The sequence below is a fragment of the Lepidochelys olivacea genome, assembly GCF_965140295.1.
Source record: "Lepidochelys olivacea isolate rLepOli2 genome assembly, chromosome: 3".
Lineage (NCBI taxonomy): Eukaryota > Metazoa > Chordata > Testudines > Cheloniidae > Lepidochelys > Lepidochelys olivacea.
This window is the reverse complement of record NC_140413.1, coordinates 76,763,830-76,835,918: the sequence shown is the minus strand read 5'-3', so window position 1 is coordinate 76,835,918 and position 72,089 is coordinate 76,763,830.

The following is a 72,089-nucleotide window of genomic DNA, read 5'->3' as shown; positions in this document are numbered from 1 at the left end:
ACTTCCTACTCTGCTCAATGCCCCTTTCCCCCTCACTCTCCACATCCACCTTTCCACAGAGTGTCTGATGCTCCTCAGAGACCCTGTGTCCTGAAGCCCTCTAAACCAAAGAATGGCAGCCATTTTGCCTGTACACATGGCTCCAACCTAATTGAAAATGATGGGAGGTGGTAGCCAATTTTACTAAAGGCAGCCTTTCCTGCATATGTAGATCGACTGTAGGGAAATGGCCCTCTTACTGGCTTCAGCCCCATTCTCAGTAATAAGAGATGCTGGTCATTTTGACTGAGGAAAAATTCACAGGTTGTCAGCCTTTCATGAGACAGGTAACCCCCAACCCACACCCCCAAAATTGCTAAAGCCATGATAGAATGGCGAGAATTGGCGATACTGGTTTTCCCACAATCGTTCGGGTACTAGATTTAATAATGTCAATTAGTTGCCAAATTTTAGCTTTTATATCCAAGACATTTGCAAATTTATTCGAGATACAAAGAGCATCTGATATTGGTAAATGTCTTTTACATGTATATAACTTCAGAATGGCTAAGCAATATAAAATAAATACTAACCCCTGTCCCAGGTATCAACACCCCCTCCTCCAACTGTACAGAAAACAAATTTCCCTTCAACAATATTAATAATAAAAACTTAGGAAGACTGAATCCAGAGCAAAGTTTTAATGACAACTTATAAATCTTTGGAAACTTTAGCCCATAGTGTAGTGGCACAAACGATAATGTATAATGCAGCAGCAAAATGCAATTAATTCTTTCATTCATAAATAATTATTTCTGTTGTGAGGAATAATACACATTTAATAAATGGTAAAAACACCATTTAATTCCAAAGTTTCCATAACTCACCCACAGGTTTATTGAATGCTTAAAAAGAGTGCTTAAAATACTCTATTTCTGATCAAATAAACCAATTGTTCCTGTATAGCTATTAACTCTTCTTGTGATGCTGCAAATAAACACTGATAGCTCTGTTTCACATTGTTTTCAGTGTTGCTAGTTAAGGTTCTGAGTAATACTATCATAAACATTTCTTCCGAGGGGATCCAGCTGTGTGGATCCAACTTTGCCTTCTTCAAATGAAAGCTGGTTGACCGAAGTCTTTAGAGAGCACATCGGTTGTTTTGTGGATATAACAGGCTGGCTGGTGAGTCTGAATTCGGAATATGAGGAGTTAGCAACTATATGTGAGAAAGAAAAAAAATAGCAGACAGTGTCAGTTCCTGAATGTAGTGAAGGAATAGTGGATGACAAACTGGGAAGATTACTAATTGGCTGCTGAGCTATGCAGGCAATATCAGTATGCAGAAACTTTGCAGTTTTGCAAAAAACATTTGCAAGAGAAATTGAATTTTTTTAAAAAGGTAAAACACAAAATAAGCTTTTCTAAATGTAAGTGGGTTCGTTTAATGTCCGTGTCTTGTTACTGGTTAACGTATTTGTTTTACACAGTCATTGCCTTTAGAACATAGTCTATTATGTACCCAAGCAGCAGTGGCAGATTAAGACAATCCAGGATCCTAGGCAATCACGGCATGGGACACCCTATGGTCCTGCCCACCTGGGCCCCACAATGTCATGGCCCTGCTTCCCATTTGAGGAGGTAATAGCAGAGCGACTCCTTTTCCTGAAAGGCAGGGACAGCAGCATGAGTCCTCCTTCTTCCCTCCAGGAGCAGCAGGGCCCCCAGGTCCTTGAGAGTAGGAGTGACATCAAGTATGTTATTTTCTCCCTGGCATCCTGGGTGTTTGCGCAGGGCCTGCTATCCCCTTCCCCTCCCCATCACACAAAGTCCTCAGCTGGGATGGCATTGGCATCCCCCCATCCCTAGATTAGTGGGGCTGTCATCTGTTGAGATGCATGTTCTTCCCACTCAGAGCAGTTGCTTTAAAATTAAAACAGGCATAGTTATATGGGTTACACATGGATGATGCATCAAGATCTTCAAAAATATAAGTGTTAGAAGCTAATTTTTCTTTTAAAATGAAATCTGAGAGTCTGACATAATCACATCAGGTTCCTTTCTAAAGTGGACTTACAACTTTATATTGGCAGTAATTGGATTTTCATATGTGTTGTTTTAAAACTGAAGCTTCAGTAGCTTTTGAGCACTTCCTGTCCTGCAGAAGGAAAAAAAAAAGAATTGTTACTTACCCTACTGTAACTGTGGTTCTTTGAGATGTGCTGTCCATGTGGATTCCACTCTTGGTGATCATGCACCTCTTGCACACAAGACCATATTTTTGGGGGCTAGAATTGTCCATTGGGCAGCACCTGTGCCCTAAATGTTCTCCCACCCGTGGGCATAAAGGGTAGAGCAGACCCTACTGTCTCTTAGTTCCTTTGCCAGAACAGACTCCGAGGAATAGGACTCGGTAGAAGCATGGAAGGAAGGGGGTCAATGAATCCATATGGACAACACATATTGAAGAATCATAGTTACCATTGGGTACATAACCATTCTTTCTTTTTTGAACAATTTAGTTGACATTGTTGATATCTGTTTGCTTGGAGGTATCCTATTTAACCAATGACTGCAGAATAGCCTTCCCAAAGCGAACATCCAATCTGGAAGCCTCTGCCAAATAATAGTATCCTGTAAATGTGTGGATCAAGCTCTACATAGCTGCCCTTCAAATTTCAGAAAGAAACAATCTTCAAACAGGAAACAGTGCTGTCTGAGCTCTAGTGCAAGAAGCTGTAATGTGGTTAGGTGGATCTAACCTGGTTAACTCATAGCATCTTTGTATGCAATTGGAGACACACTTAGATAGTCTCTGTGAGGCTAATTTAACCCTCTCATTCTAGAGCAGTTTGTGAATGATTTTGTCCTGTTTTAAGGTAATATGGAAATGCCCTTCCTACATCAAGTGTGTAAAGTTTAGCTTCTTCTTGAGTTGAATAAGACGTGGGGAAGAAAACAGTGAGGTGAATAAATTAGTTCATATGGAATTCTGAAAGAATATTGTGAAGAAACTTGGGCTGATGCTTGAGAGTGACCCTGTCCTTATAGAAAACTGTATTAGGGGATCCACCATGAAAAGCTGAATCTTATCTACCCTGTGAGCTCATGTAATGGCGACTAAAAAAGCGGTCTTTATTGATAAGCGGTAAAGGGAACAAGTTGCTAAGGCCTCAAAGGGAGGACCCATCAACTTTGTTAATATTATATTGAGGGTCTAAGAGGGAGGGGGCTCCCAAACTGGGGGTGGGGGGAACGTGAATAAGGCCATTAAAGAATTAGCTACTGTAGGGTGAGAAAATACAGTAGCGGCCAGGATAGGAGGGTGATATGCAGTCTTTATGGAGCTAATAGAAAGTCCAGATTATTTCGGGGGCTAGTAAATAGGTCAATATTGCTGAAATGGGTGTTGTCAGAAGAGAGAGCTGGTGCTGAGATGCTTCTTGGATTTTTAAGTAAGATTTTTAAGTAAGTCTAGTTTTCTCCTTTTTAGGGTTTTTAGAAAGGAAGTTTGAAAAAAACATCTGAAGCCAACTTATCTTCTCATCCCAGCACCCTTGCTTCATCTCTTCTCACCTCTCACAACATCTCATCTCATTTTTCCCAACTCCAAAGCAGAGGAAGCAGACCAGACCAAAGGATTTTCTTCCAAAGAAGGATGCTATCAGACCTGCTCTTGTTTAAGGAATGTTTTTTTCATCTGTGAATCTTAAATATTCATCATATCATCATGATGTCCAGTCCTCAGTCTATTGGTAAAGGTAGCTAATATCCACTACTGCAGAGGTCATAAGGTCCTGTTCTGTCTTCTATCCCTGTTGTGTAACTTTCTGCTGCCTTCTTCCTCTTGTCCTATCTTTCACTCTTTGGCATTTATTTGAATCCTGCACTCAACTGCACAGCAATGCAAGAGGGACACAATCCCTGACTGGAATGTAAACCAGGATCCAAGCAAGAGGTGATGTGGTTGACCTACCAGTCAATTCGTAATTGACCAGCCATCCGGTGGTCCATAGAAACCCACCAAATGCTGTATTTCCCCCCACCTTTTCTATCCTGTCTGTCCTCCACCTTGTGTCTGTTTATTTGTTAGAACCCGGATAAATGAATACACTTCACACATCAAAACTGAGAGAAAAAATAACCCTTTCCCTTTTATCAAAGAAAGGTTGTTGTTTAAACAAAAGAGTCTCTGATATTTTGCCTCCAAAAGAAAAGAGTCTTTAATAGGTTTTAATGAAGTTTGTTTTGCATAATCAGTCAATTCCAGTGTCAAATATAAATGCTTGCTTTAATTTCTTGTTCTTTCTTGTGTTTAATCAATAATCTTTCAATTTTAAAATAAATGCTTGTGGATGTTTGCCAAGAAATTGTGTAAACCAAGCCTCTGTAAAATAAAACCTGGAACCTAAGTGTCACTGTTTTAATATTGGACAGTGAAAAAGTTTATATAAACATTTCTAACTCTGTTGGCCCTTGAGATCAACATAATAGTATTAAGGAGTTGGTACTGGAGGAAGTGTGGGCCTGGTTTCATGCAGGCAGGGACCAGCTGATGCTGAGGCGTCAGAGGGATCTGACTGGGGCTGTCATCTGCCTTTCAGCTGAGGGTCGGGAGCTGAGACAGAGAGATGTTGGATCTTGTGGCTCATTTTACTAAGTACTGGTGAGGGTGACCTGTGTCTATGCTCACTCTGGGAATGATGCTTCTTCCTACCTCTTTCAGATGATGACTGAGTGGAGGTGTTCTTGACTGCTTTGCCAGACTCAGTAGCTGAAGGGTTCAGTCTTGTCAATGAAGAAAGAGCCAGGAAGCTCAAGGTAGATCTCTGGCTTGTAGAATTAGTTGGAAGTGATTGAGCAGGAATGTTGGTGGGATGTTTCGCTTCAGGGTCTGAAAAGGCCCCCATCGAGCACTGCTCTAGAAGGAGCTTTAGGTGGGCCTCCCTTGCTTTCTGTGTCCTCCTGGAGAAGGAACAACAAATTGAGCATCTGCCAGGGATGTGTCCCTCAGTGAGGCAAAAGAGGCAGCTAAAGTGCCCATCGTTAAGTAGTATAGCAGCCTCACAAGATGGACAAATTTTAAATCTGGGGGATGTTGCTTTAGCAATAACAGCTAAGATCTTGGTACAGGTGATATTTCCATTTATTATAAAAGTCTCCTGCTCCCCTATTTTCCCAGTAGGCATAATACAAAAACTAGTAACTATACTGATGACAATTAACCGTAACACTGCAGGGATTCCTTCTCAGTGACACAGGCGGAGAGAATAAACTGAAGGATGGTTGGATTCATATTGTCCTTTATGCCTTCAAGTAGGGTGTGTGTGATGACATCTAGGGCAGCAGCTCAGCCGCAATGGACACTACTGACCAAAAGGATTTTGGTCTCACACGCATGGAGCACATGTACCTCAAGAATGGAATCCAGGTGGACAATCACTCAGGGAAGAAGCAGTATTCTCCAAGGTTCTTTCTTTACATTTATTCTCTGGATCCAACAACAACTGGCTTTCAGGTGGGAGGGGAGTGTCAATGGGTATCTCTGTGTTTCAGATGTTGGTTCAATGTCTTTGGGAGCCTACCACCAAATCCATAATAGGTATTTTCTCTGCTGTAGCTAGGTTTTGATAGTTGAAAGGAATGAGAGGACACTAGTACCTTCCCTCCTACCAGCACCCACCAGCTAACTAGCAGCCTGATCTAAAGTGTTTTAGAGATTTTCTACTTGAACTCACTGTCCTTTCTGTCCTTCATTCATCTTCTCCTTTTGCTCTGCCCTGGGAATTCCCACACTAACAATAGCATTAGCTGTGCAGTAACTTGGGTTTGAGACTGTTTTTGTGTAGGGTAACCAGACATCCCATTTTTAAAGAGACAGTCCTGTATTTAAGCCTTCTTGCAGGTGTCCTGACTTTTTCTTAAAAACTGGCAAATTTTCTCCCCTCCCCCCTCATCAGTTTGGCGGGTCCTGCTGCTGGCTGGATCCTTGCTTGCCAGCTGCTCTCTCATCAGCAGTGAGTGGCGGGCGGGGGGGTCCAGTGGCCGATGATGGGGGTGGGTGTGCAAAGATGCAGCATGCGGGGTTGGCTGCTCCCCTGGCTGGTCCGTCAGCGCAGCCCCAGCTGTGTGCTGGCTTTCAGCCAGCAGGGCCCTGCCCCTCATCCCATTTCCAGCCGGCACTGACTGCAAACTGCAGTGACTGGTGAGTGCAGGCAGGTGCCAGGCAGAGGCCAATTATGTGTCGCCTCTGTTGCCCACCTGTGATGGGTTGGGTCACAGAGATGCCCTTGCGACTGTCACCTGATGTGCTGGAATTACCTCTGAGCCCGTTTTCCACTGCCAGCTTGGGACTCCAGAACCCTGCCTTGTTGAGCCAGACACACCAGTGTGCTGCAACACAGACCCAGGGTCTGAACCATGCCCCCAAAGCTGCAGACTTAACTGAAAACAGCTTAGCAGGTTTCCTTTCTCCAGCACCCAGACACCCAACTCCCAATGAGGTCCAAACCCCAAATAAATCTGTTTTACTCTTTATAAAGCTTATACAGTGTAAACTCATAAATTGTCCACCCTCTGTAATACTGATAGAAAGATATGCACAGCTGTTTGCTCCCCCAGGTATTAATTACTGCCTCTCTATCCCAAAGAGATGCCTGAAAGAAACTGGAACAAAGGACTGTAGCTATGGGGATGTGAGTGATTGCTGGATCCAGGCCATAAACCACAATGTTGGTCTGAAAAGGATTGGGCCCAGACTAGGAAGGAGTCTAGTCTGTGAAAGAAGTTTATTGGAACATCTCTGAGGGTGAGATTTATCTGTATTCAGTTTCCGACTGTGTTAGGCTTAGACTTGCGTGTTTTGTTTTATTGTGCTTGGTAACTTACCTTGTTCTGTCTGTTATTACTTGGAACCACTTAAATCCTACTTTTTATATTTAATAAAATCACTTTTCCTTATTATTAAACCCAGAGTTAGTGACTAATACATGCGGGAGAAAACAGCTGTGCTTATCTCTCTATCAGTGTTATAGAGGGCGGACAATTTATGAGTTTACCCTGGATAAGCTTTATACAGAGTAAAACAAATTCATTTGGGGTTTGGATCCCATTGGGAATTGGGCATCTGGATGCTGGAGACAGGAGTACCTGCTGAGTGATTTTCAGTTAAAGCCTGCAGCTCTGAGGATGTGGTTCAGATCCTGGGTTTGTGTTACAGCAGGCTTGGCTGTCTGGCTTAACAAGACAGGGTTCTGGGTCCCAAGATGACAGGAAAAATGGGCTCAGAGGTAGTTTCAGCACATCAGGTGACAGTCCCAAGGGGGTCTCTGTGACCGAACTCGTCACACCACCCATCAGCCCTTCACATGCTCCCCCTCTCACTGTCATCTCCCTGCTTTGCCCCTGTGCCTCTCCTCCCCTGGCCCTGCTGCTCCTCCATATCCCCACCAGTGGGGCTCATTCCGCTCCCAGCACTGTGTGAAGAACCAGCCCCTGGGCAGAGCACTCAGCCCTCCACAGTGCTGGCACAGGGAAGCCTCTCCACCCCTCAGCTAAGCTCTGAAGTGGTGGTGGTGGGGAAGCAATTTCCAGCCTGTTCATGCCCCGAACCTGTAGGTGCCACATCAGCCTCACAGGCAGGGGCTTAGCACCCTCTTCATCTCCCACCTCCCTACCCTGGGTCCTGCCCCCAGGGAGCACAGGGCTGCTCCATCCCCTAGGCACCCTCCCCTGCTGAGCCACCACTCTGGCCAGTTCAGTTCACTGAAGCCCCTGCAGTCAGGTTCCCTGGGCCCTGGTGCACAATGCATCCTTTGGGCTTAACCCCTTCTTGCCCACACTGTACCTGGGGGTGGGGGGTGGGGCAGGATGCAGCCAGGTTATGTCAGTGGCCAGCAGCAGCCTGGAGGTGTTAGATGCTTTCCAGCCACAGGGATTGTGGGGAGAAGAAGAGATGAGCTCTGCATAGGATGACCATATTTCCCTATGCTGAATACGGGACACCTGGTAAAATTACTCATATTCCAGCGAGTTCCGCGGCAATCAGTCAGAACTACGCAGTACAAACGTTCAAATTAACATCAAGTTGACTGAGGGTTTGTCTACACTGGCAATTTACAGCGCTGCAACTTTCTCATTCCGGGGTGTGAAAAAACACCCCCCCTGAGCACTGCAAGTTTCAGTGCTGTAAAGTGCCAGTGTAAACAGTGCACCAGACCTGGAAGCTGCGCCCCCTCGTGAAGGTGGGTTTTTTAGAGTGCTGGATGAGCCTTCTCCCAGCTCTGTGCTGCGACTACACAAGGCACGTTAAAGCACTGCCATGGCAGTGTTGCCATGGCAGCGCTTTAGCATTGCCAGTCTAGACTATCCCTGAGCCCCCGTTAAAAAGAAATACTGTGTAGTTGGATTCTTTTTATTTACCTTATCTTTAAGGCTTTAGGATTCACAAAGGGAGGGGTGACATACACACACACACCCTACCCCTCCGCCCCCAGAGGTCTCTCTCTCTCACACACACACCTGTACACCTCTCTCACAGGGGTTTGACCAATCAACTGCCCCTCCCCTCCCTGCCCGGCACTCTCTGCCGTCCATGCCTGGTCAGGTCAGGTCAGGCAGGACTCTGAGTAAAGTGAGTGGAAGTGAGGACTCAGATCCTTTCACTAGCCAATTTCCCCTGGGTAGAGTACAAGCCAGGAAAGTTCCCAACAATAGCGGGACCAATCCCCTGCTTATGCTTACTTTCTCCACACCAGTCATGATTTTATCAAACTATATCATATCTCTCCTTAGTCATCTCTTTTCCAAGCTGAAAAGTCCTAGTCTTATTAATCTTTCCTCATACGGAAGCTATTCCATACTCCTAATAATTTTTGTTGCCCTTTTCTGAACCTTTTTCAATTCCAATATACCATTTTTGAGATGGGATGACCAGATCTGCATGCAGTACCATGGATATATAGAGAGGCAAATGATATTTTCTGTCTTATTATCTATCCCTTTCCTAATGATTCTGTAAGCTTTTTGACCGCTGCTGCACATTGAGTGGATGTTTTCAGAGAAATATCCAAAATGACTCCAAGATCTCTTTCTTGAGTGGTAACAACTAATTTAGACCCCATCATTTTATATGTATAGTTGAGACTATGTTTTCCTGTGTGGATTACTTTGCATTTATCAACATTGAATGTTACCTGCCATTTTGTTGCCCAGTCACACAGTTTTGTGAAATCCCTTTGTAACTCTTCGTGATCTACTTTGGACTTTACTATCTTGATTAGTTTTGTATCATCTGCAAATTTTGGCACCTCACTGTTAATCCCTTTTTTCAGACCATATATGAATATGTTGAATAGGACTGGTCCCAGTACAGACCCCTGGGGGACATCACTATTTACCTCTCTCCATTCTGAAAACTGACTGTTTATGACTTCCCTTTGTTTCCTATCTTTTAACCAGTTATTGATCCATGAGGGGACCTCCCCTCTTATCCCATGACAACTTACTTTGCTTAAGAACCTGTGGTGAGGGACCTTGTCAAAAGCTTTCTGAAAATCTAAGTACACTCTATCCACTGGATCCCCCTTGTCCGCATGCTTGTTGACCCCCTCAGAGAATTCTAGTAGATTGGTGAGGCATGATTTCCCTTTACAAAAACCATGTTGACTCCTCTCCAACAAGGCAACTCACTGTTGGGGGGGCAGTCGGGGCACGGACACCCTAGCAGCTGGCCCGGGCAGGGAGTGGAATGGCAGGGCCAGTGCTGGAAGAGAAGGGTTGGGGCCAGAACTTCTTCCAGCCACGCTGCCTGGGACACTGCCTGGGGCGCAGCGCAGCACCAGGGTTAACGGGGAGAGCGTTTGGGGGCGGCAGCAGCAGGCTGCCCCAGCCCAGGTTCAGCTTCTGCGGACAGCAGCTGAGTGAGCCGGAGGCCCCTCCCACGACTCCCTCCCCCGGAAGCTGAGCCTGGGCAGGGAGCGGGCTGCCACTGCACCCTCCCCCCCCCCGCCTCCCAGCCAGACTCTCTCCCAGTTAGCTGCTGCTGAACACAGAGAACGCCGTGGGGGAGCAGGAGGATGCGGCTCCAGCTTGCTCAGTTGCTGTCCGGGAAGCCGAACCAGGGTGGGAGGCAGCCAGCTGCTGCCACAGCCAGGCACTCTGCCAGGCAGCTGCTGAGCTGCACCAGGCAGTCTCTGGGAGCAGTTCCATCCCAATCCCTGCCCGGGTCTGGCTGCTGCTAGAAAGAGCAGCCGAATGTGCCAGAGGTGGGGGGAGATGGTGCAGAGGGAGGACAGAGTGCCCCCTCCAGATAATGTGGGATGAGGAGGGGGCGGGAAGAGCACGGGGACCCCAAGCTGTGGGCAGGGTGGGGAAGAGTCACGTGGGGAGGTCACGTGTCCTCCCCTTTAGCTGGGCCCCCCCGGTATGGGAGGGGCACCAGTCATTTAGACATGATGTGTCTGGTAATTCTGTTCTTTACTAGAGTATCAACCAGTTTGCCTCGTACTGAAGTCAGGCTTACTGGCATGTAATTGCTGGAATCACCTCTGGAGCCTTTTTAAAAATGGGCATCACATTAGCTATCCTCCAGTCATCTGGTACAGAAGCTGATTTAAATGATAGGTTACATACTACAGTTAGATGATTTTATTGTTGTTGTATTTTCCAATAAACAGCATAGAAATTGGTAAAATGAAACATTAGAAGTCCATAATTGGAAGACCCCTCTTTTATGAATACTTTTTGGTAGCATAAAATCCCTAAATTTAATGGCCTCATTGTCAATAATGTATATTATTCTCATTCTCCACTGCCTCACATCTTTTTGGGTAGTCATTTGCACCTGTGCAAAGTGGGCATAAAATATGATCATTACATTTGGTAGTGCTGTACTCCCACTTTGCATAGATGTAGATGACTACATGCAAGGTGTTAGGCAGTTAGATTTTATTTTGGTGAAAGACATTTCTTATACTTATTTGTACTTCATAAAAAATAAACGTGATAAAAATTGGCAACCCAGAGTTCCCTACACTATATCTGAACATACCAAGCAACATTTCAGTATTGTTAACGCTATGAAAATCATTGCTGGATCATTTACAAACACCACACGTAAAATGACCATCATAAAAACCCACATTCTTTTGATCAAATACCTTGGGAATATACCTTAATTCACTAACAGTAAGGCATAATACTGCCTCAGTCATTAATGCACAGTTAACTTTCAAAATCTCATGCAGATTTTTTTCAGATAAAATAGAGTTTCTTCTTTTTTTTTATTTTGGCGCTGATTTGCACCAAGATAAAAGTTCAGCTGCTTCACAAATTGGTGTGACACTTTTACAACCTGGCTTAAAAGTTGCTTTTCTGAAAACACTGTAAGGCACCATTTGTATCACTTTAGCTAAGGTTGTATCAGTATTTTCACAGTAATTTTTTTCAGGGCTTTAAACATGGCCATAAAAATATGCACCAGGCTGAACCACGCCTGTAGACAATGTTTCAGCCGAGATGTCAGTTCCTTATTTTACACATTTAAGAGGGTACCGCAATAACCAGTTACAATACTTTAGATAGCTATAGTAAAGAAATATGTAGTGATGGAGGCCCAATCCCACAGTTCATCCATACCCAAAACTCCCTTTACATTCACATGGACTGAGGATCCAGCCCACCATTTTCCATCAACATAATTTACAAGCACTAATTAGTTAGGTCTCACAACATCTTTGTAAGGTCAGTATTATGATCTCCTTTTCACAGATGGGGAAACAGACACACAAAATATTAAGGGATGAAGAAAACCCAGGTCTGCCGTTAGCCACAAGATTTTCCTTCATTACATAAAATATAATGACTTTTACTCAGTTGCTTTTCTGAGCATAATAAAACTCTAAACAATAAACATTAATGCACAGGACACTTCCTGGAGATTAATAATGGGTGATGTTGAACCAGTAATATTACTATTACTGTTTAAGGTAGTGTTGAAAAACCTGGCTATATGGATTTTTCTATAAGTGATGCAGTTTCAATTTGTAAGTACAGGACATTTCTAAAGAATTAATACCATGTACATTAAGCAGCAAGGTTGCTTGAGTCATCTTTCAACATTGACTTATTTTAAAATTCTTTTAGCTGATACTAAAGTGTGTTGGCTTCTTATAAATGGTAAATTGTTGGTACCATTCCTGCTATTCACAGCAATAGAATTGACTAAATCATCATCTTGAACATATTAGTCATGGTGCAAATTTTCCAGAAGTCCTCCCAGTGTCCATTTGTGTGTGCACAACTTTGTACAGGCAAATCATTTGCACATGCTACTTTTGTACAAAAAATGATATAATGTGCATGCATAAAATCTGTTTGTGGTTGATTTCCATGTGTAAATAATGTGTGAATAAGTTGTGCACTCAGTAAGCTTACGAGCGTTTGAGTTCACAAATTGTTCTGGACAGAACATTCTACTGATTTTGAGCAAATAGCTTTACTTGATGGAGTTACTTTTATTTTCTCATTTTTATATTTGGAAACCTAGAAAATTCAATTAAAATGATATTAAAAGAATGTTAAGGTTGCAAAGTGAAGCAATTAAAATGCTGGAAGACCAAAGTTTAAATTCCTTACACAACCTTAACTCTGCCCCTTTGTGAATATGCATTACAATAGCGCCTTTAAATATATGGTCACATATTCTTTCTTCAGGACCCTTAGCTCATTCTAAGTACAGATTGGAGGGTTAATGAGGTAGGGTCTTGTTGTGAATGAAGTGAGAGCACAGATATTCCCACCCTCTGGCTTGTTGACAGGGTAAGTTGGTGTGCAGTGGCTAAAACAGGAAATTGCTCAGATTGCATAGAGTGGATCAAAAATTAAATATTGCACTGTTGCCTCATTTCTGAGCTTTCAGCCTGTACACTGACTGAGGCAGGGACTATGTGCACAATATATAACTGCAGTATTGTTCAACTGAGGACTGTGTCCCTCCATTGGAGTTACAGCAGTGTAAAATTGGAGTAACATATCCTGAATCAGGGCTTGGATCATAATGCATACACACAAAGGAGCAAAGCTAAGGATGTGAGGGTGACTTCCACTTTGGCATTTTCCTCTGAGTGCTTCATTTTGTAACCTTAATGTTCTTTTCCTGTAGTTTTCTATGGAATTTTCCGTGGATAGGCAGATAGATAGGCAGAAATAAATGTATTTGTGCATTTTGTATTGTAAGGACAATTTCTTCATTTTATCTGAGGGGATGGGACATTGGGGATGAGTAGACGGCAGGCAAAGAGTTCTATTTTGTTGTGTGGGTTTGCTATAGACTTAAATGTTGACATTAATTCAATTTCTGTTGTATTTTAAATGGTATTGTGTAAGCACAACTTTGGGGCAAGTGCTTTTCCTAAGCTGAAATATCCACACTTGTGTATCTCCAAATCCTGAAGTCATAACTCAGCTTTTGCTCAGTTTTTATGTAGGAATAACTCCCTTTTGAGGGAATCCTGAAGACCTCACCTGATCCTTACTCAGTTTTTACCCTGGGAAAGCGGGGAGTTTCCCCTGAATAAATACTGTGAAAAGGCTTCAGGATGTGTGCTGTAAAATAGTTTATAAAGCACTATGTACTGAGGCCAGATCCACAAAGGAATTTAGGCACCCAATGCCATGGGAGTTAGGCACTTCAAGGATCTGGGCCTGGGATCCTTTGGAATAGTTCCAGCATAGGTAAACAAGTAGTTCAGGAATGTCCCTCAAAATGTATTGGTATGTTCCAGGCTTTACCCAACTCCCCCTTTCTTTCACATTTTTTGTGCTTTTTAAAAATCTGGCAGGTGGGAGGAATGGGGGTGTACCATAACCACTGATACCCCCAATTAAATTATTGCTTCAGGATGATCGGCACTAAATGAAAGTAAGATGTTTATGATTAAGTATTATTTTTATAATTGTTTTATAACCAATTAATTTAGCATGGCTTAAGGAAACCTGATAAAATGAGAGAAAAATTATTTCATTGAATCATATGGCCAGTCAGTAATATTGTTAACTGGTTTACTACAACTGGTTGACAGCGCCTGGTAGTGACTTCAGATCTTATCCAATATTCCTCTCTAAACTGTGAAGGAAAACACAATTCATCTGATGCAAATACATGTTCAACCTTTTTATTTAATTGAGTTCATGAGTCACTCTCCTTTTATATTTTTATTTACTTATTTGGTTATTTTAGGCAATTTCTCCATTGCATTAACTACTTTAAAATCCTTCTTCAGAATAAGATCAACATCTGAGGCTAGAATTTAAACCTCAGAAAAGGTAGGAGAATCTTTAATTTCTGAAACTGAACAAGTAGACTTATCCAAACATCTCCAGGGCTTTAATGGAGGATATCTCTAATTCTCTGAATTGTATTCCTTTCACAGTGATATTTTGTAATTCCATTCTATTACCCTTGCTTAACATTAATGAGATAAAAAGATCACATTATGGCGATTGATGTTCTTCAAATTAAATGCACGTTTCCATGTACAAAGCTGTCTGCTAATTTAAAAAACATAGCATGTAACATAGAATCATGACCATGGTCATCACTCAGCTGGGATCAGATAGCATTTTTTATCTATTCATTGGATTTAACAAGGCATGAGATGGAAGCAGAATACAAAGTGTGGATAGATTATCCCATATCCCCGCTTTTGGCCACTTCTTGGCAATCTCAGCAAGGAAACTGAGGCTTCATGTTGCCATGGCAATAAACCTCAAGGTCAAAGGGGCATATGGAAGGTCAGGCAATGACAAAGGAACATCTGAGAGGCCATCTGGATGAGTGACCTGACATAATTAGTCATTAATCCCACTCTTGGGAACAATAGAGTTAGGCGAGAATGTGTTTGGACTTTGATCGTGGTCAGGGTGATCTCATGGGGAAAGGGAAAGAAAGCTCCACTTGGTAACTAAGCAGATTACCCTGGCATGCTGTTAACTAAAGAAGAGTAGGCAGAAGAGGCCAGTGGGATATGCATTTTACATATGCTACGTTTTCCCTTTAGTTACTAGAGGCCTCCCTAGAGCCATGTGGCTCTCGGATTAGCTTTTGGGTAGTGGGGTTTTATTTTTACAGTTTTCAGTGAAAAGAGAGCAAGAGTCCCAAAATACATTGCTTAAAATTCTCAGGCAACAGATGGGAAGAGAGCTGAAGAGCCAAAGGCATCAGCCAGCTTGGTTTACAGGTGTCAATATTTACTAAGCAGAGTCTGGGTGCCTTTTGGGAAAAGGGGAGAGAATGGTTAATCAGTAAAACAATGGCAATCAGTCCCGTTGTCTGTTTTAAACAGAATGGTTAGAATTATAAGATGACCGAGTGGATGGCAAGAGCTACCCATCAGCATCTGTCTTTCCTTTTCCCTTCCTCCCCCCCCTTAACTCCCCCCTTTATGTCATGTTTTATTATGCAGACCAAGGCTTTGATCACAAGATATCCCTCACATGTAGTCGGGATTCTTCTACTTGAAGAGTTGGTGATGTTTTGTGATTGATCACCTACATTTCTGTAGGATGTGAACATGATAATGGACTATGCTAAATGCATGCATTCTAAGACCTGCTGAAATCATTTTTTCCCCCTTGAAACAAATGATTATTTTCAGTGTGTCAACAAGGCTATTCAAAGGAGGCAATACATGTAATAGTTTAAGGAAATGATATGGCAATAACAGGAGGAGTTTACAAATAGTTTTTTTCAAATAAAAACACGCTTTGAACATCAATTTTATCTTATATATTTTGTTGCTGTGATGGATGCCTTCATGGAATATGTTTGTGTATGACAGAGCTGGCACTACATGTTCAAAGACTTTGGGAGCAAAGGCTAAGCCACAGACATCCAGCTACAGCCACATTTATCTAAGTCCTGTACATATATGCAAACCAAACGCAGCAGACAGCAGTTGGAGTCTGATCCCTTCTCTTCCCTGTATGATGGAAATCAATTTTGCCAGCACATTTCCTCCTCTGATAGGTTTCCGTACATATCAGCCTTTATCAGTAATGCTATCCTCTAGAAATTGGCCAGAAGCAGCACTTCTATGCTGTACTTTGTATAATGAATTTAAATACTGGTATCAGCACTAATGTACATATCAATAATACCTTCTCTCTGACAAGGGTAAATTCATAGCTTCTTTGCCATGACTGACACACCAAGGACTACTGTCTTTTCCTTGATCTATTTCTTTTAGCTTGTTCGGCAATAAACTATATTTGGGGAAAAACAGTAAAATACATGGTTAATCTGTGAGTATACATTCAATCCTTAGAATGTATGGATTTTCCAGGATCCCTTTTTTCTTCCTAATTACTATCTGGAAAACTGTGTTGCTTTGTACTTTCATGTAGTTATAGAGTGGTTGTGCTAAAAAAAAACTTGTCAAATAGCTTACATATCTAAAGAGTAATTTTACACTAGTATTTACAGTATTCTCTAAGAATTATCGACACTAAATACAGGGAACTATTTGTAAGATTGCAAATGCTGAGGTAATATTATCTAAGGCAAAACTGGAAAGTTTGTAAGCATGACCACTGTAGTATCTACATTAGGGTTGAGGGTGCTTTTGAACTAGGCACTCAACAAAAAATCAACAAAAAAACAAATCACATGTGTGCAGAAGGGAGGACAGAAGTCAATGGTCAAAATTCTGCATGCCGCAACTTGTTCTGGTGATGTTAAATCCTGGCCATATGATTAGCAGTGTTCAAATTCACAGTGGGGAAAAGGTAAAATGGGCAGGAAGTAATTCTGAAGTGAAATATAAGAAGTGTGCTTCAAAAAGAAAAAAACAAGTTAAATCATCTTTTCATTTTAGATAGCGAAAAGAGTTTAGAAATGGAATGGTAAAGAAGGTGTGTAATGTACTGAGCAGTGTATATGGCTCCAATGGCATTGCTCTTTTTGGGTGGAATCAGACCTTTTCAAGTGACTGTGACGATGTCACTCTCTATTGGCTGGCCAACAGCTCACAGAAATGTGCTCATGGCTGACATCTGTTTTTTGGAACAGAAGGTTCAGAGTAAAGCTGGTCAAAAATGGGGACAATTTTTCATGAGTGAATTTTGTGGAATTTTTTTAAAATTCAAAGTTCTCCAGCTCTGATCCTGAGCTCTGTTCCCCATCCTGTGTTTGTGGTTTAGTTGCTGATCACAGTGTTAATATACACATGCTCATGGTACAGAAGGTTTGTGGTAGAGCAGAAGACTGTGATGCTGAGTCCTTGTTGTTCTTGTTTTGAAGAGATTCTCTCGCAGCATAATAAAACACAAGAAAAATGGCAAAGGAGAAAGACTTGGGTGGCGGCTGAGTAAGGGGTGTGAGTTATACTCCCCCATCAACAACACGTCCAATTATTGGCACTTCATCTTCAATAACAAAGTATTTGAGCCTCACCTGCAGACCAAGCCCCATGAGCCCAAGTCAGCTGTCCTGGACCAGCCACAGCCATGCCACAGGTCTTTTATTGCAGTGTAGACATACAGGCCACAATAGGAGGCTAGAGATAATGGGGAAAAGTCATTGTAATGACAGAATTGATACTGAGAGTCTGTAGGCATCTTTTTTGTGAGAATTTGACATATTCATAAGCCATATCCAGATCATATGTACTATGTTACTTGCCAATTAGGAAAAGGGGGATATGTGACTAGGTAAATATATAAGCCATTGCCAAATGACATTGCTGGTTTGCATAGGATTCAGCTTGAATTGTTAAAAATATTCGTGTTTCAAAAGGATTCAGCCAATGCCAGTGGTAAAATTCAGCGATTGAATTTACATTTGGCTTAGTTTATTGGTACTAATAAATAAAATGTCTGTTTGTTGTGTTCCTGTAGCTGCCTAAATAATACAAAAAGGAGAGTTTTTACTGTTTATTAAATCTATATCATGCCTGAATATGTTGTTTTCATCCTTTCCATTTTGTTATTTTTGTTTGGGACAGTTTTGCAGGCTGACATTGTCTTCTTCAACATTATCATCATGGGAGGTTTCAGAGCATGCATTCCTTGGTCTTTACTCCTTGTTCTCGAGGGAGGGTCACATTCTTTTCTCTTTTATACTGATGGCCAACTTCTCCTGTTGGTGTAATAAATAAGAACAAGACAGATGACTATTCCAAGGTGCTATGATTCATTTTGCTCATCCTTCTAAAACTTGTTTGGGGTTTTGCTCATGTCCCTTCTCAACATCGTTTAACACTCAGGTTGAGACATTCAGGTTCTGATCCTGCAATTTATTGTAGACAGGTGCACCACTGAGCCCATGGGACATCTCCCCTGACTTCTCACGTGTGTTGAATTGCAAGATCAGGCCCTTGGTCTCAAACACCTCTTCTGGTATACTTCCAAAGCCTCATACTCTTCCATACTTTCTGAGTTACTCTACATATTTTCACAATTATTACTGATAAAAAAATGTTGACATTTCAGTGAAATTTGCAAAATGGCTATGACATACTAGGAGTATGCTGCTGATAATCAGAAAACCAGATGAATACTGGTATTAGGTTATCCTGAGGAATTCACAGCATTGGGTGAAGACTTCCAGGCTTGCTATGTGTTTCTGCAAAATAGAAGCCAGAGATTATTATTGGATTTTCTATTACCTCTATAAAAGGCGGTCCCACAGATTCTAGTCACAGACAAGGACGTGGTAATAAGATTATGGTACGCTTGTCTGAATTTACTTCTCCTTAACATGGGAAAAAATATTTCATCTTTTTGTTACTGGTTTCTTAAACTTGATAAACTTAAATATTAATTTTTAAAAAGGTGTGGTAGAAGAGCAAACAAGTTCTTAAAGAGTAAACTTCAATTTTTTTTCAATTATTCCTTCATAAGAACTAGCAAGAGGCCATGGCTTGGTAAAAATTTTAGTGTGGCATTGTTTTTGAAAAAAATTCTAATGATACCATGCATAGTATCGGTTTACACATATCTGTCTATCTATTTTAGTGTTGTGTAGACCATCCAACACTACAATAAGACTCATAAAAGACTCAGGTACCATGTTGATGAGTGACCTCATAAACACCTTGGATAAATAGATAGTGTGTCATGTATCAAAGGTATATAACAGTGCTTGTAGTTCCATAATATGGTCCTTTAAGTCAGAGTGGGAGTGGAAGTGACAGCTATAGTTAAGGTTGAAATGCAACTGTCATTAAACTCCCATTGTATAGTTGTTCATATCTCCAGGAAATAAATTCCCTTAAGGCTGAATGAGTGAATGATGGAGCAATAGAACTCATACTTCAGCCTTACAGTTGACATTTCAATGTATAGACCAATTTTCAACAGGATGTACTGTGTGATTTCTTTTTCCTTAACAGTTTACCAAACTTGGTAACAATCAGAAGGAAAAAAATCAAACAAAGCAAAATTTCAACAAATCTTAATGTGCTTAGATATTCAGTTAAATCCTAGCAAGCCTTAACAGATTAGATAATTAAATGTCTGTGGACCATAGAATTTATCCTCATATTTCTGAAATCTAATTGCAAACTATTGATAAATGAACTTAGAATCCTGGCTGTCGACTGGGTAAACCAGTTAGTTACCACTACTGCACAGCCTTCATTTAACCTGCCTGTAAATCACTCATGCTGATGGCGCTATACAAATAAATAAATAATAATTTGATTGTACTAATTTTAAAATGACTTTCATGGTACAACTACACTTTAAGTAAATGGTCCACAGTTGATGAACAGTTCTGAAATCAAGTAAATGCCAAAGGATGCAAACCATTATGATCTATGGCATACCTTATATACTGTTTATAAAACATTAGTAAGTAAATATTTATGTAATAAAATTGAAAGCTGCTGAATCTACTGTTCCAATTACGTAAATAGTGTACACTGTACTATGTTGTAATACATATGAATGTCTAAATAGGCATAATAAATTAAAAATATTCCTAAATACATATTTATCCAAAAGACAAGTATTGTCCCTGAGAAATGTTGATGAATTCTCATTAATAGTCACACAGAGCATGTTGAAGGGCTCAGGATCAGCAAAAATCAAATATATTGGGGTGAAAAGAAAAAGTTATTTTAAAAGCTCTATCACTATCAGAACTGCTGCTAGTCATTTAAATAAATAACTATTGGGTAAATTTTTTGAAAGATTACATTTCTTAGGAGCTTAAATTCTGCTGCAAGTTAATGGGAGTTAGGCACCTCTGTCACTTGGGTGTTTCTGAAAATTTTACTCATTATAAATTATTTTATATGTATTTATACAGCACTTATCACCATACTGTCTGGATGCCCCACTAAATGAAAAAAATATAAAAAATACTTCTAGCAGGAAGAATGAACCTCTCCCCTTCTTTCAAACAGATTTTGGGCAGTGACCACATGCTGTAACTGATTTCCACAGGGACTGTGTCCATTGCCTTATGAGATGGTACTTTGAGGATACACATACCTAAACATATGCACCTTTCAACATGCTCTGCTGGTGGCGAGAGTGAGGCTTGGACTGATTTCCAATGGAAGTGAGTTTCATAATCCTCCTTTGAGAATACCCTGATGTTGGCCAGCAGGAGGTTAAACCTGGACTCCGTAAAGCATCCCCTTGAGAGTAGCTGATGTGCGGGGCAGCAGAGAAAGAAACAACCACTGAATTATTTGGGTTCTGTCCTATTTACTATGTTGTTGATAAGGATGAAGACCTTGAACTGGACCCACAATTTGACCAACAGTGGCAATGCAAGAGCAGAGTGATGTTTTCTCATCAGTCTACTTTGCTTATCAGGTAGGATGCTCCATGCTGTACCAACTGCAGATTCTGGGTGAACTTTAGGGTCAGGTCCACATCCAACAAATTTCAATAATCCAAGATAGAGGTGAAAAAAGCATGACTATTTGATAAACATGTATCTTAGAGAAATGGCATAGCTGTCTGGCAACTGAAAAGTCAAGCAACATTTTTGACCATTGCTTCTATCTGGGGACCTGATTTTCCATTGCCTTGTACGTTGGTAGAACTTACACTCACTTTGCACTGGTGTAAAGATTACACAAAGTGCAAGGCATCAGAGAATCAGGGTTATGAGTCCAGCAGGACCACAAGGTTGTGTCCACATTGACCACTGATCAAGAGGGAGTGGTACCTTTTCTAAGAGGTGAGGTCTCTCTTTCAAGCAATCATTAGCATTTGGTGGCTGTTCAGCTGCATGAGTAAAATGTGTTTGGCAGTCTAACTCCATTTCCTACTGCGTAAGTGTCCACATCACAAAAAACACTCCAGCAATTGGCACCTTTGTTGGTAGTCTTAGCATGGAAACCAAAGACTGAGTGGTAATGGAATTTGAAATATCTGCTCACCCTTTTCCCTTTTGGTCCCTTGCAATAGTTTTCCAAGTCTTGCATTCACCTGCTGAGACCAAAAGTTTGACCCTTTATGTTGCAAAAATTCCACTGTGCTGTATGTTAGCATAATATAAATGAAGAAATCAATGAATGATACATACAATATTCAGTGCTGAAAATGAACGTAACAGTCAAACAGTGTGGAGCCTTAGTCTATGCCTACACCACATTTTAAACCCCATTGTAGTGAGTCTCTGAGCCTGTGTCTCGGGACTTGGGCTCATGGGGCTTTTGACTACAGCACTAAAACAGCAGTGTAGACATTTTGTTGCTCAGGCTGTGTAGACATATGATTGAAGTCCCAACGTTGTATTGATAAGATGTCAAAAAATCTAATTGATGGAATTCTTAAATTCTCATATCAAGGAAAAGGACTTGCATATTTTCTTGACACGGTTTACTTGAATGGGCTCTAGTCCTAAAGGGAAAGAAAAATAACTGAAAGCAGCTTGCAACACTGCTGTAATTGTCACAAGCTAATTAAATGCTTTCAGCTGTGTCTATATTGTGCCACTGTTTACTTGGCTTGTTTACACTCAGCTGTAGGTAGCTCTACCAAACATTCTTGTGTTTATTACTTTTCTCCTCCTTCTGTGTGGTTTTCCAAGAGGCGCAATATTGACAAACAGGCCAAACTTTACTTTCACACCTTGTCTTGTAAATAAATGGCTTGAAGACACGCTGATTAACACTGTAAGAGAATTTGCAGAATGCAGCGGGTAGTCTCTTCTTTGTCTGAATGGAACAGAATGACCCTGCAACTACTCCAGCTCCAAAACCACGGACTGCTTTCAGCACCAAGTGTGTTATTAAAGCTACATAGCTTCTTCTGGGACCATGATATAATCCTGAATACCAAATTCATCTGTTTCTTTTCAGAACATCAATATTGTGTATATTACAGCTTTATGGTAGCAACACTGTAATTATGGAGCCGTCATATACATCATAAATCCCTATCTTCAGGTGCTTATATCCTTCAAAAATATATGCATACCTTGTGGACTGAAATTTCTCATGCTTATTCTCACTTCAGACATGAAAAGTTTTGGAAAGTCTAATAAAAATCTGACTGTTTCTGAGTTATCCAAAATTGATAAAAAAACTGATTTTAAGACAGTTCATGGATGCTTTTTGGCACTCCAATAACTCAAACGTGATTATAAAAGAATTAACATAAGAGCACAGTATATATGATATGTAGTCCTCAATGAGAAATAGTGGATTTGCAGCCTTGATTCTTCATTGGGCATTTTGCCTAGAACTGTGCTTCAGAATTGGACCTACCCCAGTGTGAAAATAGTCTTGTTTTAAGCCTTTGAAAATTAACATATGTAATTAATGTATTACATGTTACTTTCCTTAACTTCTTAAATGGCACTTCTCAGTCATATAGGAGAGGAAGTATGGAAAGCCACAGACTGAGTACTCAGCACTCAAGTGCTGATTGTCCATTGTCTTGCATCTTGTGTGTTCACTGATATCTGGACTATAAAGCAAGTATAATGTGGATGTAGAAGCTACCAAATCAGAATAGTACTGTAGTTTTTTACACTCACTTTGTTTTTGTATGTGCTAAATAGCAACCTAGGGCAGTGTTTCTCAAATGCAGACATTGTGACCACATGTGGCCACCAAGGGGTTTTCCTGAGGCCATGGCAGCCTCCTGGGCAGAGATGAGGGAGGGGGCAAAGCTGTGATCCTTCCCTGCAACCCTCTGCCCCCAGCTTCAGCTGCGGGACTCTGGTGGTGGGCTTCAGCCCATGGCGGTGGAGCTTCAGCAGGGCTGGCCTTACTGGGTGCTGTGGTCAAGCAACATAATCTTAACTCATAACCATTCATTGCCTTTGCAGAAACTTTGGGCCTGCTTCTTCACTCACTTACACTGGTTTTACACAAGTGTAGTGTTACTGATCTCAGGGGAAATATTCCCGACTACACACTGTGTGAGAGAGAAGAGAATCAGGCCCAATAAGTGAGTTTCAGGCCTTGTTCCATATGCCATTATTTTACATCCCAGGATACAGTGAAAATATAAGTGGCCAAGGAACCATCCCGAACATGATGCCAATCGTCCAATTTTAACTTCTTCACAACTTCAAAAAGAAGACAACAAAACAAAAAGAGCATTGGAGAAATTTTAACATCTAACATTCAGCTGTATTGATAAACCCTACATCTACCTAGTTAAAACAACGATATTCATTATCATTATAGGTAGCAACACGGCCACTGACGTAGCATTATGGGCCAGATCCCCAGCTGGTATAAATCAGCATTGCTCTATTGACTAGCTTAATCATACCAATAGACTATCTCACCCTGCATGTGAAGAACAGTTTAGTGACAAGAATATGTAGAACATAAAAAGTATTAGCATTACATTATTTTTTTTAACATCTATTGAATTGGCCATAAAACATCCCACAAATAGAAGCAAAGGGCTCATGTTTTTAAAATGCTATGCATTAAGAAACAAAGTCAGAGGTTAGTATTATATGCAATTATGTAACCTGTGAAGAAAACGGATATATATTAAATGTGTAGTTAGGCTGTAAATTCACTTAAGCTCTTAAAATTTACAGAGGAATACAAAAAATGCAAATTCAAAAAGAAAATCTTATTTATTTCCCTGTTTGTATGGTAATTGGCTGCTCATAATGAAATAATCTGATGCACAGACTCCTGCTAAATTAGACAACCTATAATGTACTGTCTTCAAGTAACTTCACATTCTCATTATGGCCTCCCTAATTTCCAAAGCAAAATTAATGTAATTAAGGATTAGATCAATACGTATTGATCCTGAGGTGCTTCAATGGAATACAAGAATAACAGATTAAAATGAAATGATTTTTGTTAGCATTGATTTATGCAGAAACAACAGCTCTGAAGAATTAGATTTAAAAATATTTTCTCTCCTGAATGATATCCTGTAGTCATCTTTATGCACTCTGAGGTGCAAGATTATTGTTGTGTCCTTTGTTTTAAAGAAATGCAAAAGACTGCATTTTCTTCATATTTGCTTGCCTGTTTTGGATTTTTCTCCTGGTATAAATCTAAATAGTAAATTTTCTTTTCATGGAGAAGAATTTTAGATCATGAATTATTGGAGAATAAGTTTCTTTTCCACATGTAAATTAAAACTGGATGCATGGTGGAAAACACCATCTGAATATACACCTGGTGGTATACTGGGAAATAGTTAAGTAGATGCAGAAAGGAACTTGAAGCTCCAGAATAAGAAATAAAAAAAACATTCATAGAAATCAAAGCAGCATTGCTTTTCTACATACTAATCAGCTGATTTCAGGCTAAAGAAAAATGACATTTCCTAGTGAAAGAAGGAAATTAGTTCTGTGCATGCCATCCAGTAGATGGACATATTGCCATTCAATTGTTTTGGGTTGACATTTATTACTAAGGTGTGAAGGGAAAATAATAATATGTTGTCTTGACAGCTGAAGTTCATGTTCTAAAAGTTGCAGCTGGACTTAAGCTTCACATGGAAATTTCTCAGATGGATCTAGACAAAGGATCACATTGCTCTATGTCTCCTCTTCAGCTACCGTAGAGCAACAGGCTGCTATTGGATGTAGACCTTGTCCCAAACTCATAAGACTATGTTGATTCAAGTTGTGGGCAGTTAATTTGCATTCCACACCTTAAGATCCCTTGTAGAGCGTAAACCCTTTTCCCTAACTCATATTTCATCACCGTATTTCACGGAAGCTTTATGATATGTGAATAAATTCCCTTGCGGCTGCTGATAAATCTAAATTTGCTTTGTTTAAAAGGGTAATTAATTTAGAGTTTTTCTTTCAATTTTCACACCATATGAACACAAATAAAACTTTTCATGGCATATAAATTTATATACAGCGATTACCTAAATGATTGGCAGAAACAGGTGCACATTTAATTGTGTATAATGAATATTCCTTCTTAGTCAAAGTTGAAGTTGCACCTTTTGGTTACATTTCAGCCATTCATGTATGTTAACCATTTGGGGAAACAAATTTTGTACTTATTAAAGGTGCTAACAATATTTCTGAAAAAAAAAGAGGAAGAAGAGCTTTTATTCATTTTAGTTGCAAATATAAAGCTGCTGATCCACAGGTCAGGCCTATTAGTGTTTTTATGCTGCATAATTTTTATTACTGAAACGTGGTCTATGTTGGAAGAACGGCTGCTCCAGCACGTAATAGTGCTCTCTGTTAAAAAGTACATTGGTGTATTTCTGATGCAATGAGTTGCATAGCAGTTGTACAATATGTGCCTCAACAGCATCTCTAAGCCTTGCTTGTGAGGGGAGAGAATTGATCCCCCACAGGCTTTGTCTTCAATGACAAAAGAGGCGTGTATTTTTACATCAAGATGGCTCTCTTAATGTAAAATCCTAGTGGAGACAAGGCACTGTAATTTTTACCTCAATGCAGCTAGTCATGGGGACAGGTATGGATTTGATGTCGACTAGCTACATCGAAGTAAAAACTAGAGTGCCTTGTCTCCACTAGGATTTTACATCAAGATAGTGATCTCAAGTACACCCTTCTTTTTTGCAATGAAGACACAGCATCCGTCATTAATTTTCAACTTCCCTTTTTCTTTTGACCCATTTACTTGAGAAAAAAGAACAACCTCTTCACTTCAAAAGCAGCATAATGTCATCGTAATCACAAAACTGGGCCAATCTGTTTGCTAGTTTAAGCTGGTACTACCCAAATGAAAACAGTGAGGTTTTACTAAATTATATGGGTTGAGAATTTGTTTCCCCAAGATATATGATTACACATCCTGTTTGATAGTATAATGTTCTAGTGATCAAATGCCATATATGAAGCTACATGCTTTTAGAGAAAGAGGCCTGAAGAGTACCAAGTATTTAAAATGCAATTGTCTAATACTACTATTGAAACCATGAATGAAATCCTGGCCCCAATGGAATCATTAGGAGCTTTGCCACTTATTTCAATGGGGCCAGGATTTTGTCCCTTAACTTTTATATTTCCTGATTTTTTAATGATTTTTGACTGTGCAACCTTAACATGATATTTTGCATTTAATATTCTAGGCTGGTTTAAAGAAAGAAGTGGCCAAACAGGAGGACAGGACAGGTAAATCCAGGGCTATTTGACTTGTGCAACTTCATCCTTCACTGGCTTTGCTAGCTGGACTTATATTTCCTTTTGGATTCCCAAGGTTTTTTAGCTCACTTTTATTGTCTCTCACAGTATCCAATACAGATTTTCACAATCGTTGTTGGCCTCTGTTACGCGGTTGGACAAATCTTTCCAAAACTCCTTGTTCTGAAGCTATTTGTCTTGTGATCTATACAAGCACTACCAATTTAGCTTGCTCCAGAGCTATCTTGTAGAGTTTACAATCTCCACTTGCTTTATTAAACTGGCATGTAAGTTTGTCGAACCAAAATGTCTGCACTTGGGCCCTGCTTCAGCAAAGCACTTAAGCATATGTTTATCTGCTTTGCTGAATTGAGGCCTTGGGCTCAGTGCTTCAGATTTGCCACTGAGGGCTGTGAGAGGTCAGCCAAATGGGAGCAAGGGGCCTCCCCAAAAGACTCCCACAACAGCAGCCAAATTGCAGAATCTGTATCTGCAGATCAATGCCCAAAAGTTAACTGAAGCTCTAACTTCTGTTCTAACTCGCTGCATCAGCTAGACTCCCATGTCCTCATAGCATGTAAACAATATCTGCGGTGGGACCTGTTTATTTCCTAAGGCACTAGTATAATGGGTTCATGGTGCATCCAGGAATCAGGCCCCAAAAGTCAGATTGTCCACCTCAGTGGCATTACTCCTGATTTATACTTGCAGGAATGAATTCAAAATAAACACAATGGTCCCTTCTATCATAAATTAGGCAGAAGACACAACCTGTGTTTTGCTATAAGCAATAACTGAGTGCATTGAACTCACAAGGCAAATATAAGTGTGGTCGTGCCAGTCACAGAATGGAACTGGAGAAGTTGGCTGAAATATGAGAAGGCAGCTGAAAGATTGTCCCACAGTACAAGGATCCAGCCAGTCACAGAGAGAGAAGTGACCCACAGTACAACAATCAACTTGCTACAGCTGACAAAAAGGCTGGATCCGGTGCCATCAGTATGTGTATGTGCCAGTGAATGAGATTCTGGCTTGTGGACGGAACAAGGGATAAGCTCATCCAACCTCACCTCAGTCCCTGGAAAAATCATGGAGCAGGTCCTCAAAGAATCAATCCTGAAGCACTTGCATGAGAGGAAAGTGATCAGGATCAGCCAGCATGGATTCACCAAGGGAAGGTCATGCCTGACTAATCTAATCGCCTTTTATGATGAGATTACTGGTTCTGTGGATGAAGGGAAAGCAGTGGATGTATTGTTTCTTGACTTTAGCAAAGCTTTTGACATGGTCTCCCATAGTATTCTTGTCAGCAAGTTAAGGAAGTATGGGCTGGATGAATGCACTATAAGGTGGGTAGAAAGCTGGCTAGATTGTCGGGCTCAACGGGTAGTGATCAATGGCTCCATGTCTAGTTGGCAGCCGGTATCAAGTGGAGTGCCCCAAGGGTCGGTCCTGGGGCCGGTTTTATTCAATATCTTCATAAATGATCTGGAGGATGGTGTGGATTGCACTCTCAGCAAATTTGCGGATGATACTAAACTGGGAGGAGTGGTAGATACGCTGGAGGGGAGGGATAGGATACAGAAGGACCTAGACCAATTGGAAGATTGGGCCAAAAGGAATCTGATGAGGTTCAATAAGGATAAGTGCAGGGTCCTGCACTTAGGACGGAAGAACCCAATGCACAGCTACAGACTAGGGACCGAATGGCTAGGCAGCAGTTCTGCGGAAAAGGACCTAGGGGTGACAGTGGACGAGAAGCTGGATATGAGTCAGCAGTGTGCCCTTGTTGCCAAGAAGGCCAATGGCATTTTGGGATGTATAAGTAGGGGCATAGCGAGCAGATCGAGGGACGTGATCGTTCCCCTCTATTCGACATTGGTGAGGCCTCATCTGGAGTACTGTGTCCAGTTTTGGGCCCCACACTTCAAGAAGGATGTGGATAAATTGGAGAGAGTCCAGCGAAGGGCAACAAAAATGATTAGGGGACTGGAACACATGAGTTATGAGGAGAGGCTGAGGGAGCTGGGATTGTTTAGCCTGCAGAAGAGAAGAATGAGGGGGGATTTGATAGCTGCTTTCAACTACCTGAAAGGGGGTTCCAAAGAGGATGGCTCTAGACTGTTCTCAATGGTAGCAGATGACAGAACGAGGAGTAATGGTCTCAAGTTGCAGTGGGGGAGGTTTAGATTGGATATTAGGAAAAACTTTTTCACTAAGAGGGTGGTGAAACACTGGAATGCGTTACCTAGGGAGGTGGTAGAATCTCCTTCCTTAGAGGTTTTTAAGGTCAGGCTTGACAAAGCCCTGGCTGGGATGATTTAACTGGGAATTGGTCCTGCTTTGAGCAGGGGGTTGGACTAGATGACCTTCTGGGGTCCCTTCCAACCCTGATATTCTATGATTCTATGATTCTATTGAAATGTTCCTCAGAAGGACTGATTTCAAAAGCAGAGGAGATTGTGGGCATGGGAGGGCAAAAATATCTGCCAGGGAGGTAAAAGTCTTTCCCTGAGGGCGATGGGTCTTGGTAATTGGTATTGTCAGATCTGGTGCATCTACAGGCCTCATGGCTGCTTGTCCTTATGCATCTAAGCCAGTACCATTGCAGGAGAAGGGTCCCATATGAAGCTCTTGGTCAGTACTGGTGGATGTTCGTTCTTCAGCTTACTAGCTGTATCTTTTCTCCTGCCATCTAACTCTTGTGGTCAGGTGGCTTAAGTGGGTGTAAGTCTTTAGGACCTGAGTATGAGGACTGACCTGATTTGGAAGGAGACAGGGAGGATCCCTTATCTTGGGAGCACATCTGGAGGGGGATCTTGTGTCTGTGAGAGTTCCCTTACTCCCGTGAGGAGCCTAACACAATGGATCCTTGGGTTTATCAGCTCTGGCCTCCGCTACAGACCTCATGCATGGAGGGGCACTGCTCAAGGACTGAGCTTGATGTACAAGAGAGTCTCCCCAGCCTGATCCAAATGGGGTCTCATGGCTATCTCCAGGAGGTACTTCCTCATTTGATGTTCTGATCCATCTCAGATCTGGGAAAGGAAGGAGAGACAGCGCTGCACTTGGTGGAAATATGTGCTCCCGAAAAGCAGTAAATATAACACCAGTGGTTCATGCGGGGTGAGAAGTAGTGAGGAGAGGAGACAGCCCACATTTCTGGGCATAGTCCTTCTCTATGGGTGTCTGTGTGTGTGAAGAAGGCAGGTTTGGGTCTTGGGCGCATGGTATGCATGCATATCCACATGTGGAATACACATAGGGACCAGAATTCAAAAAGAACAGCTTTGCCCATCCAGTTTATTTTCTCCTTAAAGTCTTTAAAAAGTAAAATGTGATTAAATTAAATGCAAAAATTATTAATCAACATTAAATCTGCATAGCCAAAGTCAAAAAAGGTCAAGAAAGGCAAAAGTTTTCAACAATCACTAGGTCATATTCTACAAGTACTCTGTTTTGTAACCCTATTATTCTTGTTAAATGTAAATCCTAACAGATGATTGATTATGTTGTAAAATGTATGCCATAAACTATACAAGATGTGTGCACTGTGTCTGAGGTAATGTTGCAACAGCAATGTTAATTTTTATGTTTCCTGACTATCTGTGATTTTTAATTGTAACTTTAAAGAGTACATTTTTGTAATTAGTGCTATTATGTTCATGTAGCTCTCACTTAAATAAACTGCACATACCCTTGTGTCTACTGATAGACAGATTTTCCTTTAGGAACATATGACAACTGTCTTTTCATTGATAAATTTGTAGTGACAGTCATGACAAACATATGGATAGTAACAGTCTTGCCAGCAGAATGCTTATCTGTTTTACTAGTTCAGAAGGGTCTGATTGATGAGAAAGACCAAGGTCTCTCTAAAGATAATTTAGCCATTTCCATACAGTTTACGCTTGTGTTAGTTGTATCCTGCAGGGGAACTCCCAAGAGGTTTTCTCTGACCTTTCCTCTAAAAGGTAACACATAGGAGATTCCTAAAGGAACCATCATCTAACAAGAGTAATGATAGTTTCCATGCCTATTATCGTTCAGAGAGAGAGAAAAAAGACTTTAAAAATGCAGTACCACATTCCTCCCTTGATGTTTCTCATGATCTATTAAGGTATTAGAAGCCAGATAAATTAATCATTAAAAACTTACAGTTAAGTCTTTACAAATAATTACCATGTGTATTTTCATTATTTTTGATCTCAAAATATATATTTTCTGTCACTAAACATGGATGATACATGACAGCTTGCTTTATTAATGGCTAATGGACAGCTAAAGTTCATGAACGGGGTTATTTTCTTGAGCATTTCGACATATTAAAAAGTCAGAAGGACTAGAACATACCATCAGTTCTTCATTTCTGCAATAGCTCATGATTTGTCAATCCACTTTCCTTTCATGTTCTTTCTGGGGGTGTGAACTATTGTGATGACTATTTATTACTGCATGTAACCCTCCGTCTGATTTAGTTTTCCTGATCATTACTACTTTCTGTTTACAAAATTCTATCAGATGAGATACTAGAGAGCATTTGCTAAGGAACTAATTTTATTGAAGCAGTTTTCCATCCTTAACCAGACAGATTTTATAATAGTATAAACAAGAACCAAAATCCATATTAAAAAAAACTTTTCACTGAAATATTATTTATTTACGAATATACTAAAAATATTTTTTTTAAAAAATATCTGGAAATAAAAAAATGTTAAACGACATTTTAAAGATCTAATTCAGAATAGTGATGACACGTCTGAATCTCACTTCAGTCGTGAGGTCCTATATATTTTCTTCAGGAGCTGTATTGATTCCGTCCTATGAGTACACCAGAATGACTCTGATGTCCCCGACTGCTTTCTACAGATTTTAAGCTTTCATTAAAAAAAAGAAGAAAAAGAAAATTTCTATTCCTCATGGTTGCACACTTAAGTTTCCGGATGTGAACTAGTCCAGTGCTGTATGTCTAAATGTATAAGCAGATAGATACATAGGGTATAGCTACATCTGAATTGGGAAGTGTGATTCCCAGCTAGTATCTAAAAATAGCAGTGTGTCCATGGCTGCATGGGTGGCTGCTCAGGCTAGCCATTCTGAGTACAATGCAGCCCAACCCTTGGGTACACACTTGGGTGGCAAGCTCAAGCTGCTGCCCATGCCACTGGGGATACACTCCTGTTTTTAGTCACTAGCTTGAGGAGAGCTAGCGCAGTTACCTCTACACAAGCTGGGAATTGCACCTTCCAACTCAAATGTAGATGTACCCATAGATTCATAAATTCAAAGGCCACAAGGGACCATTGTGACTGTCTAGTGATTGACCTCCAATATAATGCAGATCATAGAAACATGTCCCAAAACATGCGGTGAGTCAAGTTCATTCTTGGTTTACCTCCAACTCAAGGTAATTTAGAAGAATTAGGCATTGCAGCTGTAAGAACAATATTAATTGTCCTTCATTTCAGTGAGTGTTAACTCAGATGACCAAAAGTGTCAGTTAAATGTCTAAACTGTTAACTGTTTCAGTGCTGATCATTCTAGCACAGACATCTAGCTTTTCTGGGATAGTGGGAAGAGTTACAGAGTAGATTTTGTTGCTTTCTTCCCTGTTAGTTGTGGAAATTTTGTAGAACCTACACTAGAACCTATAATGTCTCTTGGACCAAAGGAACAGAATGGTTCAGGTGTTTGGTAGTAGAGTATGGAACTTTGCACTTCTATGTTACCAGAACCAGATTAGTAAATTAAAGTTGTTACATCTGATGGCTGTTTGATGGCCTATGTGAAGTGAGCTGATGATCTTGCTTCTGTTCCTGGTAGACATGTTTTTACATCAAAGAAAATATCACATTCAACATCATTTTTGGCTATCTTAGCAATAAGATCAAGGGCTGAACAAACATAGGCATAAAAGTACTGGCCCACTTAAAGAGGTGCTTCATCAAGAAAAGAGTTGAAGCATATGGATGGGTCACTGTGGGAAAAGCCTTTAAATAAATAGAAGACTACAGTCTTCAGGGCTATGAAACTGGCACCTTTCACAAGCAGTTTGTATTCAATTGTAGGCTGAGATGTCACTACGGGGAAAAGCACTGCATGATTTTCTTTTGCTTTCCATGGGATCTTATGTGGGCTTTAACCCTCCTAATGCATCTACTGTGTTTAGTGAATGAGGGGATGAACATAAGAACAGCCACACTGGGTCAGACCAAAGGTCCATCTAGCCCAGTATCCTGTCTTCCAGCATTGGCCAATGCCAGGTGTCCCAGAGGGAATGAACAGAACAGGTTAATCATCAAGTGATCCATCCTCTATTTCCCATTCACAGCTTCTGGCAAACAGAGGCTAGGGACACCATCCCTGCCCATCCTGGCTAATAGCCATTCATCCTCTACGAACTTATCTGGTTCTTTTTTTGAACACTGTTATAGTCTTGGCCTTCACAACATCCTCTGGCAAGGAGTTCCAGAGGTTGACTGTGCGGTGTGTAAAAAAATACTTCCTTTTGTTTGTTTTAAACCTGCTGTCTATTAATTTCATTGGTGACCCCTAGTTTTTGTGTTATGAAAAGAAATAAATAACACTTCCTTATTTACTTTCTCCACACTAGTCATGATTTTATAAACCTCTATCATATTCCCCCCAGTTATCTCTCTTTCAAGCTGAAAAGTCCCAATCTTGTTAATCTCTCCTTATACGGAAGCTGTTCCATACCCCTAATAATTTTTGTTGGCCTTTTCTGAACCTTTTCCAATTCCAATATATCTTTTTGGAGATTGGGCAACCACATCTGCATGCAGTTTTCAAAATGTGGGCATACAATGGATTTCTATAGAGGCAATATGATATTCTCTGTCATATTATCTATCCCTTTCTTAATGATTCCCAACATTCTGTTAGTTTTTTTGATTGCTGCTGCACATTGAGTAGATGTTGTCAGAAAACTATCCACAATGACTCCAAGATCTCTTTCTTGAGATGGATTGTTACCAGCCGTTATGCAGATGTGCAAAGAGTGGGGGACGAAAGGAACTTCCCACCTGCACATCCACACAAGGCCTATCAGATATGTACTATGGCTCCTCTGTAACAGTCAACAGAGGTGCCCTCACACAGTATGTCTATACCGTGTTTTAAAACCCACAGCAGTGAGTCTCAGAGCCTGAGTGCTTGTCTTCACTTACGGGGGAGATCAAAGCTGCTGCAATCGATGCAGCGGGTGTTGATTTAGCGGGTCTAGTGAAGACCCACTAAAGCAATGGCAGAGCGCTCTCCAGTCTACCCCAGTACTCCACCTCTACAAGAAGAGTAAGGTAAGTCAACCGGAGAGCATGTCCCGTCGACACAGCACAGTGAAGACACCAGGGTAAGCTGACCCAAGCTACGTTGACTCCAGCTATGTTATTCACGTAACTGGAATAGTGTCACTTAGGTCAGCTTACCCCAGTAGTGAGGACAAGCCCTGAGTCTTCAGACTCACGCATGCACTATGGCACTATAAACAGCTGTGGTTCGGGCTTGGGCTCTGATGCCTTGGAAGAAGGGTGAGCTTCAGAGCCCAAGCTCCAGCCCAAGCTGCAACATCTACACTGCTGTTTTTAGCACCATAGCGGGATACTCAAAAGCCCGAGTCTGTAGACCCAGGCTCTGAGACTCGCTACTGTGGGTTTTAAAACATATGTAGACATACACACACAGGCTGCACCTAGTTCTGGGGACTGTCAACAGCTGTGCTCCCCTTCTGCTCCTGAAGGCACAGGGTAAAATCCTGGCCCCGCTGAAGTCAATGGCAAAACTTCCATTGCCTTCAGTGAGGCCAGGCCTTCATCTGCTATGCCTAGATGAGGCACAATTTATCTAGGAACTCCCACTGGGACAGTGCACATCCACACTGCCCTCTATACTACCACAATTGAGTGCATCCTGAATATATACTGATGACATACAGAGTATATATATATTCTGTGATATATACTCTGGTCTTGTGGCACCTTAGAGACTAACCAATTTATTAGAGCATAAGCTTTCGTGAGCTACAGCTCACTTCCTCAGATGCATATCGTGGAAACTGCAGCAGGCTTTATATATACACAGAGAATATGAAACAATACCTATTCCCACCCCACTGTCCTGCTGGTAATAGCTTATCTAAAGTGATTTCCAGAAATCACTTTAGATAATCACTAGAAATCACTGGAAATCACTTTAGATAAGCTATTACCAGCAGGACAGTGGGGTGGGAATAGGTATTGTTTCATATTCTCTGTGTATATATAAAGCCTGCTGCAGTTTCCACGATATGCATCTGAGGAAGTGAGCTGTAGCTCACGAAAGCTTATGCTCTAATAAATTGGTTAGTCTCTAAGGTGCCACAAGTCCTCCTTTTCTTTTTGCGAATACAGACTAACACGGCTGTTACTCTGATACTCTGGTCTGTGATTTGACATTTGCCAATAGTTTCCCATCATGAGAAATTTGAACAAAATATCCTGTATACCAAATTTAAAATCTAAGGGATTGATAGAGAATAGCAAGCAAATCTTGCATAGTGAATAATTTCTTCAACAAACTTTGCTTCTCTTTCTATTTCCAAATTATCTGAACAGATTTTAATTTTCCTGTATTCGTCATCAAAACTATTCACCCAGTAATTCCTAGAGATAATTCAAAAAGGTCCTTGTGAGTATCTGATATTTGAAATCTGAACATTTTGATAGTGTGTATTCCTGTTCCCTATGTGGATGAGCATGGTTCTTGGTTTCTGATGTAAATACTCATGATTACAATTTCAAGATTCTTTTTCTATGATTACTCTGCAATATTTCACTACCTGTTTGCACAAAGCCTAGCAAAATGGGCTCCAAATCCTGGTTGCAGAGTGTTTAATTTCTGTATTGCAACAGATACTCTAAGGGTATTTGACTTGTGTTGTGAAGACAACTATATACAAGAAACCCATGCATCACCACACCTACCTTAATAGATCCACTAACCACTCCAAACACACCAATAAATCTATTATCTACAGCCAGGTATACTCCATATACCACAGAATATGCTCTGAGGAGAAAGTCCAGGCTACACACCTTAATGCACTCAAAACTGCATTCACCATAAAAGGACACTCCACCAGAGAAGCAGCTTGCATCATGGAACAGGCCACCGAACTATCCTGCGAGAACCTGTTTCAATCCAGATATAAAACTGCTCTTGCCACAGACCCCTAGTTGTCATCTACCACCCATATTGGAACCCATACAGGAGTATCAGCAAACAATTACAACGCATGCTTGATGGGGACCCCATCCTGAAAGAAATCCTTCCTGAACCCCTTCTTCTGGCCTTCAATCAACCCCCCTAACCTCTCCAAGATCATCATCAGAAGCAAGCTCCCCACAAACCAGGGCACACCAACTCAAAGCGGCACCAGACCCGGCCAGAACAGCAGATGCTACACCTGCTGCCATGTCTCCACTGCTACAATGATCAACACACCTTTCAAGATCCATGGGTCCTACCCGTGCCTATCACAAGATGTGGTGTACCTCATCCAGTACACTAAATGCTACAATAACAACTATGTGGGTGAAACCAGACAATCACTATGCGCTTGAATGAACTCACAGAGGAAAATGATAAAAGACAAAAACACCCTATCACCTGCAGGTGAACACTTTTCACAAAGTGATCACTCTATATATGACCTTTCAGTCCTTATCCTCAAAGGAAACCTGCACAACACATTCAAAAGACAAGCCTGGGAGCTTACATTCATATCTTTGCTATACACTAAAGATCATGGTCTGAATAAAGACACCGGATTTCTGGCTAATTACAACAATCCATAACCCACTAACCCACCTTTTTGTCCTATGACCCCAGGACTGTTAATGGACTATTGCACCTTGAACGGTCCCTTAAAATATGTGCTAACTACTTATACTAAACTATCTGTTCAATCTTGTATTTAGCTGTGCCACTCTTAGTACTTTCCCAGACCCGAGGAAGAGCTCTGTGTAGCTTGAAAGCTTGACTATCTCACCAACAGAAATTGGTCCAATAAAAGATAACCCACCTTGTTGCTCTGTATTAGTTAACATGCTTTCTAACAGGATTCATTTATCCATGGAAGACAAGTCTAACATGAATTTATTTATTTTTTTGAAATTGTAGGAATTATTTTGCAATATTTCCCCATCTCTAGGATGAAGGTAGCATTGTTACTTTCACCGAGAAATTGAGAAGTTAATTCCTATCATATAGGAGCTATCTCACCGGACAGTGATCTTACCACAAGACCTATCAGTTCCATTTTTCTGGTAATGCTATTTCTCTTTTGTGCCTGTGAACTTCATTTATTATTGGGTGATATAAGAAAAAAAGGGATGAGAAAACTGAAGACTAAACTTCCTGAAAACAATGAAAATCAATTATGTTCAGGCTTGGATAAGCACCACAAACATCACTGACATTGGAGGGTATATGGAAGTTTAGAATTTGGGGGAGACAGAAGGAGAGTCCAGAGACCAAGAAGCTGACTGATGCTTCTCTTGCTTTCCTCCTCAAGAACAGGATACTAGGCAGAACTAGAGGATCAATAATCAGCTACTTGCAAGATCTGGCAACCAGGACCTGTCTGTCTTCTCCCAACATTGCATGAGCAGGAGACTGAAGAAAACCCCTGACATACCCTTCTCCATCCCAGCAAAAAAGGGACTGTAAAGACTTTAGACCTGGCTGCAGTTTTCCAACCAACCTGGATTCACCAACAAGATGTACTGTAGAGGGTCCTACAGGCAACTCCCGGCTGAGACTCGGATTGAAAGAGAGAAGAAGTAACAGAGCAATGAGTAAATAGAGATGTGGGAAGCTCATGGGGTATTCAGCAAAACTGAACACTGGGTGAAGTACCTAAACAGACAGTGCATGACATTCAGCTAAAACAGAATACCTAATCCTTTCACCAGCTTTTGGTTAGTAGCATTTTGTGTGTTGATTCAAACATTTTATTTGCTTTCTGTGTCATCATTTGTAACATTTCTCATTTGATTTCTGTTTTTTTGTCCACTGTTTGAGACTTTGGGTTTCAATGCTTTAAATGTAGAAATGAATTACTGTCCATAGTATTTTCACCATTAAAATGTGCAATGCAACTTACTGATTTAAAACATTTTTATTACAGGAATTTAAAAAAGTGTGGGACGAAGGCAACATAAAACCACCATGGGCTCTCTAGTGTGGAAATGATAGAGATGCAGGACTGCCAGGGGAAAAGAATGTTATGTGAACAAAAGGGAGTGGGGAGACTGATCCTCTTGCTCTGCAGACTGGGTGTTTCTTGGGATAATAAAAACTAGAGATATGAGGGTAATAAAACCTATGCTAGACACATCTTAAAAGGAGGAACTAGCCAACGAACAAAAGAAGCACTTTCTTCCCCAGATGTTCTAAATTTCTAAGTGCATTCACCTACAGTAACAATGTACAAAGGTACTGATTACATACATAGGCAGCTTGGATGGGGGCTGCGGGGGGGGGAAATATAGACATACAGCAAAAATATTACAGTTTGCCTTTTTTCTCTCTTTAAAATATCTGTATTAATGTCAAATATTTGAAGATGGTATGGGAGGCTTCCAGTTTCCAATTTAGATGTGTGTACTGCTGGTAGGAGTCAGGACTCCTGGGCTTTATTCCCACCTCTGACAATAGTATTGGTTTAATTGTGCCAATCCCTCAGACAGAGACAAATACCTACAGGATGTCTATCAAGCGTTCTTAAAACTACAATATGCACCTGGTGAAGTGAAGAAACAGACTGACAGAGCCAGAAGGGTACCCAGAAGTAACCTACTACAAGACAGGCCCAACAAAGAAAGTAACAGAACTCCACTGTCCATCACCTACAGCCCCCAACTAAAACCTCTCTGGCACATCATCAAAGATCTACAACCTATCCTGAAGGATGATCCCTCACTCTCACAGACCTTGGGAGGCAGGCCAGTCCTCACTTACACACGGCCCCCCAACCTGAAGCAAATACTCACCAGCAACTACACACCACTCAACAAAAACACTAACCCTGGAACCTATTCCTGCAACAAACCCCGGTGCCAACTCTGTCCGCATATCTATTCAAGGGACACCATCATAGGACCTAACCACATCAGCCACACTATCAGGGGCTTGTTCACCTGCACATGTTACAATGTGATATATGCCATCATGTGCCAGCAATGCCCCTCTGCCATGTACATTCGCCAAACTGGACAGTCTCTACGCAAAATAATAAATGGACACAAATCTGACATCAGGAATTACAACATTCAAAAACCAGTAGGAGAACACTTCAACCTCCCTGGTCACTTAATAACAGCCTTAAAAGTGGCAATTCTTCAACAAAAAAACTTCAGAAACAGACTCCAACGTGAAACTGCAGAACTGGAATTAATTTGCAAACTGCACACCATCAAATTAGGCCTGAATAAAGACTGGGAGTGGATGAGTCATTACAAAACCCAATTTTACCATACTAATTTCCCCCTACTGTTATTCACACCTTCTTGTCAACTGTTTGAAATGAGCCACTCTCATTACCACTACAAAAGTGATTTTTCCTCCCTTGGTATTCTACTGTTAATTGAATTGTCTCGTTAGTTTGACCCCTCACCTGGTAAGGCAACTCCGATCTTTTCATGTACTATGTACAAATATACCTGCTACTGTATTTTCCAATCCATGCATCTGATGAAGTGGGTTCTAGCCCTTGAAAGCTTATGCCCAAATAAATGTGTTATGTACTCTAAGGTGCCACAAGGACTCCTCGTTGTTAGTCTCTAAGGTGCCACAAGGACTCTTCATTGTTTTTGCTGATACAAACTATCATGGCTACCACTCTGAATCCATTTATAATGTTTAACATACCTATCTCACATGACTGTTGTGAGGCATAATGAATATTTAAGCTCTGACATTAGAAATAAAAGATATGACGTAAGTGTAAAGTATTTTATTATTATTATAAACTAGGGTTTTCCCTCATAATCTATATATGGTTTCTCTGTGCTACATCAAGACCATCTAAAAACCTATTTTCAGCATGTAAATTCAAATATAACATTTCCTTCTTGGGGGCTTCATTCATATGTATCTGGACAAGGGCATTCTTCCAGGCAGCAGTCCGCAGGCTTTAAGAAGAAGACATGAGCCTAATAAACCCTATAGGGTCCATCCCGGAGAAATGAAATTCCAGGTTCAGGCGTACCCAGTGCCTCGCCCTTGGGAAATTGAACTTTTAGTTCCCCCAAGGAAAATTTCATGGGGACACCCAGAGTAACTCACTTACACTAATAGAAGAAATGCTGATAATCTAAGGAATGTACAAAGCACATTCAAAGTGATGATAAAAGCTAAGGAGATGGGCCATTCACCCTGAATGGCTTTATTTAAACTAACAAAGGTTCAGAAACAAAATATAGGACTGTTAGAAAAGTTGGTTATGCAATTCTGTTGTAAATAACATAAATCTTTATAATCCAACCTTCCCCAGAACACCCTCATTGAATGGATACCCTTATGCAAAGATTAAAAACATTATGCATTAACTAGAAACAGAATATTCATTTACTAAATATGCAGTCTTAAGTGCACAAATGTTGGCTAGCCAGTAGGTGATGGGGCCCTACTTGTTACAGAATGTTGGAAATAAAAATGGATATCTTGTAATAGCAATCCCATATCTGGCTTCTCCAGTGAAGGAGAGCAGCATCTGTCCAGGATGTGCGAAGCTTGGATCCATAAGAGGTTTCTCAGGTACTCAAGGGAAAGTGGTTGGTCAGCAGTACCTAACTTTCAAAAAGGAGCACACAAAGAAGGTGGTCTCCAGAATCAGTTAGAAATATTTCCCTTCTTCCCCCAAGGAAAATTTAGACTTTTCAGAATAACAGCGAAACCAGACAATTTTAGGACAAAACCTGAAAATTGGATACAGAACTGCAGCTTCAGTGCCTTGTGTGAATTGTAGTTTGAATTCCTCATGCCCCAGTTCTTCTCCATGACCAAGTGTGATGATTTGGGGAATCTGTTTATGATATTTATTAATCCTGTGTGAGATTATGAACTGTCTGTATGTATCTTTACCAAGCTGTAAACGTCATTTTGAATGCACGGTGCCTTTGCCTTCGCCATTGTCTGTTTACCTCCATATTGGACTGAAATTCACTGACTTAAAGTGAAGAGGTAAATCAGAAGGCTTACACCTTTGGGTGGAGTTCTGGGAGAGGGTGTGTTAAAGCTACAGGAGAGTCTGAAGAGTCAGCACCAAACCCAGGGACAACAGTTTGACAGAAAGTTCCAGGGTTTCAGGAGGGGTTGCCAAACAGAAGGTCCGTGCTCTGAGAATGTGCCTCGGGACTCCAAGACTGTGACTGGCTGGACTCCGTTCAGGCTCCAGAGCCTTAAAACATCCAGGGAGCCAGAGTCTGGGTTCCTTCATAGCAGTCTAGGGAGTAGCAGAGAGATGGCACTTGATTGGGACCTGTGACTGCCAGACTACCTGGCCAGAATACCTCTCCCTGGTACACCATAATCTTTCCTTTTGGTGAGCTACTACATGCATCATGGGATTCCCGATTCCTGGTGCATCATGTGAGATGTGGTCTGTCAGGGGAGCCAAGCCCATACAGGAGAACGGGAGCATGAAGCACCCAAACTACAACTTCCATGAGGCACTGCAGGAGCATTTCTGGGTTGAAACTTCAATTTTCAGATGTTTGTCTTTTTGTTGAAAAGTTCATATTTTCAGCAGAAAGCAGACATTTTTTGCAAAAAAAGTGTATAATCAAAAACCCAATTTTCTGCCAAAGTACAGTTTGTGCTGAATTTTGATTGCTCAAAAGATGTCTGGTGTCCTTTCCAAGCCTCCACTAGGCATTTTCTGAATAGGTGGGGTCTAGTTGTCACGATGATGTACACCAGAACTAGTGCTGCAGTTAGAAGGCTGTGGGGCAGTTGTTTTCCTTAAGCCACTAATGCAAGTGGGATTGTATTTACAGTATTTCAATGGAAGTTAGGCCCCTAAATACCTTTGAGGTTCTGGGCCCAAGTGCCTTCAACCACTTCCAGCAATGTCTTACTGTTATTAAACTGATAGAAAGGAAAGGAATCCTAAAAAAGGAGCTTTAAAAATAATTTTAAAATCTTCATTCTGAGACCTAAATATAAACACTTCAAAACCATCCTTTACCATATGTGCAAGTATAGCTAAGAGTAGGCCACAACCATTTCATATTAATCTACACACACACAGTGACAGACCCAGAATTAGGAGCCTGGACCTAGACCTCCAAACACAAGAATCTGCTACTTGAACTAAAGAATAGCCTCTGGTAGACATCAGCAACAGAAGGACATTCATGTTATTTATAAACTTCAAGTGACTGATAAAAGGCAACGCACACAGAGAGCCTAATCTTGTTCATGCTGAAACCAATGAAAACACTCCCATTTATATCAGTGGAATCAGAAGTGGATCCCAAACTAGCCATAATAAAAATAATTACTAACTTTACTAAATTACAAACTATTTTCCTCAAATCAACCTCTGAAATAAATTTTCAAGGGGATTTAACTATATGGAAAGTTTGAAGGCTGTTTTTTAAACCAGACAAAAACATTAGACAAAAGTTAAAATTTCATAGAAGATGATTTGCTTTGACCTTTAACTCAAAACCAGTTTCTCCTTTGTATTCTGTGAAAATCCAGCAATTTGAAAGCTAATGAACCAAGATTTTCAGAACTAACATAAATGACCTCTGCGACTTCTTACACCTGTCTTACATAAGGAGTAGCACTTACAGCCAATCCATAACAACAGGTTGAAAACCAGCTTGCTTTCCAGTGTTCTATTTTAGCCCTCCTGTCACTTTGGCTTCCAAAAGTCTTTTGAGCCAAGATTTTTTAAAAGAACTAGTGATTTGGGGTGTTTCAACTATTGTGTGCCCAATGTGCCACACCAGAAGGGGGACTGATTTTCAGTTTGTGGCATTCAGAAACTGAGCCCTCTCATCAGATTTCAGAACCCAGGCTCTTTGTTGAGCCCAAACAATTGTACCACCATTTTTAGCCCCACAGCATGAGCCTGAGTCAGTTGACCTGGGCTCTGAGACTTGCTACTGTGGGACTTTTATTATATTATATTAATTATTATTATTATTTTTGCTGTGTAAACATATCTATAGATTCATGGATTCCCAGGCCAGAAGGGACCATTATGATCATCTAGTTTTACCCCCTGTATAACACAGGCTATAGAACTTATCCACTCTTCCTTTAGACTATATACTTTAGAATGACATCCACTCTTGATTTAAAAAGTGCTAGTGATGGAGAATTCACCACAGTCCTTGATAAATTGTTCCCATGATTAACTATCCTTGCTGTCAAAAATTTATGCATTATTTCCAGCCTGAATTTGTCTAGCTTTAACTTCTAGCCATTGGATTGTGTTATTCCTTTCTCTCCTAGTTTGAAGAGACTATTATTATTTGTTTCCCATATAGGTATTTAGAGACTGTAATCAAGTCACCCCTTAACCTTCTTTTTGTTAAATTAAATAGATTGAGCTCTTGAGTCTATCAATATAAGGTAAGTTTTTTAATCTTTTAATCATCCTCATGGCTCTTCTCTGAACCCCTCCAGTTTATCAACCTCCTTCTTGAATTGTGGGCACAAGAACTGGACACAGTAGTCCAGCAGTGGTCTTACCAATGCCAAATACAGAGGTAAATAAACTCTCTACTCCTACTTGAGATTCCCCTGTTTATGTATCCAAGGATCGCATTAGCTCTTTTGACCACAGCATCACATTGGGAGTTCATGTTCAACTGATTATCCACCACCACCCTGAAATCTTTTTCAGAGTCTTCCATTGTGTAAGTATGGCCTACATTCTTTGTTCCTAGATGTGTACATTTACATTTAGCTGTATTAAAATGCATACTCTTTGCCTACATCCACTTTACAAAGTGATCGAGATTGCTTTGTATCAGTAATCCCTCCTCTTTATTATTTACCACACCCACAATTTTTGTGTCATCTGAAAACTTTATCGTTGATGATATTATGTTTTCTTCTAGACTGATAAAAATGTTAAATAGTTTAGAGTCAAGAACCAGTCCCTGCAGGATCCCACTGGAAACACACCTGCTGGATGATGATTCCCCATTTACAGTTACATTTTTAGACCTATCAGTTAGCCAGTTTTTAATCCATTAAATAAGTGCCATGTTAAATTTATATAATTCTAGTTTTTTAATAAAATGTGGTGAGGTATCAAGTCAAAATGCCTTACAGAAGTCTAAGTATATTATATCAACACTATTAACTTTATCAGCCAAGCTTGTAGCCTCAACAACAAAAAAATATCAAGAATTTGACATGATCTATTTTCCAGAAACCCATATTAATTTACATTAATTGCATTACCCTCCTTTAATCTGTAATTAATTGAGTCTGATATCAGTGCACCATTATCTTGGCCAGGATCAATGTCAGGCTGACAGGCCTATAATTACCTGGTTCATCCCATTTACCTTTTTAAAAAAATTTACACAGTATTAGCTTTCTTCTGGAACTTTCCCAGTGCTCCAAAACTTATTTAAAATCATCATTAATGTCTCAGTGAGCTCCTCAGCCAGCTCTTTTAAAACTCTTGGATGCAAGTTATCTGGACCTGCTGATTTTAAAATGTCTAACTTTAGTAGTTTCTGTTTAGCATCCTCCTGAGGTACTAATGGAATGAGAAGAGTGTTATCATCACCATATGATGAGACTATATCATGTTTTTCTCTCAAATACAGAACATAAATATTTATTCAACACTTCTGCATTTTCTGAATTATTATTGATAAGTCTACACTTTAGTAATGGAATAATAGTAATCCAGTAATCTAGTAAGAGATTTCACTTTGTGTCCCTTTGCATCAATTTTCTACAGTTCCTAATTTTTCATTTATATACATTACTATCAACTTCCCTTCTCTTCCATTTCTCATATATTATTATTTTTATGTTTTATTTTTTACAGCTGTCTTCACTTTCCCTCTCAACCAAGTTATTTTTTTTTAACCAGCAAAGCCTTCCTCTTCAATTGTGGGATTGTGTCTTTTTGGGCATCTAGTAAGGTGTTCTTAAATGATTGCCAATTATCATTCACATTTTTCTGATTAAATACTTCCTCACAGCAGACTTGACTCTACATTTTGGCTGTTTGCCCCTACTGAATCCTTCCGTCACTTTTGTTAAGTGCTACTAATCACAAATATGATTGTTATACTTCTGTCTAGGGGGGTTGTGAATAGAAAGTCAGTATTTGTTAAGTTTACACAATGGTATCCAAAACACCACAGTTTCCTCCTATGTAGAACAGGAAATAAAGTAACAGCAGTGTCTTAGATCCTAATGACAGGTTTCAGAGTAGCAACCGTGTTAGTCTGTATTCGCAAAAAGAAAAGGAGGACTTGTGGCACCTTAGAGACTAACAAATTATTTGAGCATAAGCTTTCTTGAGCTACATCTGATGAAGTGAGCTGTAGCTCACGAAAGCTTATGCTCAAATACATTTGTTAGTCTATAAGGTGCCACAAGTCCTCCTTTTCTTTTTTAGATCCTAATGTGTGGTAACTTTTGTTTTAATGACAACCACTGTATCCCTGTAAAAGTTTCGGTATTTTTGAACACTATTAACTTGGCTAATCTGAATATTTTGCTGTCAATGACAGTCCTTACCCTTTCTTCCAGTTTCATGTTCATATCCAGCATCCTGATAACTGCAGGTTTCAGAAGTACCAAATGCTTCCCCATCTGGGAAAGCCATTTTAGTGCGGAAAATTTGGCTGTGCTGACATTAAAACATTTCTGGAAGCAAGGCCAGCTCTGGGCCAGAACTTTTGAAAATGGCACTTCAGATATGGGCATGGGAAACAGACATTTTATCGCCCACATGTCTAACTGATAGAAATAAAATAGCTTGTGAAAACACATTTCTCACATAGCTTGTGTATTTATTAGTGTTGTTTTTCTTCCTTCCTTCTTGCTGACACCCAACAATTCTCTGCTAGCCAGGAGGATCAGTAAGTAGTTGCCTGACACGACAGCTGCTGATCTTGAGTTACGTACTGAGGCCTCTTCCGATGGGAGTGATATATAGGCTCATACCTGACAACTACAAAAAATAAAAACAGGGCTGCATAACCACACAGAGCAGGAGGTTGCCTACGGTAGCAAAACATAATGGGCTGCAAAATGTTAAGAGACTGTTTGCACACTGGCAGCCTATTGTTGCTGCCCCAGTCCAAACTATTTTATAGAGATAGAAAGTGAGTTGGTTCGCTTTGTTTTTTTGTTTTTTGTTTTGGTAGGGGGAAGTGAGTTCCCCCTTCTACTTCATATTCTGTGTTTGCTTCCTGTGACGTGCTGTGTGTGTAACTTTAGCCAAGAAAGGCAAACACTTTCCGGTTTGCCTTGGATAGACATGCCCTAAGTTTTTGAAATTGAGGGCTGTACTGGCTACTTGCCAGGAGCAGTAGGGCCACATATAATGTGTGTAAAATGGAGTAAATTACAGCTAGGCCCTTTGTAACATGAAATTTTGGCTCATGAGAACCCAATACTTTATCTAGATCCAAAAAAGGGGCTGTAGTAAGGACGAAGATGCAATTTAAGATGCTGGTATCTGTAGTCTTTAGGGGCCAAACTGATGTGTTTTAAAGGGGGTTGGATTATCAGTGGCAGCCCAAGGTGTTATGGAAGAGTTGATGGTTGCCTTGCCTCATGCAGTAGCCTGAACAAGGCTGCAGCTGTCACTTGGCCTTGGAACAATATTTACTTGTTAGGGCTGAGGGTATAAATGAGCTGGGTTTAACCTGGGATATGTTAGAATGCTCTGAAGTTAAACATCTTAAGGGGCAGGGAAGTAGCAGTGACAGTTTGGGGTGGCTCTTACCTCCCTCCCACTTCTGTCAGAACAGAAATTACCTTCAAGGTTTAATAAAGCTTTGTTGTGTTGCTGTAGGTTTGCATGAATACCATCAGTGACATGCTTCTCACCCTTCTTGAGGTGTTGCAGAGTAATGCAATTAGCACCCTATTTTGCAATCCTTAACATATAAACTACAAAGAAAAACACTGAAAAACAAAACTTTTCATGTAGATTTCCAGATAATTGTTTATAGCTAGCATTGGTTGCCTCACACTTTATTCATTTAGAGGTAAAACAACACATAGAAACCTATTACCTTCTGATTAATTGTCCTAGGGTAAGATTGTAACCTTCTATTTTTTCATGCTCTCCATACTAAAGGGTCCTTTATCTGAAATTAGTTCAGCCTTTCTCTTCAGATATGCTCTACCTTTAAAGGTTAAAGGGTGAAAGGTTCAGTTCATTTTTAAAGGACTGTGATCAGATATGTTGTCATGATTTTAATTTTTTGGTGCACAGAAATCATGCCAATCCCTGAGTAATATGAAAAGACATTTACCACAAGAACAAGAACACAAAAAGAGGTTGGTGAATAATGCAAACCTTTTCCATCCATATTTTGTTCATATTTTTAAAGGAATTTGTTCAGCAATGATCGTGTCTCTTGTGCTGGCTTTCTGCAAACAGTTGGAGCAATTGAGTTTGTATGATGCAAATATAAGCACATTTGAAAGCCTGTTCTGTTCCTCCTGTGTCTTTCCGGTACCGAGTACCAGCTATAAATATCTTACTGGTATGGCTGACCAGACCGGACTGCCATACTTGCACCAATGGAAAAGAGGAATGTTGAGCTAAATCACAGATACAATATGTCCTTTCTTCTCACATCACAACTAACAGCTTGCTATGGTGATTAGCCATAGGCACCCTTCTTTTTAGGCCCAAAGGCTCTTGCCAGTCATTTAGGTCCAAAGGCAATCATCGCTCGCATATTGGGTTCACTGATGCTGTTCTTTTTGGTGATCTCTATTTTCTAGACTGCCTGACCCCCCTCTAGCTCATTAGGTTGAAAACCCAAATGCACTCCCTTCCATCTTGCCAATGTGCTGCTTATTGGATTCACTGGGTCCACAAACCATGGAGTTTGGGGATGATCAAGCTCTCTGACTTGGCTCCCTGGGAGCACAGAAAGGAGGACAGAGGATTGAAGAAGAAAAATGGAGAGTGTGAAATGAAAAGCCACATCGGGCCCTTTGTCTACCACATGTAACATTTAATAAATCTTGTATCATTAGGCCTTGTATATTATGTAATATAATATCATATGAAATAACTGATTCATCTTCACAGATGCTAAAATATACAGTTTCATATGTTATTGTTAGGTTAATAATTCATCACTAAAATACATCATGACACTTAGCTTAGCTGACTTGGGAACAATTTTCAAAAATGCTTGACTCAGGAGTGTAAATTCAATTGAATTAAGCCGAGGGGCTAGATCCACAAAAGAATTTAGGCACTTAATTGCCGCTTTAGGTGCCCAAGTCCTATATTTAGGCACCACTGAGATCCTCAAAATCTCTGCTCAGCTGCTGCCTAACTCTATAGGTATCTAAATTTCAGCTGTCAAAGTCTCCATGGTGCCTATGTTTCTGCCAGTGAGCATGAACAGAGAACCTTCTGGGTGCCTACCATACACCTAAAACCTAGTGAGATCCTCCAACTAGGCATTGCCCTGGCTATCTTGTTTGTAGGGCCCAATTCAGTAGGTGTTCTCAGAGCACACCTAACCCCACACAAAATGGCCACAGGAGGTGGTGCCTTCGCCTTCCTTATAACTTTTAGTCCAGCTATTAGAACACTCATACAAGATGTGGAAAACGTGGGTTCAAGTCCTCCCTCTATCTGATGTAGAGAAGGGATTTTAACTTAGTCTCTCACCTCTGCCCAAAGTCTCTCTCAATTTCTCCTGTTGAAGCTGCTCCACTGTGTATAAACAATTAAACTTTCATTGGGCCAGAGGGAGAATGAGAATGACTCTACAGGCCCAAGGTTATGGCATTTGCCTGGGAGACACAGGTTTCAGGCCCATGTTCCAAAGAACATTTAATTATTTATATGCCCAGATGCTCAAAGATATTTAGGGCGCCTAAATACCTCTTGAGAATCTGGAACTAAGTTCATGGGTGGCAGGTGGAGCCCGCTTCGGGGAGGCTAGCCCCAGCTGTGCCCCTTCCAGAGCCAGCCAAAGCCCTGAGACACCCCTCCCATGTGGCTGGAGCCCCGAGATCCCCCACCTGGAGGAGCCTCGAGACCCCACCTTCGGCCAGAGGAGTTTTCATAGAATCATAGAATCATAGAATATCAGGCTTTGGCTGGCTCGGGGCTCCTCTGGCTGAGGGGGTGGGATATCAGGGGTCTGGCCACCTCTGGACTCCTCAGGCCAAGGGGGGCCTCGGGGCTCTTCTGGGTGGAAGGGTGAGGGGGTCTTGGGGCACCGGCCATGGGGGTGGGTTTGTAGGGTTGTAGGGCCCCAGAAGGTCATCTAGTCCAACCCCCTGCTCAAAGCAGGACCAATTCCCAGTTAAATCATCCCAGCCAGGGCTTTGTCAAGCCTGACCTTAAAAACCTCTAAGGAAGGAGATTCTACCACCTCCCTAGGTAACGCATTCCAGTGTTTCACCACCCTCTTAGTGAAAAAGTTTTTCCTAATATCCAATCTAAACCTCCCCCACTGCAACTTGAGACCATTACTCCTCGTTCTGTCATCTGCTACCATTGAGAACAGTCTAGAGCCATCCTTTTTGGAACCCCCTTTCAGGTAGTTGAAAGCAGCTATCAAATCCCCCCTCGTTCTTCTCTTCTGCAGGCTAAACAATCCCAGCTCCCTCAGGCTCTCCTCATAACTCATGTGTTCCAGTCCCCTAATCATTTTTGTTGCCCTTCGCTGGACTCTCTCCAATTCATCCACATCCTTCTTGAAGTGTGGGGCCCAAAACTGGACACAGTACTCCAGATGAGGCCTCTCCAGTGTCGAATAGAGGGGAACGATCACGTCCCACGATCTGCTCGCTATGCCCCTACTTATACATCCCAAAATGCCATTGGCCTTCTTGGCAACAAGGGCACACTGCTGACTCATATCCAGCTTCTCGTCCACTGTCACCCCTAGGTCCTTTTCTGCAGAACTGCTGCCTAGCCATTCGGTCCCTAGTCTGTAGCTGTGCATTGGGTTCTTCCGTCCTAAGTGCAGGACCCTGCACTTATCCTTATTGAACCTCATCAGATTCCTTTTGGCCCAATCTTCCAATTGGTCTAGGTCCTTCTGTATCCTATCCCTCCCCTCCAGCGTATCTACCACTCCTCCCAGTTTAGTATCATCCGCAAATTTGCTGAGAGTGCAATCCACACCATCCTCCAGATCATTTATGAAGATATTGAATAAAACCGGCCCCAGGACTGACCCTTGGGGCACTCCACTTGATACCGGCTGCCAACTAGACATGGAGCCATTGATCACTACCCGTTGAGCCCGACAATTTAGCCAGCTTTCTACCCACCTTATAGTGCATAGTTTTGTGGCATAATAAATCAAAAACTCCCCCCCAGAACCCTGCAACCAGGGGCCCTGCAGCCGCGGCAGTGCCAGGGGAGACTCAGCCTCCCTGGCCTATTATACCCGCTGCCCATGACTAAGTCACTTCTGAAAATAGAACTTAGACATCTAATTCACTTAAACCTTACAATGTTAAGCAGAGAGCAATGTCTAAATACCTTTTAAAATGTGGACCACTGAAAATTTTACTCTTCGTCTAGTGAGCCAACATTTTTATTAAGCACTTTGTGTTACTATCTTTAACTCTGCTATGTTTTTATTTATAGAGTAGTTTGGTGAGGTGGTGGCAACTTTACTCCATTCATTTAAATATTAATTGTGTTCCTCAACTTTTGAGTTCCTTTCTGTGGATTCATGCCTGTAGATAGAAATGGACCTGACACAAATTCTGGATGTGTTAAAAATACTAACCTTAATTTAAACTTGAATCTTTAAATGGCTCCTAGCTTTACAATAAACACTGTAATCTTACACTGGGATATGGTTGGGTGGCCTGTTTCGGGGTTTGTGATAAAATCTTTTGTACTGGAAATTGAAATTCTCCATTGACATGTGTATACACTGCCTCTTTTGACTTCAGTGGAAGTAGCATGTGTACCTCCAAGGGCAGAAACTGGTAGTACCACAATAGAATTAGCATTTACACTATGGAGTCAACTTGGAAAAAATTATGGGAATATAAACTTCTGCACTTTCTGCATAGATAACATGTTGATGAGTAGAATCGTAGGACTGGAAGGGACTTCAAGAGGTCATCTAGTCCAGTCCCCTGCACTCATGGCAGGACTAAGTATTATCTAGACTATCCCTGACAGGTGCTTGTCTAATCTGCTCTTAAAAATCTCCAGTGATGAAGATTCCACAACCTTCCTCGGCAATTTATTTCAGTGCTTAACCACCCTGACAGTTAGGAAGCTTTTCCTAATGTCCAGCCTAAACCTAGCTGCAATTTAAGTCCATTGCTGCTTCTCCTATCCTCAGAGGTTAAGGAGAACAATTTTCTCCCTCCTTCTTGTAACAACCTTTTATGTAATTGAAAACTGTTATCATGTTCCCTCTCAGTCTTCTCTTCTCCAGCCTAAACAAACTTAATTTTTTCAATCTTCCCTCATAGCTCATGTTTTCTAGACCTTTAATCATTTTTGTTACTCTTCTCTGGACTTTCTCCAATTTGTCCATGTCCTTCCTGAAATGTGGCGCCCAAAACTGGACACAATACACCACTTGAGGCTTTATCAGCATGGAGTAGAGCGGAAGAATTACTTCTCGTGTGTTGCTTACAACACTCCTGCTAATACATTCCAGAATGATGTTGCTTTTATTGCAACAGTGTTACACTGTTGACTCATATTTAGCTTGTGGTCCACTATGACCCCCAGATCTTGCAGTACTCCTTCCTAGGCAATCATTTTCCATTTTGTGTGTGTGCAACTGATTGTTCCTTCTTAAGTGGAGTACTTTGCATTTGTCCTTGTTGAATTACATCCTATTTACTTCAGACCATTTCTTCAATTTGTTCAGATAATTTTGAATGTTAATCCTATCCTCCAAAGCACTTGCAACCCTTCCCAGCTTGGTATGATCTGCAAACTTTATAAGTGTACTCTGTATGCCATTATCTAAATCATTGATGAAGATACTGAACAGAACTGGACCTGGAACTGATTCCTGTGGGACCCCACATGATATGCCCTTCCATCTTAACTGTGAACCATTGGTAACTACTCTCTGGGAATGGTTTTCCAACCAGTTATGCACCCACCTTATAGCAACTCCATCTAGGTTGTATTTCCCTAGTTTGTTTATGAGAAAGTCATGTGAGACAGTGTCAAAAGCCTCACTAAAGTCAAGATATACCACATCTACTTTAGCTAAACCTAAGATAGCCAACTGCATTATTATTACTGGTAAAATATTAAAGTTGATTAGCTCATAATTTTAATTATATGTTTTTAATTTTTAAAACATAGGTGTATACTGATTTGAAAACTTATGTCTCATTCTCTCAGCCAAGCCAGTTCAACTTTTAATAGACGCTCTCCCAAAAGACATAATCAAATGATTCTTCCTGTCTTCATTATTGCAGTAATAACAACAAAGGCTACTGGGACTAATCAGCATTCATGGACATCATTGATCTGACATGTTGAATTATAGCTTAAGTTACAGTTAAATTCCCTACATATGGTAAAATGGAAATCCCATCACAGGGATTAGCATCTTAATATTACTGAGCAGAATAAAATAAAAGATAGTGTCTTCAATCAGAACTAGTAGTTTTATTTTTCCTTCTCTTAGCTTCAAGAGACCCTTCTGCATTGTGTGGTTTCTTCTTAAGATTCTTGAGCAGAGGGTACCTTTTTCCACCAGATTTTTCATCTAAGCTTTAATGAACAATGTATTCATTGTTTGCTTTTGTATTTTATTAGCAGTTGTTAAAGTTAATAATGCCTTGCTGTTTTGTATTATAATGAAAGAGGAAAATTTAATAGATTCTGTGAATTTCACAACAAGTCTGTGTGAAATATCATTCTACTTTGGCCCCAATTCAGCAATGAACTGAATGGGGTTTGTCTACACAAACACTTAATTCAGAGCAAGCTAGCATGTAAATGTACCCTGCGTTAGCCTGCCAGGTACCAAGTGTCCATGAGGATTCTGCTGCCATGCAATTAGCGTTTCCTAGTGCATTTTGATCTATTCCTGTTTCAAACCAAGAGTTCATGTAGAAAAGCCCTAGCACTTGCTATACTTTAACATGTTTGTCCTCCCTGTGGGAGAAGCAAGCAGTTCAGCCTGCAAGTCTGAAGTCAGTGGAATTGCACCAGGGATTAATTCAGCTCCAGCTGTTCAAAATCCAGTGCACTGTTTCCAACATTTAGGGATTCACATGCTTCAGGTAATTTATAAGCAAGTGCCCAAATCATGTTGGAGACTTCACAACTAATAAAGAAAGAATGAATCTGGGAAAATGGAAGTGCAATTGATGAGAGGAAAGGGCTGTCCAAGGATAATATTCCTTAACTTCCCGAGGTCATTTCAAAACAAAAGTACTCCAAGATCTTTGGAAGTAAATATTTACAGAGCAGACCTTTTCATGTTTTTTCCTAAATTCTGCATTGTTCAGAGATTATATAACCAAGCACATATCCATACAAACAAAAAAGGATATGCAGTCAACAATGAGTGCTTTTACATTTTACTTTCAGATGATTCCAACTCTCTGTTTTTCCAGTAAATTTATTTTCAGACCTGCCATTGAGCTAAACAAACAGTATTGAGGATGCTCTGATTTTACTTATTCTAGCATAATAAAAATAATAACACCTCATTGTTTTCTTTGGGTAGTGATAACTGGACCCAGATTATATTCTCTGTAAATTTTCCTGTTTGCTAACCTCTTAGTCTTTGTTGATCTTCACTTATGTTAGCTTCAACTTTTTCCTCCCTTCCATTTGGCTTGCTGACTGAGCTCTCTTTTATTTCTGAATATTATTTGCATTCAACTCTTACATGATGCTAAAAAGTACATACACTTGGAGCCAATTAAGATGGTGATCCTCTTCAAATCCTTTCCAACCAACCCCCCTAATTCATACTTTGTACAAACTTTGCAGTTGTTTGTCACCTTGTCTCTATAATGGGTCAAACCAAAAAGCTGAATTCAAACATGCTTCAGAGAGCTCAAATACAGATCTGGATTCTGTGGTCCATCACAAACAATCCTCAGACAGTGTTGCTACCAATTCTGAAGAGGCAGTAAATGTGCTCCAAATATTGTATTAAATGTGGATAAGTTTAAATTACTCAAATGCAGCCATTTATTCTATAAGTCTCATCCTCCATGGTGCTCAGCACTCTCAACTCCCATTTAATTCAGTGGGAGAATATTTAAAGCGCTGGGCCTCAGTTTAGCAAGCTACCTAGATATGTGCATAACTTTAAGCACATGAGTAGTCTCGCATAAGTCAAAGGAGCAATGCATGTGATCACTACCTTTGTGAACTGGGGGCCTTGAAAACTAGAAATTAGAATATAGAGAATCCTGGACTTTGCTGGAAGACAATGGAAATAAAGAAAAATACAAATAATATACAGAAACGTGTATGGTTTGAAACATCTTAATTTAACAATCAGCTCTTATTGATTATCAAATTAATCATAAAGAATAATTGTGAAAATAAATTTTAGAGGCAGCTTTGGCATGAATAGAATTTTCAGCCTAACTGATCAGAAAGTGAAGGATGAAAGATATTCCTCAACTGAAAATCAAAGCAAAATATGCAATAGTTACCTTGCTTCAAAAGCTCAAGTATTCATTTTAAGAACTTGAAGAGTTTTTGCTACCAATGTAAAGGGACTGGAAATTCTACTTTAACCTAAGGAATCCAGTGCTCATCCTTCTGTACCTTAGCCTAATTAGCAGAATAACTTCAGTTTAGAGACATGTAATTAAAAGAAATTAAAACTCATCCAAATAATTTGTGTAGATTTAAATATTGAAGCAGCATTAGCATTAGAAAAATCTTTGCTAACATCTACGTATCATCTGCATACAGATGAAAAAGTACATTATTATGAGAGATACAGTCCATGAAAGGCCATATGTAAATTAAAAACTCAAGGACCACTGTCTAAAGCCCTGGAGATACACACACAGCTGATTCTGCATGGAAGACAAAAAACCCCCTATATAAACAAATTGTTTATTAATTGGCTACAATGTGTGGCAAAATCTTTTTTATTAATCCTGTAGCAGATGCTGGTGAATATTCAGCGTAAGATAGAAAAGAGTTTATATTAACATTCCTAGAGCTACGATTATAGCCCATGGATTCATGGCCATAAATGGCCTCTAGGGATGAACTGTGTATAAAAGAAAGAATCCAGATTGGGAAAATAAGACATGACCAAATAGTAATACAAATTTGCATAATTTCAGTATGTCAATTTAGAGAGAATATCTTAGTATATGTACTTTAGAAGAACAAATGGACAATGGTGATAGCTAGTGAGTGGTTGAATGTTCAGTTTAGTTTTGTATTTTGTTTTGGTCAACACTATGACCAAATCCATCTTTATTTCTATCTTCAAGTCCTTTTATCTAGTAATGATGGACAGTATATGAAGGGAGAAAGCAATGTTGCTCATTACTATAACAAGAATGATTTGTGTCCTATGTCAGTTGTATTAGACCAGCCAGAAAGCTATGCCCTTACCTCTGATACAGCCAGCTGAACAGCTGCCATTTTCCCAGCCAACAAAAATAACTACTTCTACACTAGGCAACAAAAACAATGATGCCACACCTGCTGCCCTAACCAGCAAAGAGGATGGTAGTCTATCATTCAAGCCATGGAAATAGGGCCATATAAAGCCAAACATATGCCTTTGCCAGCTCAGCTGTTATCCTATCTGGGCACAGAAGTATTCCTGTCAGCTGAATTCCTCTTTGAGTTGCCTGACAGATGGTAATCCATGGTGGAAGTGTGAGATACAAGATAAGAACATAAGAACACAAGAATGGCCCTACTGGGTCAGACCAAAGGTTCATCTAGCCCAGTATCCTGTCTCCCGACAGGGGCCAGTGCCAGGTGCCCTAGAGGGAATGAACAGAACAGGTAATCATCGAGTGATCCATCCCCTGTTGCTCATTCCCAGCTTCTGGCAAACAGAGCCTGGGACACCATTCCTGCCCATCCTGGCTAATAACCATTTATGGACCTATCCTCCATGAATGTATCCAGTTCTTTCTTGAACCCTATTATGGTCTTGGCGCTCACAACATCCTCTGGCAAGGAGTTCCACAGGTTGACTGTGTGTTGTGTGAAGAAATACCTCCTTTTATTTGTTTTAAACCTGCTGCCTATTAATTTCATTTGGTGACCCATAGTTCTTGTATTATGAGAAGTAGTAAACAGCACTTCCTTATCTACTTTCGCTACACCAGTCATGATTTTATAGACCTCAATCATATCTCCCCTTAGCTGTCTCTTTTCCAAGCTGAAAAGTCCCAGTCTTATTAATATCTCCTGATATGGCAGCAGTTCCATAGTCTTAATCATTTTTGTTGCCCTTTTCTGAACCTTTTCCAATTCCAGTATATCTTTTTTGAGATGGGGAGACCACATCTGCACACAGTATTCAAGATGTGGGCATACCATGGATTTATATAGAGGCAACATGATATTTTCTGTCCTATTATCTATCCCTTTCTTAATTATTCCCAGCATTCTGTTCACTTTTTTGACTGCTGCTGCACACTGAGTGGAAGTTTTCAGAGAACTATCCACAATGACTCCAAGATCTTTTTCTTGATCTTTTTTTTCTTGAATTAAACAGCTAATTTAGATCCCATCATTTTGTATGTGTAGTTGGGATTATGTTTTCTAGTGTGCATTACTTTGCATTTATCAACATTAAATTTCATCTGCCATTTTGTTGCCCAGTCCCCCAGTTTGAGAGATCCTTTTGTAGCTCTTCACAATCTGCCTGGGTCTTAACTATCTTTAGTAATTTTGTATCATCTGCAAATTTTGCCACCTCACTGTTTACCCCTTTTTCCAGATCATTTATGAATATGTTGAATAGGACGGGTCCCAGAACAGACCCCTGGGGGACACCACTATTTACCTCTCTCCATTCTGAAAACTGATCATTTATACCTACCCTTTGTTTCCTATCTTTTAACCAGTTACCAATCCATGAGAGCATGGGAAGTCCTAACACTTATATTTGGAAAAATAGAATGAACAGTTTTGTTCCCTGAGGACCAGATTCTCAGTTAGTGGTGTAGCTCCACTGATTTTAATGGAATTTTATCAATTTACATGAACTAAGAATCTGACTTTTATATCTGTATTTTATACAATGGAGATTGTGAAATGAGGCATCTTACTGGCTTATGAATGTCTGCCTCTAGAAGTATCTTTCATAAGAGCACAAGTCAGTACTTATTAGCCAGTTTATTCTCTCTCAAACCATAAAGTCAATGGTAGGAAATGGGAAATTGTAGGAAAGTCCCTACAATTTGTATTTATTTATTATTGACAATAAAACCATGTACTACTGATAATGGATCCTAAAGTCTGCAAGTATCATTGGGAAAATGATAATTACATTTCTCAGCTGTCAGTCATTAAAATGTACAACTAGTGGGAGCAGAGGAAGGGGCTTTAATATAATCCATGTAAGCAAGAGAGCCTCTGCCTTGAGCCCAAATCAAAGGCTTAGCAATTGGAAAAGTCTGCCTTTGGCATTCTGTGACACTCCCTTTCAGTACTAACTCCTCTTGCCAAATATTGCTAATGTCAACTGGCAATAATATAAAAGGCAATCCCACGCACCAAGAAAGGGTTTTTTATGCCACACTGCATGTTTTCACAGCAGCTGAGATCTCCAATCTCCAGGTGATAGATACTGCTCCTGAATGTGGTCATCTGGTAGAACCTCAAGGTACTGAAGTTAGCACTCTTAGTGTATATAAATAAATTTACACTAGCCAAATTGTAAATACATATTTATGATGGTTATAAATAGCTTGCACTGTATCTAAGATTGAATTCCAACTTTAAAATATAACATAACTTCAAAATGAATCAACTGCTTTTCTTTAAACAGCACAATTTTTAGGTGTCTAGAAGCCCCGCAAAACTTTGAAGAAAATCAGTTTAAGAATGTTAGCAGTATGAACATTTGACTTTGATAATGCATCCTGAACTGGAATGATCATAATTACTGTTTTCTGAATGTTTCAATATGGCTTATGATTTGTAATGGGAAAAATTTGGGGATGACCAAAAGCTTGAGATAGATGAAATTTGTCTACTATAAGTCACATTGTTTTAATGAGCTAAAATCACAATGAAAAGAAAACAAAATATGAAGCCACCAGAATCTGCCACACAATTGCCTTGCCATAAGCTTTTCTATAACATTTTCCCATCAAAAGAGAAGATTAGGGACAGGGTGAAAACTGGTGAGCTGGTTTGCATAAAGAGATGGTTTAGTGAGGAGGGGTTGAACAATAACACATTTAAGAGACAGTAGTGTAATACTGACATACCTTTATCATGAGCAGGTGGGATGAAACCTGGGACCTCTGCAGCTTAATGTATGTGCCTCTGCTACATGAGCTTAAAGCCACATGCCTCTTAGTTCAGGCTGTTGCAGACTCATCAATGTCTAGCTGGGCTAGGTGCCACTAGAGGGGGACAGAGCCCGCGCTAAGCAAGCATGGGTTACATAGGCACCAGATGGGAGGTATGGGCTAAAGGACCCAATAGCCTGCCCACAAATTCTACTGACCAATTACAGCTTGTGGTCCAAAGTTCCTCAAATACTTCAAGGACTCTAGTAAACAAAACCTTATGAAAAAGCAGAAGGAACTTTGCATTTGTCTCACTCCAATCTCTACATGGTTCAGAGAAGCAGCTAATGAAGAATGGATCTGAAGAATGTTATCTGTGAAGTATTTTCAAAATTCTTTATAGCAAGAAATATTCTGAGCAGTTCTGCTGTTCAGAACACTCCATATGCTTTGGTGAAGGGAAAACTGCTTTTTCCCTCCCCAGCAGACCAGTGAAGAAGATTAAAATAACTCCTTATGCTGAAACTGGCCAGCCTTCCCCGAGAGCTGCACTCTAGTCCCCAGCACGTAGTGCTCCAGAACATTTTCTACCGCGGTCCAATCTGGAATGATTTGTTCATGGCAATTATTCATTCAAGGAAAAATCCTGGTCCCTTTGAAGTCAATGAGAGTTTTGTTATTGACTTCAGTAGGGCCAGGATTTCACTTTCAATCCCTGATTCTTAGCTGTCATAGGACTATTCGGCATTGCCAGAAAGACAGTATTTTTGCAGAAAAATTCATATCTTTTTCCCCCCTATAACCTTCCCTATAAGCAGATTCCTTTTCTTTCTTATAGTCCTTTCTCCATCTTCTCACTTACTTCAATGACTCAGTTTCTCTCTAGTTCTAAACTTTAACATTTCTTGCCTATTTTCAATTGTTATTGTTTTTTTTCAATTCATATTTATGGTTACATACATGGTGGGCAGCATTAAAAAATAAATATTCATTATAGCACTGTATAAATATATCACTGCAGTGTATATACATTTTAAACATAGGAAGTACTGTGGTAAAGGCAATGCCACAAAACAGTATTTGTTTACTTTTTAATGGATCCCACTATATAAAGGTAGACTTTTTTCTATTGATTTTTGTCCCTTAGACATTATTATTGGCACTAACAACAAAATTAACAACAAAAACAGAAATTGTTAGCCATGTTTTAGAAATAAGTTTTCACCCAGGCTAAGACGTATCAGGTTTCTACATATCAACTTTCAGCCCAGAATGATTATTTTCACAGAGTTATACACATTTGAAAATAGGGAGTTCATATGGAACTGGAAACATAGGACTCTGGGAAAGCTATAATTAATGAAATGGTTAATCTATTTTATAGTTATAATTTGATTTTCTACAGCACTTTGCTTCTGTTATTCTAACTTTACAAACATTAATTATTAAATCATCAAAATAATTCTATAATATACATAAATATTAGATCTGATTGAACTATTTGTTTTGAACATTTTTTTAACCAATTTTATCCCTTGTTTGACTAGTAAAACATTCCCAAACCAATCCTGATTTCTGTAAATGTATTTGCTATGCATAATTATTTGCCATATATAGTTTCAGTGAATAATTTTCAGCCCCCACCCCCTTTTTTTTTTGCAATCTGTTTGTTTCACTATTCTGCATTTGTTATATTGTTTTGTGCAACTGATCGCTTAAGTCATGTGGTATTGATTGTGCTACTTGATTTGGTGTCATGCATTTAAAAAAGGGGAATAACAATTTTAGCAAACTTCTGGTATGAATTCTTGGATTAATAAAATATCTGCTAAAAAAATCTGTGAATTTTTCATGATTTGTGAACATTTCCAGCCAGCAACCTGAAAGATGAAAGCTCAAGGTTCTGATCCCAAACCCATTAAGTCAATGGAAAAACTTTCATGACTTCAGTGTTCTTTGGATCAAGCCTTAAATCACAAATGATTTACATTTTTCCATCTAATTTGTGACCATAACAAAACATTTTCAATAAAATTATTAACTAAATCTGTGATTCCTGTTTGTACCTTATCTGAGGTTACAACTAGTGATCCCTTTGCATACACATGCTTGACTCTTCAGGAACTAGTTCTCTTATTTTTATTGTGTTTTTAACTAGATTTTATAGATTTGGGGGTATGACTGGATAATCTGTAAAGATAATTTATTGGCAAAACTGAATTTATAAAAGTTAAAAATAGTATAGCTATTTAATTTTTAAATGAATGCCTATAAAATTTTATTTTTAGCTATTTTTATTTTGTTTCTGGAAAACCAATGAAAGAACTTTAAAAATATCTAATTTTATACTTGATGCAAATGAAGTTTAAAACAGACAGCATCCAAGACTGACATTCCTTGTTTTACACACAGACCTGGAACAACACAGCTGATTAAAATTGTCACACATTGCCCTGCCAATGTGACTTATTGCTATTTTCTGGTTTAAATACACCAATATTGAGACCACCGTGTTGGTGACAATTAGTGACAGCATCAAAGACTGAAATTCACTGTTTACCCAGGGTGAGAGTTTCCAAATAATTTAGGGGCACAAGTCTGCTAAATCACTTAACCAGCTCCCCAAAGGTATTTAGACACCTAACTCCCATTGATTTTAATGGAAGTTAGGCACCTAAATACCTTTGAGGATTTGGGCCATCGGCACTTCTGAAAATTTCATAGCAAGGATGTGGTACAACACTTCTGCACAATGCACTGGCTAATGTGACTCAATGCTATTATGTTTAAAAACACATCTAGTGTGGTCTTGAGACCACTACAAGGTTACAATCAGTGCAGTTTCACTTCTTGAATATATTAATGGCTAAATATTTTAGAATGTATTTTAAATAGTAGTATTGATTAGATCAAGTTTGCACAGTGCTTTGAAAGTGTAAAGGGCTATATATAAGCTAGGTGTTAATTATTATTATATAATGTAATGAAGGCTATGATTTGGTAGTGTTTTATTTGGTATAATTAATTAAGCCTGAGGAATTTAATGAGCTAGACAGTCTTGGTATGCAATCCCTGTGTTCAGAGGAAAATGAATTATCTGTGGAAAACAACAACAATGCCTGTCTTATCTGTCTTGAATACTAAAGGACTGATAACAAATTGTTGACAGAGCACTGTGACTAGCATTAAAATTAACCTGCTTGCCTGAGATGTTTCTTTCCTTTATTTTTGTTCCTAATCTTGATGCTGAGATTGAACAGCTGCTGTGTACCTGGTGGCAATGTGAGTTTGTCAGGCTAAAAGAAATCTTCCTCTTCTTACACTTTACTTCACTGGGACCAAGACAACCAAGCTCTGTGGAGTAAAGAATAGGAAAGAAATAAAATATGTATGTTGACATCTAATGGTGGGTAACATATATCTTAGCGTATGCACAACGTGCCTCAGGTGGCACATGACCAGGATTCATCACTGAACTTGGTCCGCTGGTTGGATCATTAGCTTCTTTGGCGCAGGCCGGGTACTGACAGTGAGTGCAATGTGAACACTGATCCATGACCCCTGTAACATATATGAGATGAGCTGACAAACTCTACTCTCTATCACTACTGTGGAACAAACTATTCAGGGATGTAGAGGCTGCATGAGGAGCTCTCTGCTGGTGTGACTGATCCTGAGGATACACAGGCTGGTGTGGTCACGGGCACCAAGGAGCTGCTCATCCTTTCCGCAAGCCAGAACCAAAAGTGTTCTGGAAGGCAATGGGAAATTTATGGCAATTAACTCCGTGCCACCTTTGCTGGTTCTCTGTGGATCCTATTGACTTCAACCAGGCAGGGATTTCACCCATGATTTTAGGACTTTGGGCAAATGACCTACCAAACAAGCAGTATACAGGATCTTAGGTTTCTTTAGTCAGCAGGAGGTAGTGGAGCTTGTCTAACCTGTTCTTAGAAACCTCCAGTGATAGGAATTCCTCAACCTCCCTTGGAACAGGACATGCAACTACAGCAGTCAAGAAAGCAGTACAAGCAGGTTGGCTGAAGACAAAAGCTAAGTAACCAACAGAAAGAAGTAGAACCCATAATTTCAAATGAAAGATGGGTTAGAGTGCAGGACTGAATCATATTTCAAGGACAGAGAGCTGTGGTCCCTGCCTCATTACATAAGCTGTGGTCCCTGCCTCATTTTATCATGCAAAAAAATACATGTATCATTCACAGTTGTCTTAGACATGACATTTTAATTAAAAAAACAGTACTGTACAATATAAAGAAAGTGTTAAGAGCTTAAGTCTTAAGCTTAAGAAAGTCTTAAGAGCTGGCTAATTGGCAGATCTCAAAGAATATCTGTCAATAGGGAACCATCATGGAATGGAGCTGGTTCTAATGGGGCTCCACTGGGATCAGTACAAGGCCCAGTGCTATTCAACATTTTCATCCATGAGATGGAAGTAAAATATAAAATCACTGCTGATAAAATCTGTGGATGACTCACAGATTGGTGGAGTGGCAAATACTGATGAGGACAGGGAAGTCACAGAGAATGAGATTACTTGGTAACTTTGGCCTGTTCATATAAAATGTGTTTTAATACAGCCAAATGCAAAGTCATACATCTATGAACAAGAGGAATGCAGGCGATACCTGCAGAATGGGACTGTATATTAGAAAGCATATGTTGAAAATCCTTTTCAGAGTCATACTGGACAAACAATTCAGCATGAGCTCCCAGTGTGATGTTGTGGCAAAAAGGGCTAATGGTATCCTTGGATGCAAAAACCAGGTTGTAGTGAGTAAGCGTAAGAAGGTGATTTTACCTCTGTGTATGACACTGGTGAGACTGATATGGGAACATCATCCAGTTCTGGTGTCTACATTTTTAAAAAAGATGTTGAAAAATTGGAGAGGGTGAAGAAAAGAGCCACTCAAATTATTCAAGGACTTGAGAAAGAGCCTGGCAGTAAGAGACTTAACAAGCTCAATCTGTTTATCTTATTAAAAATAAGAGTGAGAGATAATGTAGGTGTGTATAAATACTTTCATGGAGAGAAAATACTGGGTACTAAAGGGCTCTTTAACCCAGCGGAGAAAGGCATAAACAAGAACCAATGGCTGCAAGTGGAAGCTAGAAAAATAAAAATTAGAAATTAGGCATAACTTTTTAATAGTGAGCGTGATTATTGGAACAAACTACCAGGTGAAGTGGTAGATTCCTCATCAAGTGAAGACTGGATGCCTTTCTGGAAGGTATGCTTTAGTGAAACACGCAATGTTTTAGTCAAAAAGAAGGTGCTGTGCTCGATACAGGGGTAATTGGGTGAATGTAATGGCCTGTGATACACGGAAGGTCAGATTCTATGATCTAATGGTCCATTCTGATGTTAATTTCTATGAATATATGATATAGTCTTTAATGATATGATGACATACTATGTATTTCACTGGACCACTACCTCATTTAGTGAACAGCATGGGCACAGAAAAGGCAGAATTAAAATTGAATGGACAACTGTAAATCTGGGATTTTCTAATTTTTCCATGCTTCACTTTGCAATCTTCATAATATTGTTTGAACTTAATTGTTTTTATATATAATATATATTTGTGACATACTATAGGACAGTAGGATTATAGGACAGCCTCTTGGACCTTGTATGAGAAGATGAGAACAGTATCAATAAGTTAACTGTTCCTTTCTGTCATTAACTTTGGTTGTTTTGGTAATCCTTAAACATCAGTAATATGAAAACAGATCCTGTTATTTAAAATGAGTACAGAATATAGAATACAGATGTACAGCAAAAGTGAAGTATTACTATATTGTATGAATGGACAGAGCTGGTAGCTGGTATTACTGGTAATTACTGGTAATACCAGAATTAAGGTTGCAAGTTCAAACTTAATTTGCTTCCTATTATGAATATGAATTATGATACAGTCTTTAGTTATGTAATTATATATTATTTTTCCACAGGCCACTGGTTTATTTAGTGCACAGGATGGACCTGCTCTGGGGATGAACCAAGGCTGTGTGATAGAAGATATTTGTCTGTAGGAATTGAAGAATTTGGAAGTTGTATAGTGAATGAGGCAGGTGATTGCAGGAAGAGAAAAGATTGTCTCATGGTTAAGGCAGTTAAATGCTGTCCTGGGGAATTGGAATCTATCCCTGCCTCTGTCTCAGAGCTCCTATGCGATGCTAAGCAAGTCACTTAAACCAAAGTGGTGGTCACTAACTGTGTGCTCCTCATTTTCTGGGTGTCCAACTTGAGATGCTGGGCCCAGATTTGCAGAAGTGCTAAGTACTCACAACTACAATGGAAGTCTTGAATATATAAACTGCTATATAATGCAAAGTAGTCTGAAAAATCAGGTCCTAGGTGTCTCAAACTGGCACCAAAAATTAGTGGCATGAAAATTTTTGACTTTAATCTCCCTGTGCCTGAGCTCCACATCTGTAAGTGGACATAATACCTCTGCCCCCACTTCACAAGGAGTTTTGTGAAAAGAAAATAATTAACAAATGCAAAGCATTCAGTTACTGTTGCGATAAGTTCTATAGACAAGCCCATGAGGAAATTAATTAATTCTGTCTTGAAAGCAGGGTTTGAATTTTGTGCAGTAAACAGGGGAGAAAGTAACATAAAAGACTTACCCAGTACAGGGGCCTGGCTCCGGGCGTGTGGAAGGGGCGGGACTGGGGGGGTTAGCCTCCCCCAGCCAGCCCTTCCAAGCTCCCTGGCCCGCACCGCTGAGGGCTCTGGTGGTCATTTAAAGGGCCCCAGGGCTCCGGGCACTGCCGTGGTAGCAGCAGCGGTGGCCAGGAGCCCCAGGCCCTTTTAAATCACCGGGTCCTGGGGCGGCTGCCCCTTTTGACCCCCTGCCCCCCCATTGGCAGCCCTGAGTGGGGCAAAAGGGGCAGTGATGTTAAAGCGCTGCTGTGGCAGCACTTTAACGTTGGCTGTGTATGGGCCAGTACAGGCGGCCATTTCTTACCGGTATGCCGTACCAGCCCACTTTCACTTCTGGCAGTAACTAAGGCCTAGAACCACATATTGAATAAGAAGATAAAACAAAATATTTACTATCTGTTCATTAATTGAACACAGTCCATCCTATGCATTATATGAGACAGAGGCCTGTGGGAAATATGCGAACTAGTAAATAAAGACTACCATAATGCATATGCACAAGCGGTTTGAATTAAAGTTACACAGGCAGTCTTGATTCTGGCATGCCCGATCTTTTGAATTCTTCACTTTGCAATTCTAAAAATGTTCTTTTACCATAACTTTTGTGTGTGTAAAGTACAATAGAGAAAAAAATGTTCAAAAATGGTTGATTGAGGTTCACAGACAAAAATGCAGTTATCACAATTGCCTGTGCAGTTATCACAATTGTGTGAGGAAATCAAGATTACTGTGTGTGCATACGGCTAGTTATAAATTTAAATGCCCTCCTGCAGCACACACAAGCGTGCATACACTTTGCATACAGATCTCTGTCCTCTATTTATATGAGCCATTACACACACGCCCAAAGGTTCCCCTTTGTGTGCAAACCTGTTGCCTCCATCTTTGTTTGTCCCTACAGTGCTTTAGGGTATATATGAACTATGACTAATGCAACATTAGCCATTATAGCTGCATGGCTCATTTTACATTTACAGCAACATGCAACATGCTGTATTACGTTAATGCACGACATATTCTGTAGGACTCCATGAACCAATTCTGATAAAAATAAGAACAAGCCTGAATCTTCGGCTAAAACTTATTTTCACTTTCACCTACCTCTGCCTTTTTTGGACTCTAGCCAGGATGAGAACCAAAAGCCATAAGTATTGCAAGAGAGGTTGTTCTGATATTTTGGCTCAGTTGCAGGCAGGAAATACTATGAACCTCACCAAAGGCAAAATGAAAGCTTATTTTTATATTTTTCAGCTCCGTTTTTCTGACTCAAGAGCTAAGGTGGTTCAGATTAGTATTAAAACTTTTAGGTCTTTCTGAAAATGAATCTCAGAATTTTTTGAGGTTCAACCATCACTAACATCTAGTTATTAATGTTTTCAACTAATTATTTTGCCCAGTGGTAGCACATCATACTGCAAAGCACTCATCCCAGATCCAATCTGGAATCAGACTTCTACTCCGCTGTGAGAAGCCAAGCAGCTACTAAGTCTCCTGTTGTAAGATGTAGGCCTTATCACTGCACTTCACTCCTGCCAGGCAATTTGTGCACCAGCATATAGCACCAGTTAAATGGAAAAGCCTTGAGGCCATCCTCTGGAGCTGAAGGTGAAGCGTCTGCTGCATAGGAGGGGAAATTGAGAAGTAAAAATAAACATGTCAAGGCTGAACAGGCAGGAAAAACCCATAATCTGTTTCTACTTTAGGAAGTGTTACAGCGAAGTCATACTGGGGGAACAGGTAGGGGTATAATTACAGCAGGAGCTAAGAGACACCGCTCTTCTTCCTGAGCAGAAGTTGTCCTCATGAGAGGTTATCATCTGGAGGGCTGATAATAATCAATAAAAATGTTTGGGGCTAGATTCGTAAGGGAGACGTAAGCCCCTAAATGCCACTTTAGACCCTAAAGTCAACATTTAGGCACCACTGGCATTCACATAATTCTCTCTATGCTGCCACCCAACTCTTTAGGTGACTGAAGTCCCCAGGCACCTATGTTTCTACCAAGAAAGTCCCCTAGGCACCAAAGTTTAGCAGCCAAGCACACGCAGAGCCACTTCAGTCTGACCTTGCCAAGCCACTCAGCACTTGGCTCATGTCTGAGCCCTGGCAGGGTTCACAAAGTAGGCATTCCCCAACCTGTCTCAGCTACAGAGTTGATCCCATAGACATGCTCTGAGCAAGCTTAAGCCCATACTAAGTCAGCCAGAGGATGCGCTCCCTTTTACCTAGTAGGCCAGTTTTAACAGTACTCATGTGAGCTGTGGGAGACCTGGGTTCAAATCCCTCCTCCAGCTAACATGAAACAGGGATTTAAATACAAATCTCCCACAGCCTAGGAACATGCCCTAACCACTGAGCTAGAGGATGGATGAGACTCTTTCAGTCTCTCCTGCTGAAGCTGTTCCACTTTGTATCAAATAACTAACTTTTCATTGGGCAAGAGAGACAAAAAGCAAGAGTAGATGACAATGGCTCTTTTGCCTGGTGGTTAGCATTTGCACCTAGAAGGGGGAGACCCAGGTTACAGTTGCTGCCCCATGACTATTTAAGTATTATATACAAAGTGGAACAGCTCCAGCAGGAGATATGAAGAGAACCTGCACCAGAGCCCACTAGTTAGGACTCTCTTCTGGGATATAGGAGATGTGGGTTCAAATTGCTGCTCCACATCAGGCAAAGAAGGCATTTGAACCTGGGCCTTCTGCACTCCATGTGAGTGCTCTAACCATTGGGTAAAAGGGGCAGTGCACCTCCTTCTCGATATTTCCCATTGACTATCTTAAGAGGTTCCCTGCTCAGCTTCCTAGTTTCTGTGAGTCACTTTTTTAGGCACCAAACTCTCTCTATGCATTGCATGGGAAGCCTGAGTGCATAACTCAGGGCTGTGAATTCCAGGCAGCAGGGTGTCTATAAGTTAGGTGTTGCAACACCAAAGCTCCCATTGAGAATTTAGCTATGATGTTTAATAACAGTTTTTCTCTGGAAGACACTGAAGTCTTTTTACAGACCCTATGTACAGGATTACTTCATCCCCCATGAAATCCACGATGCACTGTGGCAGCTCAGCAAGTGGGGAAAATGGGGTAAACCATGGGAAATTTAGTCTGGCCTAGAAGCCTGGCCTATAGAGAAGAATGGGGCATGAGGCACACAAACTACAGCTCCCATGGGGCATCACAGTGGGGTTTTTGGTTTTTCAGCCAAAAGTTTTTGGGTTTTGATATTTCACGAAAAAGTCATTTTTTTCAAAGGAAAAAACCCATTTGCTAACCAGCCCTATTTATAATGGGTTACAGCAAGGAAATGATGCTGGCTGCATTATATAAGGGGTATTCCCATGAAAAAAGGCACGGTGGCCAGGGCATTTCTCTGTCCCAGAGATTCCTTGCTGCTGAAATGGCCCCTTGGTGCCATAAGCAGGTGTGTACAACTTAGTACAGCTCTGCTTTAAGTTGTACTGGAGGTAAATTAGGCCCCAACCCAGTTCCAGAACTGAGGGAATGCAAAGGTGGCATTGAAGTCAACTTTGTCCCCACTCTGGTCCTGTGCTAAGTGCAGCTTTATCTGAACAAGAGGATCTGACCCACTCAATCTTCCTTTTTCTCCATGGCATGTAATCTTGCAGTTCTCTTTCCTGTGAGCAGCCCACTAATAAACAGAAGTCACTGGTACTAGTCATCTGAATCAGGGCAGCAAGATTAGGCTCATACCTCTCAACATAATTTACAGACACAACACATGTCATCTACTGGTAGCCATGAATGCTACATTATAGTAAGTTTATATACAACTGTAATTTACACTGTACTGTTATCTTCATAGATAGAATTTGTATTAACATTACAATAACACCCATTATAATAACCAGAGGCTCTCATCTTATGTTAGACACTTCCTGCTCTGAAAAAATATACTAAAAATCTAAATTAAGACAAGACATAGCAAGTGGGTGTAGTGAACAGAAGGAGGCAAAGGGGGAAGGAGGACAAAGGTAACAATGATGGGAATAAGTGATTATATACACTAGTTATGTGCACAGATAGGTGGTCTAATATCATTCAACATTTCTTGTCTTCAATTATAAGTAACGAAAATATAATAAAATAAAGTTAATTAATCCCTGGACACCTGTCTAGCTTTCTCAGTGAATAGCATTATTAACATGTGACATTTGATTTAAAGAATAAACATGTCCCTTAATGATAATCTTACATATTCCTTGTGTCAATTTCTAGATTGATAAATAACGCTTTTGGTTCTTATGCACAAAGGTCTGACCTCCACTTAACAAAAAATGACTAAAGACAAATGGTGTGATTTACCCTAAGTGAGTTAGGGGCACAAGTTCCCTTGAAATTCAATGAAGAGAGTAATTTGGGCACATTTGAAAATCACACCAATAAATTAGTCATAAATAGTTAACTTCCCCAAATATAACAGATGCAAATTAAACAAAAGACACAATACTAGCACCCTTCCCTGGTTTACAGAAAATGAATGGACACTTTGACACTAAGTACACTAAACTACAGGAATCTGAAACCTTTCCCTTATTACTCTGGGATTAATGAGTCAATTCTGCAATGGTAGTTAGGCACTTAACTGCCATGTGTGTCTTTGAAAATCTCCCCCCTTGATCTCAAAGATTGTTAGGTTTCAGAGTAGCAGCCGTGCTAGTCTGTATTCGCAAAAAGAACAGGAGTACTTGTGGCACCTTAGAGATGAACCAATTTATTTGAGCATAAGCTTTCGTGAGCTACAGCTCACTTCATCGGATGCATAGAAAGCTTATGCGCAAAAAGATTGTTAGTTCATCACCAAATTGAAAAGTTTATCTCAGTCAGCTATATACAATCTACTCAATGTATTCTGAGGTTCATTAAGTCACTGTAACATTACAGCTTCTTCTTTAACTAGACTAAACCAAACACTAGTCTTTCTACATACTTAGGGCTCCCTCCCATCTCTTTAGTGTTTGAGTACCCTTAGTTTCTTTCCCCAAGTTACATTCTTATGATTTAGCACATTCTATCTGGGCTATGCCGTATTCTCTCTGTGTTAAGGATAAGTGAGGTCCCAAAATTTGCTACCTGTTGTATCCCACTCATCCCAGCTATGGCCCCAGTCCAGCAAAGCACTTTAGCATATGCTTAAAGCATGAGGATTCATATTGACATCAATAACACGACTCACTTGCTCACAGTAAAGCTCATGAGTAAGTGCTTTGCTGGGTTGGAGCCTATATGAAAAATTACCTCATATGTAGCTCAGATACCATGCTGATGAATGGGGCCAAAAAAACTTTAGACAAATTAGATTGTGGAAGTTGAGAGCAGTGAGCAGCTAGCAGTGGGGTGGCAGCAGAGTGTTCTCAGTGAAGGGTCTAGAGTTTACATCCCTCCATGGCTCACCAGAACTTGCATTTGGTGACTTACTGGGAAAGCTGCAGGACTGATTTGTTCTCCCAGGCTTTTCCTGCAGAGGGGGAAGGTTGACTGAGAAACTGATTGACTAAAATTATCAGGGGGAAGTTGGGTGAGGAGTTATTTGTTATTGGGAAGCTGTTTAAAGATTGTCACTGTTTTTTTCTCTTATGATCTGTGAGTGAAGACCTGTTAGCATCCCATTTTAATATTTTATTAATATTGTTTTATGTATATTTTTACAGCACAAAGATCCTGGGACAGGAAAAATATTGGATACATAAATAAAATAAATTCTTTTCCAGCTGAAACAATGGTTATAGTCTTATCCCCACTTTTAATTCTGTTTTCTATCCAAAATTTTACTGTGTCTAATTTTTCCATTGTTCTTTATTTTAGCTATTTATCTCTAATGTGAAATCTGGCCAAATGACTCTCAAGAATCTAACTGTATATTAACATCTGTTGCACTTTCCTTATCGACAATATTAGTAATACCTTTAAACATGACATCCCCTTGCCTGATTCCATTCTGCCTGTCCTGAATCAAGAGGTGCCTGCTCAACGTATAGTCCACCCTTAAGATATTTTCTAGAGGTGGGCTCAGTCCAAACACCTAGAACTTCTGGGATGGGGAGGGAGGCATGCTTTGCAATTCAAACCTAGCTAGGGATCCACATTTTTCACTTAGCCACTGTCTCTATAATGGTCTGTACCAAATCCCAGATTTGAACATGTCCACACTTTTGGCCCATCACTAATATTTTTCCAATATTGAAAGTAACTGACCTATAGTTTCCTGGTTAAAACTTTACTAAATAACAGTTATACCTGCCACTTTCCAGTCCCCAGGAATCTTTCCCAAATCCAGCGAACTTTTAAAATTGTCTGCTTAAACATTCACTCATTGATTTTTTTGCTCGCGTCCTTAAGAATATGTGCAGAGAAGATGCTTGGGGTATGTCTACTCTTCAAGCTGGGGGTGGGGGGTATGAGTCCCGGTTCAAGGAGACATACCTGCTCTCGCTCTGAGCTAATGAGCTAAAAATAAAGTGTGGCAGCAGCTAGTCACCCTGAGTATATGGCCTTCGTCTCAAATCGGGGCAGGGGTGCTGGAACAATCTGTATAGTGGGGGTGCTGAGAGCCACTGAACTAAACTGTAAACCCTGTATATGATGAAAGCCACTTCAAGCCAGGGGGTGTGGCAGCTCTCCCAGCATGCCTCAGTCTAGTGCCTATGGAGGGGGTGTGTACTCAAGGCTGCTAGCCCTTCCAGCGGCTTGCACTGCCCCCACTGCACCTTATTTTTAGCATGCTAGCTCAGTCAGCGCCAGTGTGGGTATCTCTCCCCCAGCCGGGAATCACACCCCCCAGCTCAATGTGTAGACCTACCCGTGGATGGACTTTTCCTACAAACAGGTAGGCTGCGGGGGGTGGGGGGGGTCTCATTTTCCCATGCAGTGCTTGAGATAGAAATCTTTAAAATATTATTCGAGTTGAGTGTCTTTCTTAAACTGCCGTACTTAACAATGCAAGCATTTAAACGGTCCTAATTAGGCTTTGATGTTAACATGTTAAAGATGCTTATACCTTTGTCACCGTTAGTGAAAACAAGAGGTCCTACATCATATAAATAGCAACATTTTCAAAATAACAACCCACCTTTACGTTGACAGTTTGTCTTATTAGCTTTAGAAGTATTTATGCAGAGCATTTATGTGGATGATTGGGATA